This window comes from Heterocephalus glaber, unplaced genomic scaffold (assembly GCF_053883595.1).
Source record: "Heterocephalus glaber isolate CG9 unplaced genomic scaffold, H.glaber_assembly_v1.0 deba00000678, whole genome shotgun sequence".
Taxonomy (NCBI): Eukaryota; Metazoa; Chordata; class Mammalia; order Rodentia; family Bathyergidae; genus Heterocephalus; species Heterocephalus glaber.
In genome coordinates, this window is record NW_028258157.1 from 3,430,979 (window position 1) to 3,503,067 (window position 72,089).

The window sequence follows — 72,089 nt, forward strand, 5'->3', positions numbered from 1 at the left end:
TGAGCACATAGAAGCATTTGGTGAACAAGCTAGTTTATGAGAATCAATGAAAGGATGTTTCATTAAATCTACTAAAAAGTTCATTATGTTAATGAGTCAAAGGGAAATACCATGAAATTATCTTAATAGATTCTAAAAAGGCATGTTAAAGTTTTATGCTCATCCCTAATAAGAACTTCAAAGTTTAATAAAAGAAAGCTAATTGTTATGGCTTGTATCTAGATGTCCCCTCCAAAGCCTCATGACCTCACAGCTGAGACTCTTGGGACTGATTAGATCATGGGTGTGTGATATTGGATCATGGCTGTGTGGAAATGGATCATGGGTGTATGAGACCAGATTGGTGCACTTATCAGTTCTGGGCATGAGTGATGGATTTACTGAAGAAGCATGACCTATCCTGATTGTGACTGATATAAAAAGGGAAAGAAGGGGCCTCACTGCCTCCTGCCTACCCTGCCATGGACTGGTTCTCCTCTGTAACTTCCCTTCTGCCGTGCTGTCCTGCCTTGGAAGCAGCTGACCATGGACTGAAACCTCTACAAACTGTGAGCCAAAATAAACCTCTCCTCCTTTAACTTTGAGTGTTGGATATTTTCTTCCAGCAATGAGAAAGGAAGCAAGACTAATATATGTAAAAACATTACATAAATAAACATATTTTGTTTGACATGTACATTCATATTATTTGGAACTCCACTAACCTTGTCTACTTCATTTCTAAATTATAAATTAAAGATCCAAAGACATAGTCTTAAAACCAGAACTCAGAGAGATAATGAACCTCTTTGCAATATTTTCACTCTTTTCAGGTGTTTTTCATTGCTCTTATTTTACTCCGTGTACTTTTAGCCTTGACTAATACAATTAACTTTAAAGATATGTAATGAGCTTTTCCAAAAATCCATTCTGAAACTATAAGAAACCATGTTCTTTGGATCAGTTTCTATCATTTCACATTTTATACATATATTTTACAAACCACAAGTTAGAGGCATGCTTCCCTTTCTGAAATGTAACAGTTGCTGTGAGTCCAGGATCATTAGTAGGTGATGCCACTGGTGGACAGGTCCTTGGAGTAGGAGCTGCACCGACGTTTCTTTGGAGACCACAGATCCAGGTTGGGTGAAGGAACTGCGCAGCCTGGCTGGTCCCACTGAGGTTGTGCAACTTCCTCATTTCCGCAGAGCTCTCAGTTCCCTTCACATTGTTAACCTTGACCGAGAATTGTCTCTACACTCTTCAGGCCATTGGTTGGGCATATTTTCATAGAATCACTACTTCAAATGGCCTTGTTATTTATCTGGAAATTGTGACAAAGAGAAACCAAATGATTTGCCACAGGCCAGAGGTGGGGCTGGGGAGAGAGCTCGGAAGTGAGAAGTGACAAGTACTCCATGTCTTTGCACCCCACAACCCTGTCACAGGCTAGAGATCTGTGAGCCACGGACAAAAGTGGCCCTAAATTGTCCTGGGCCAGTGCAGAAAATGGGGCAAATGTTTCACGTAAGGCTGAAGAATTCGGCTTTTAATATGTGTGAAATCAAAACTCATAAAGTATTTTAATTAATAAAATGCAGCTTTTTCTCACATGTGACAAGAAAGAAATGTTCTGCTCCCGATGAGCCACGCTGCCCACACCCCGTGGTGGCCTGGCACACACCCGGGCTCCTCCTCCTCACTCGCTTCCCCCCCCTCACCTGCCTCCTTTGCTGGGGCCCTCATCCACCCAGAAGTTCACCCTGACCCTCTTCCTGGAGAAGGAACCACCACACCACCCAGCCGTGCCCACACGGACTTCCACATGTTCATTTTACTGATAAGCAGGATTTCCTTTTGAATTTACAAGCAAGGAAGGCACTTTACAACACTCCTCAGATACACAGTATATCCTTTCTTCTCATCCAGGACACATTGTTATTTCCCGCACAAAGAAAAACAAAATCACCCTATGTAAGGAAAGTCTAGCATTTGAAAAGTGCACCTCCATTCCAGATACTTATTTTATTCTTTTTTAGTTTTTAATTGTAAAAGTGTGTATTTTAAAATTAGTAAAAATGATCATTATTTTTCCATTTAAAATAAGTGTTTTATCAACATTGATGTTATATAGTATATCATTCATTTCTCGTAGCTGCTTTCGGGTGAACAACACTTTTGTTTTGAAGACTGTTCACTAATAAAATACCTGTGCTCTCTTATTTCCAAACATGTGCTTACAAGTCTGTTTGTACATAAGAAGAAACATAGCAGTTTAGTTATGAGGTCTGAATAAAACATATGATGGACATTTAAACTTAAAAGTTCTTACTGTAAAACCATATTGTCATTGTCCCCCTCAAAACTCTCCCCCTTGATTCAAGCAAGCTTACTCATTCCATCCCCAATGGATGTCTCAGTTATAAGTATTCAATTATAATTGAAAGGGTTCGATTATGAGAGTCACTACCCGGTTGTGGCTGCCTCACTGTCCTGATTCGATTCAGAATGTTTCCCTTTTGTGCTCATTTTGGTTGGGAACAGCTGGATCTGGGTAATAAGATGGGGAACGATGGGCCTTAACATTTTCAGGAGACTGGCTTTCTTCTGGATGGTGCTTAGCAGCAACACAGACTTTATTCTTGATCACTCCTCAGAAGATACTCAGGAAGGAAGACCTCCAGAACTGCTCCAGGAAGTGGCCATCACAATGGGACAAGTCTGCTCTCAAAGACTGGAAGCATTAGAAGGGGCCTAATGGCAGTGTGGTTTTTACTGTTATTTTAAAAAACTTAAACACTCACCACATATTCTGAGCATAACTTGTACATGTCATACATTCAGTTTAGTGCACATGCAGTTGAGGAAAAGCAAGCAAACCTCTGAAATATGACCGATGATTAGATTTTATGAAGTGCTCTCACTGCTTTCAGAATAACATTGTCTAGCTCATTAATTTATTTCTACCAGCATGCTAAGGGTACATGTGAGTTTGTATCATCCTTTGGTGGATGAGAAAATTGAAAAGTTAGGTAACTTTATAAGGGCATACAGGAAACAGCCATGGCCAGGTAAATGTGGTTCAGGACTTTGACAATTTGACAGGGCGGTTTCACGTTCTGCTTCTTCATGAAAACTCATTTTTAAAGGTAATGACTTACAGACAACCTTGCTAAGATAGTTTTAGAAATTTTGCCAGTAACATGGAGGTGTTTTGAAATTTTACTTTTAGTTATAAAACTTGGGGAAAATTAAGAATGTTAGTTCAGGATAAATTTTCTGAATTCTCAGTCTCTTGGCTTTCACTCATTTGTAAAATGTCACACTGATTATTTAAACTTAGCGGTTATGTTTTTGGCAGCTGGGCTATGGTAACTCTTAGGGTAACCTTTAGTAACTAATGAGATTCAGACAGCCAGACTGGCGATTAAAGCCTCCCTCGTGAGCGGCAGACGTTCCACAAGGAAGCGTTCACTCAGGGGTGAGTGGCAGGACCAGGGACCGGCACCAGGGATCCCAGGCATCGTGGGGCCGGCTGGGGAATCTCACAGCCGCAGCCAGGTCGTTTATTGCAAGTCTCTACTTCCTTCCTCTCTGTCAGTCACCTCAAAAGCTGTGAGTCAGAACTTCTCCTTAAGGCTTTGTGGGAAATCTTGCAGTTTTCCCCTCATCTCTGTTTCATGCCCTTCCCTCCCTGTATCTATTTTTTATGAAATAATGTTCTGTTCTTTCCGATGTCTGTGGAAAGAGCTCTTCAGCAAGTGAGTTCGTGGCTGTGTTGGAGGGTCGTCCAGCAGAACGTGGTCACCTTTTCGTTGAAACCCCTTAGATCTCAGGCGGTCCTACGCCTTCAAACACTTCCTCTTGATACAATGGTGTCTGTTTTTCTATTTAGTTTATTAATAGATTATATTTTTAATTGTTGCCCTAGTTCCAATTTTCTGGCCCTAATGCAACGTTCTTTCTTTAAAAAGAAAAAAAATGTACTAAATATTTTAAAATGCAGGTGATGTTAGTGAGATATTTTTATTTCTAGTCTTTATCTTCGAGATTTCACATTCTTATTTCTACCTGTTTTCTGAAAATTTGCAAACTCAGTATGTCATGTACTCAATATTTTGTTTCTGTTTTGTTTTCTCTTGTGTAATTTCTCAGTTAGTGACAACATTATCAAAACACTTTGTTCCGTTAAACAGAGTAAGTTCTTTCTCTTCCTTAATCAAAAAGCTTAGGCATCTGGAAATCACACAACCACCATGTCCACTCTCGACCTGCTGACCACGATCAGGCTGTGTTGGCTTTGTGGCTGCTTCTGTGGAGGAAGAGGAAGCTGGGCCAGCATCTGCCTCTGTCTGCCTCCTACCCGTCCCACATCTGGTCAGTTTCCCAAGCACTTCAAGTTGGCTGTGTAGCATCTCAGATGAAAACTTCTTTTATACTTTCTGTGTCTCTACTTTCATTCAGGATCATATTTTCTACATAGAAAAAAATTACAGGATTTTAACTATCTCTTCATTAAGCTATTTAAAAATCTTCTTCTTTCTGTAACAGCCTAATCTTAGAAGAGAGTCTGATCAGGGACTTCAACTGCATGTAAAAATTCTTTCAGCATCTTCTTATTCTTAGTCATATTATTTTTAATTTTTTATAGTGCATGGGGACCTTGCTTTGCTCCTACAGTGTATATTCAATTTATATTTAAGCAATGACCAGTGTTGGAAGTTGCTTCAGAACTTCATGTGTCACTCAGATTAATGCTTGCAAAAATGTGAAACACTTTCTCATGTGTTAGCACATCAGCATCCAGCTGTAGTAGTCAATAAAGTCGAATGTCTGTGTTATTTCTTTTTTTTTTTTTTTTGGTACTGGGGATTGAACTCGGGTCCTTGGGCTTGCGCTGCAGGTGGCAAAACCGCTGAGCTAAATCCCCAGCCCCTGTCTGTGTTATTTCTATCTAATGTAGCCAGCTCAGGACACGTTAGCTGGTAGAGCCAGATACCTCAGGAGGACAAAGTGTATTTCTCTTGCCCACCAAGATGTCTCCTTCCAAAGGACTCGAGGTCCAGGCCCCTCAACTGGGGCTGTGCAGTCTCTGTGAAGTGCTCCTGGTCATTGTCAAAGACCAATGACAAGAAGGAGGAGGAAACTGTCTGTTATGACAAGAAATGCAGTAAATAAATATCAGAATATTGTCTCTCATTCTTGCTGAACTGCTTAAACAGTTTGGTCACTTCCTATCAGTATTTCTAGCTGGACTGCTCTTGTACATGTGCATGTGTTGTACTTGTGCATACTTGTGCATGTGTTGAGTTGTGTTGCTTTGTGTGTTTTCAGCTCTCTGCCTCTCCCACTTTGATGTGAGCTTTGTGATGGATGAGACATTTCTGCTCAAGTCCCTCGACAGATTCACACATTGATGCATAGCAGGTGATTACACTGTCGGATTGCGCATGCTAACTTGGGGTTCAGGCATGCTCAGGACCTAATGCCCCACGATTGAGGAAGGGCTTGAACGTGTGGGGAGCAGCTGAGAGACTTGGATAGTGAACCCTAAGATGACAGGTATTAGAGGAGTTTTGTAACCCTCCTATATAAAATGTGATGTGGATTTTTTCCATGCCAGTGGATCTTGCTGCATGCTAATCATTAAAGTTAATGTATGAGCATAACTTCTCAAAATAACCTGTGCAGCAATTTGGAGGGAGTGCCACAATATCGTGTCATTACAACACCCAGCATTCGCACGCAGTGCAGTAACGTGTAGTGCAGCAAAGTAGAGCCTCTCTGTCCACACGGCGTCTCCCACACTTCCACCACATGTGTGATGCAGCCGTGCATGTGTAGCATGACTTTGCCATATGTGATACTGTCCTGTGTGCGGGGAGCCCCCTTCTTTCCTCCTGCATTCTATGAATACGCTAATTAGCTTTATTCCCAACTCTAGAATCAGACGGGGCTTCATTCTGAAACAGAGGAAGTGTTTGCAACAGGTGGAGGCACCTGGAAAGCCAGTGGAGCTCTCCTGAGCTCCCTGCCTCCCTCAGGCACGAGGGGCTCTAGAGCGGCTGCTGCCACCCCACCTCCCTGTGGGCTCCCAGTAGTCACCCTCCACCTCCTCACTGCAGCAGGGTTTTCTCTCCACAGGGTGAAGAGCTTTCTGCTCACGCTACCCTCGATGCCACCGAAGAGACAGACCCCGGTCACTGCTCTCAGCACACTAGAAATGAAGTGAGATTCCTTGATTGCTCTTTATTAATCCTTTTGAGAAATTGCACTTGACATACACATGTTTAATCTGCAAATGTTTTCTCATGAGCCGTCCATCCAACTTCCTAAATAATGCTAGTGACTGAACCCATGGAAACCTTCAGCCGCGGGGTGATTTGTGTGGTAGAGGCACTGGCATGGGGGAGAAACTACACAGGTGGACCGAGTGCAGCCCCTGCTATGGGCTGCACCTGGACTGCCTGCAATACAAGCTCTTAAATAAAGCACATCCTTGAGAGAAGATTCAGAAGTGAGTACAGGAGAAAATAATCGCCATGGTTCTCCGGGCAAAGACATAATGTAAGAACCACTCTGACCACTTAGGGTTTAAATATTTTTATAGGAGAAGTGGCTCCAATAACAGCCAGGTAAACTAGCAGGAACTTAATCTCTCTCTCCGTCTTCACAAACCTGGCCAGTGTATGAAAGCTTTGTAAGTCAAATTCCTTTAGTCTCTGAAACAGAATTTCACCCCTGTATCTTGGTCATTACTCCCCATACATGAGCGCCATGTCAGAGCCTCTGAGTTAGATTTAGGAGTACATGCATTTCAGTGTCCACCACATTGTTTCCCATTGACAAGTTACATCCTGAATACAAACTTTATCTTCCATCCAGTGAGGTGCTGTCCTTTGTGGAAGGGTGAACTTGACATCCTTCTGACAAGCAGATACCACTGGGAATACACAAATCATCACAGAGCTCCCCTGGCAATGACACTGAGAAGGGAGAAAGGGAAACCCTTGATAATCCCTTCTTAGAGTGACTTGACTGCTCAAGTCTCTTCCTTCTAAGCCCAAGGCATTTGTGTTTGTCTAATGACGGGCACTAAAGAGATCACCATCACCTGAAATGTTCTGCTGTAAAGTAAAATAATCAGCAGTTCCAGATCGTTTCGTGTTTCTGTAACTAGAAGTGACACAGCTAGAGCTTCTTCCAAAGTAAAGATCAGAGACCTCCTTTTTTAATGTAGAATAGAGATTCCTAAAAGAGACAATGTCAGGAAAGAAAACAGAAACGTAGCTATTTCAATCCAAAAGCCAGATTGATTTTAAAGAATTAGCTGCTCTCTTCAGCTGCCAAAACGTGGTCGTTGGAGAAACAGACACTGCTGCAACAGTTTGCTCACAATTGCGATCTAGCGCTCGGGAAGCTCCTGTTACTACCTTGTCCTTCTGTATCTGGATCTGACAGCTGGCTCCCAGTCCATAGCACCGTGTCATTCCACCAGTGCAGCTGCTAAAACATATCTCCAAGACAGTCTGAAACAGAGCCTGCGTCTCTGTCTTCCACACATTCACAAGTTCATCAACTTCTAGAAGAAAAGTCGCCTCCAGAGCTCAGTTCCAAGGGACTCCCAGAGAGCAGACTTTAAGAGTCCCAGCCTCTGTAGTTGCAAGAACATGTGACAAAGTCACTTCTAAGAAGATTTTAAGCCAATATGTGATAAGAAGACACTATGCTGAATACAAGCACAGTCAAAATAGGCAGACAAACTGGACAGAAATGAAAAGTAATCCATGCAGGAATGGTGAGAAGTCAAAGAATGATTCTAAATGGAAGAAGACTCACTCTGTCTAAAGAAAGAGTCAGATACTTTAAAATGCAAAGCACTCCTACATTGTGGAAAGCTGCCATTACCTTGTGATATTCGGAAATAAATCAGTGAATCTGGTTTCAGAATTTCTAGTTTCCTTCCTGTGACTGAGAGGTACTGTTGCTCTTGCCATCAACAACTACAAAATAGCTACTACTGACGTTTTATCGTCATGACTGAGGACTTTTATTTTATATGTTTATTGCCTATGTGACTCTAAACGGAAATAAATTTCTCCTTCCTCATCTTCCTCTGCTTAACAGTGCACTATTTCCTATAAAATTGTTGTGATATTTCAGGGGCTTATCTTGCCATATAGTTCAAATTGAAATTAAATACCCTCTACACCAAATTTACAAATATATTTGTAAATTGTTGTACTCATTTAAAAAGTCGTATCTGAAAACTAGGAGAGATCCAGAGAAAAGACACCACGGCAGGAATCTCGCAGGCTATCGCCGAACTGTGGTGAAATGTACAACCAGCTCAGCAGGGGTCACACATCCTTTGTCTGCTGTTCAGGTACCTCAGAGACTGTCAGTGTCTGGCAGAATTTCCAGCAAAAGCAGGACTTGTGAATAAGCAGAGCCAGGGATCTAACAGCACATTTTCAAAGCATATCCTGTTGCAGAATATCTGAACTATTCCACTCCTCCAAGGGTTGATTAATTGTGGCTCTATGTTACTGACAGTGCTTTTTAAAAATACAGTTTTCATAGTGACAAATGTGCTATCAATCAACCTCTTTGGCACCGACAAAGCCTTCTGTCTTGTTGGAACACCTACAGTCCGGTTTTCTGTTGGGTCTTGGATCTCAGGCCAAGCACAGTCTGCCTGCCAACCCTCTCTGCATTCACCTCACCTACGCCGACACCCGGGTCTCACCAGAACAGCTATATGGCTTGGCCCTTCCTCATCTGTCACAGTGAATCGCTCTTTCTAGCATTTAGGGTAATACAATATAAGAGAAGACTTAAAATTAAACAACAACTGTTACTATAACTCAATATTAATAATTGTAGGATCCTTTGAGATTTTAGAAACTCAAAACATATGCACCTCAGTGCATCTCTCCTAGTGCACACAGTGCACAGTATATCCTACTATGGGATAAAGTGAGGTCCTCTGGACCTGCCCTTCCGCTAAGTAACCACACGGCCCCTTCCTCGAGCTGGGACACCTTTTAGGATGAAACGGACTCTACTCCCATTGCACCAGGCAGGAGCCTGAGCTGCATCTCTCCCCAGCGCACATGGACACGTGTGGTGGACAAAGAAAGGCTCACCTTCCCTCCGAGCAGAGCTCCGCCTGGGGCTACTTGTACCCAGCATTGTATAAGTCGCTTTTGTGTCTTTTTTGAAAAATAAGTTTCAAATGTGAAAAACAAACACTACTAGGGCAGGTACCACGTGTTGATTGCTCCACTGACATGTAAATAAGGTCACCAGCTCCTCCCCTCCCCTGAGAGCAATCCCTGAGAAAATCCCTGTAGTTCCAGAAAGCAAGAGACTGCACAGAAAGTTGTGGCTGCTGAATTAAAAACCAATTTTGTGCCTTCATTATAGCTAGATTCAGGATATCTGAGAGTCCCAATGGCAAATTGCAAATGGAAAACACGGACACATGAAGAACTGAAAAAGAAAATAGCGATGCATTGAGGCAAATTTAGCCACTTCTAGGCAAACAAGTGAAAGTCGGCTCTTCTGCATCTGCCCAGGGTCCACCTCACACACTTAGGGCCACATGGTGATGCTTTCGGTTGTGTATTCATGCCGGTCCCGTGGCTCATTTCCAAACTGGCAATGATTCATAACAACTCTCATTCAAAACCAAAATCGAATATTCTGCTTTAAACAGGTTGAATTAAGAGCTCAGAGGCAGCACAGAACTTAAAACCCACATAGCACTGTGGACTTTTGTTGGAAACAAGGCCTTGTTTTCATACTACTCAAAGGAGCCATATGGTAATGTAGCCCATCTGGACAGCTTACAACCCTGAGTGCAAACTCCAAGGCTCTTAGTGAGAGAAAATGTACTGTAGGGTGTTGGCGAATTGTAGTTAAACCTTCATAGATGCTTCTCCACCAGTATTCACAGTACTCAGACAGACGATGTGTGGCATATTCATCTTTTCACAGAACCACCTTTAAATGGGTTTGCAAATGATTCGTTACAAGTCACATCCCACAAGTGACTTAGAATTATTCTCTCAAGCGCTCTGCATGTGAATATTAACAGAAGCCTCTTATCAAATGCAATTACCAAATTAGCTTTCGTAACCCTATTCAATATAGTAAATGTAATTAAAACTTGAGCAGAGTGTTAGCATAAGAATTCCCCATGTGAAATATGATAACATTTTAGACAGGCCTAAGCAGATTCCAGGTATAAGTCCTCATTTCTTGACAGAGAGAGCATTTCTGTAAGTGTAACTTCACTGTGGACAATTATATTTTAGTAGAAAAGAATCATTATCTATATTGTCTAGTTCAAGTAAAATATTTAAAATAGCATTAACTATTCTCTTGCATATCTGCTAATGAGATAATATTAGTGTCCAGAAATTAGAATAAAACAAATTTTTTCTACTTTAATAAAAGTATTTAAATAATAGGTCTAAGAAAAACATTATGCACAGAGACACACACATATAAAGTACATATCAACGTACCTAAACCTTACCCTTGTTATCCATAAAGAGAAATATTTACCCACATGAAGGAATTTTTCCAGATTGTCCATGAAAAGTTAGAAATATAGGCCTAGAAATGGTAACTGTTTTATTACCTCACAAAAAATCAAAGTGATGTAGTGAATTTGTACCATGTTCCCTTCATCCCGTCTTCTTCTCTGGGCCCCGCAGGGCTGATTTCCCCTTCTCCATGGTCCCTCTGCCCTCCGCCCCTGGCCTCTGGGTCACCTGCTGACTTTCAGTCTGCACTGCTCACCTCCCGTGACCGTGAGCTCACAGAGGGCTGGGGACTTTCCTCTTGATGAAGCCTCTTCTGTCATCAATGCTTTTCAGCGCTGTGTTGCACTCGCTAGACAGTCAGTAAATCACTCACATTTTCCATTGTGAATAAGTGAATTTCAGGAAGTTTGTACAGGAGTTCAGGGAATTTCTATGCTCTTCACATTCACCTTTCCCTGCGTTAAGGGAACAAATACCACGTTGCTCTGGTCACATGAAGACACTGATCTCTGTACCGCTATCAACTAAAGACTGTGGCGAATTTCACCATTCTCTATTAATGTCATTTTCCCTGCCCAGAATGTGATCCAAGATGTCACACTGCATTTAAGCATCAGTTTCCCTTAGTGTCCTCAAGCTGTAACAGTTTCTTAGTCTTTTCTTGTTTCTTAGGAACTGGACTGACTGATAAATAATTTTGCTTAAACAAAAAATATGACTGGTGTTGAAAACATTATCCATTATGTTTTGTATGTAAAGAGTTGTGTAATATAAAATATGAGCTTTTACTAATATTGCATCATAACTGTTTCCCCTAAAACATCTGACAGAACGTATCATTAAACTTAATATTGGAATAATGGAAAATGCTGCAATTAAAATTTAATATTTTATTTTGACTATAAATGTCAAATGTAAAGACATTTTTAAAGGTAGATGATCATGGATATTATGCTTTATATCTAGATATCCCCGGAAGCCTCATGTGTTCATAGGTGGAGCTTTGGTATGTGATTGGACCATGGGGCCTGACAGTCATCAATGGATTAGTCCACTGATTGGATTGTTGCTAAATATGCTGCTGAGAGGTGGAGCCTACTTGGAGGAAGTGGGTCACTGGGGGCCGTGGCCTGGAAAAGTGTATCTCCCTCTCTGCTCCCTTGATTTCTCTGCTTCCTGCCTGCCCTGCCATGGACTGTTTCTCTTCTGTGGTGCCCTTTGCCAGGCCACCCTGCCTTGGAGCCAGCCAAATATGGACTGAAACCTCTACAAACTGTGAGCCAAATAAACCCCTCCTCCTTAGAGTGGTAGGTGTTGGGTACTATGTTCAGCAATGGCAAAGTAACCAAGAGAATGGACTTCTTCAAGGAATGAGAACTAAGAAGTAAGAAAACCCTGTAATGGCGGTGAGCCAGTGGTGGTGAGGTCAGGAGGACCTGCTGTGGGTCCAGAGAGCCTGGGCATGTGGGACTGACTTGGTTATTTCCTATCTAAGCAGACTTAGGCAAGTTACTTAGGCATTTTTAAACCTAATTTTGGTTTTGGTTAATAAAGATAATAATGTCACATACTTAGCAAACTTACTGTCAAGATTAAAAGGTATAATCAAGGACAGGGATGTAGCTCAGCAGTGCTGCACCTGCCTGGCAAGCACAAGGTCCTGATTTCGACCCTTGGTACCTAGGAAAAACAAATTGTATAATCGGCATACCTTATTAAGTTCAAATTAATCCTTCATACATGTAAGTAATAAACCAAAAGAAAAAAGACAGGAATGATCACCTAAGAATATAAAAACATCTTAAAATTAGCATAGATTTTGAAATTTTGCAGGAACAAACCCAAGGCAACTCTCTCATCTCTGGACATGGTTTCTCAATGCATATCAGAAAGTTACATAATTGTCGCCTGTTTTACAAGCTTTTAGTATTCATGGTAAGTTAATCTGTGTCCATAAAGAACAATTAATAGGCTACCTATTAATGTAGCACACTCTAGTGAGAACACTAGTGTGTTTTCCTGTCCCCTACCATGACACTGAGGAACTGAGTAAGAAAAACATTGTCACAGCTCAATTTCTGCCTTAAGAGCAGCAGGATGCTCTTTGATGAGCTTTTATAATGTAGAGAAGAAATAGTGTTCTATGTCCACAAATAAAAAAAGGACAATATCACAGATATTTCAGGAAGTGTATTTTTCTTCAGAAGACTGAAAAACAATTATTAAATTCTAAGTTATTTTTGGCACTGGCAGTTTAGGTGGGCGCTGCTTCTGTGGCTTCTGGATATGTTTTCTGGTCAGACACAGCCCAACCCTGCTTCATGGCTCATTTTTCTCTGTAAGAGTTTTTTTTTTCCTGTCAAATTTAAACACAATCTCAATAGGTGTGATTTGATAAGAAATGCATGGTTGAATTGAGGATAGAAAAATAAACCCGAAAGTAGTAAGAATGTGTATATCACTTACATATTTCAAAGCTTTAAAAGAAAGTTTTCTCATCTTGTTTGGATCATATTTGTTAAATAAGTCAGGACACTAACCCTGGCTTATATATGTAACAGGAAAACAGAACTGAGACATATTAACTTATTACTTCTATCACCCAGGGATTTCCTGACAAAGCTGGTACTAAAACCTGGTTTCCTTTAATCACAATTCTATTTCATTCCTTAGGCCATCCAAAGAAATACTTTAGCTAAAATGAATCAACTCTCACTGCTCGAACACACACAGAGTCCAACCACAAGCTTTTTTCTGTTTCCAAGATAAAAATGACCCTCCAAAACAGAAAGATATATGAATCAGAGTGAAGGACTAAAAATCAACACTACCAATAGAATGCAAATTTAGTCATACTTTCCTTAAAATATCATGCAAAAAATACAATTTACTTGTGAATCATTCAATTAAACAAATTGGTTTAATTTTAAAACCATTGAAGTAGTCTTTTAAAAAATCATGAATACTCAGAACCCTCTTAAATGCTTTAAACATTACCTCTCTCTCAGGAATGTAGAAATCCACCTAGAAATACAAGAATAATAGATATGCAACACAATAGTTGAGTATGAAAAACCAACATTCAACAACATGCTATCTTCATTCAGTTGTGTTACTACTGTACTCTGTACTGGATGATGTAAGAGAGAGAAGAAAGAGAGATTTTCCTGGGGAAGGTAAGAATGAGGAAGCTTCATGTTGGAAATTAAAGTAAACCGGGTTTTGAAATGTCTGGGTTTGAGAGGGCAAAGAGCAAGGGAAGAATATTCTACACTGCAGACAAGAGAGAGAAGTACAGTGATATGGAGGATTTGGGAGCACTGGTGTTTGGGGATAAGTTAAACAGATCTTCCAAGTTTGAAATTTGAAGAGCTCAGACATCTACAACTCCACCTCCTGTCCTCTCAGTGCAGGCTCCTAAGCAAAAAGCAGCGAACTTGCTAGAGCCACTGACTTGTTAGGAACTCAGCTGGTGAACGAGTCTGGAACCCTGCATTCCACAGTCCAGTACTCCTTAGATAAATAACAAGTTAAATCCACTGGGCCCCATGTAATTCACTATGAGTGGAGCTCCTAAAACTGTATGCTAGAAACGGGAGATTGCCAATAAAAGGGCTTGGCAAATATGTTGTTGCAAATTATTGAAAACCTGTGAGATTTTCATCATGTCCACTTATCGTTTTGTTTCTGGCCAGCGATAGTATTTCTGAAATCTAGTGGCCTCTCACAAATATTTGGCATGAAATGCCCTGAAAGAGTGCCAGAAATACCATGAGTGAAATTGTTCAGCTAAGTTTCCACCCCACTTCAAGACTGAGATTCGAAAAGATTTTCCTCAGAGCTTCTGATGAGAGTTTCAGGCTTGGGCAGGAAGACACAAGCGAGACAGTGGTGGTGTCAGGCCATAGGCGGGGCTGCAGTCTGACCTTGCAGATCTGATTCCAGGCTAGTCATGGCCCAAATGTGCATTGAAGTTTAATCCTGCTAACGCTATAATTAAATGTACACATTTGATAATATAAGATTCTTGGTAACTAACATAAAGGCCAATGATAATTTTCATGACTGGACATTCTAGGAAAGTAATTTAAATTAATCCAGTAGAACTTTGTGAACTGAGGAATATTTCTTTGCTGAGAATGCTTGCGTGCCAGGTGAGGTGCTAGGCAAACATGAGACAGATGAGCAGAGCCTGGTGGAATCCCACGCCAGCTTGTGCCTTACACGCTGCATGGCGTCAGTGGAGGCAGAGAGATATGGCAGAAGGGATCATGTCCACTTGCCAGTTTATTATTCCAAAGTGGAAGAGACATCAAGACTCACAAAGTGATGGGGTACAATCACAGTACAAAACATCTGTGTGGGGTTCAGCACGGAGCAGTGAAGGAAGCAGTCCCCTTGCCCACCAAGGCCAGACAGTAACATGTTGGCTGACAGAGGCCCCAGAGCCGGTGCATTTTGAAGACAGAGTAGGAGCTTGCTTAAACAGAATAGGATATCTTATCAAATGTCTAAAATTTAAAAATATTGCAGATGGGATAAGGCATTATTTAAATAACATGCAAAATTCTGTCATAAAATTACATATTATTCTTGTTTTTTCCATTTTTTTCTTTCTATGTGATTTTAACAGTCACTATAAGAGAAAAATGGGTAATACATATTATAATGGAGGCAGATCAATGATTCTTGTATTATAAAATGTAGTTTATTAGTACTATGTTAATGAGAGAGAACTATTACGTATAACTGCATGGATTGCTTTTGTTCCTTACTACTTATGAGTCCCAGATCACCCTTAAAGGAGTAAATGAAATGTATATACTACAGCAGCACTAGGTTCAGATAGGATCAGACCTTATATGAGTTTAATTTCTCCCTAATCATTGACTGTGTTAATTGTAACTTTTCTACAGCCAGACTAAAAATTGTCAAGTAGAACACCATATTTTAAAGTTACTTGATGTAGAGAGGAATCATGGTCTCAGCTTTAAAAAGTTGATTCAAGTAATTGGGATTTTCTTGAACTAAAAAGGCAAGCTGATAAGTTATATCAATTTTGGCAGCTAAATATTACTTAAAACTAATTTTGGAACTCCACAAGCCCACCCAGGATTTTTATTTGTTTTCAGTGGAAAGCTTTCTTTTTTCCTAATGAAGGATCCTAGATACTTAAATAAATATAAACTCATCCGGAGATCCCAGAAATTCTCACAATTCGGGGAAAAATTCCCTAATGACAGAAAATAAAGAAAATGGACTTTTGTATCAGTTATTGTTCATTCTGTTTAAAGTTGAGCTAATTTACAAAATACAAGTTGCATTTGCAGTTCTCAGGGAAAGGCAGTGGGGGTCTGAGCACAAGTATGGGCTGCAACAGAACACCCAGGAGGCAGAGCCCGTCCTAGGGAGGACACAACCGCAGGAAGCGCGAGCCTGGGAAATGCGCCCTGTGGCCAAGCTGGGCGTGGCGGGGCGCCTGTCCACACCTGCTGCTCCTGTCCACGGCAGCCGCTCGGACAGGTCTGGGGTTTGGCGCCTGGTGGAAAGACTGGAGGCCAGGCAGCGGTTTCCACACCGTGTTCCCATTCCAAGAAGTCCTCTGACTCCCTTTAACATGAGCAAGCCTGGACGGGACTGGAGGAAAGATTTCTGAGGAAAACGATGTGTTTCTCCTCATGAACCACACCACGTGGTCGAGAGCCATTTAAAACTCTTCCGTCCTGTGCAATAATTAGAACTGCTATAATTTTATTTGAAATGACTCTTCCAAGAACTGTCACCCTCCTTCTGAGCTGGATGCGTGGTCGTGGGAGTCCTCAGCCTCCTGTCTGGCTGTCCTCACAGGGGCCGGAGTGGCCGCGGCTGGGAGTGAAGAGGCCTGGCTCTTCCCGGACAGCTGTGCTTCGCAGAGTCCCTGCTCTGAATGCTGGCCTCGCTGCCGTAAACTAAGTTCCTGTGAAACTCAACTGAAATAACCTGCTTTAAGCATACTCTAATTTTACCCAATAATTCCACCAAGATAAATGACAGGCTTTAGATGGCCCTCTGATATCGACAGCAACTGAAGTTACTTTGCCTCTCTGAGAGAAGTGTCATCCTCAACATTAAACATAAATAAATAGGTAGCAAACATCGGGCCCCTTTGATGTGTAATGCTGGGCTTTGTATGACATACAGAATATAGTACTTAAGCTCTACTTAAAATTATAATTTATGCAAGTATTATAGTGTAACTTTAGAAACACCAAGCGAGGCTGAAAGTTTCGCTACAGGATGCAGATTTTGGTTAATGATGCGCACTCCTTCGCTTTGGAATGTATGTGGACGAGATATCCAGATTTCTGCTGTGTACACGCTGAGATAAATGTGGGCCGGAAGCCTGTCGTCTCTTCTGGTATCGTCCTAGAGCAAGAAGCTCCTCGCCCCTCCAACACTCGACACAGTCTAGGGAGCCTCAAGAACGAGGTTCTCAGCCTCCCGGCAAGTGCAGGCCCCGGGATGCGCTCAGCCGGTACCGTCCAGTGGACGTTCGCTGGCTACATGGCACCCGGTGACTGCTCCCGTTCCTTCCAGTTCTAGAAACGCCAGGACTCCATGGTTCTGTAATTTGGCCTATAAAAACACTCTCAAAAATCATGTCAGCCATTCAGGAAATAATACCACAAGGCCTGACATGTTTGTGCTTCTGCTGCTGTTTATTTTTATAGCTTTCCTCTTGATGGGGTTGAAGGGGAGGGAGAGACATAAAAATATTATCCTTATATTATCAGTTCTTATTTTTTGCAAGTTTGGAATTCATTTGGTTGAAAATCATTGGATTTAATCTGATTCTAGTTAGTTTATGTTGGACTAAGGTTTATAAGTAAAATAAAATGCTGGAAAAAAAACTTCTAAGAAGTTTCCAAACATTCTAAATTTGTATTTTCTCTTTTCTTTTTTGAGGTGTTTCCATAAACTGTGACTTGAGTTGGATTGTTTTTTCTTTGTGGATTCAAAAAGACTAAGTCTGATTGCATATTTTTGAAGTTCCAGTTAACAACCAAAAAAAAGATGGAAAGTTAAACTTATTTCAATGTATGACATCAGCTCTGGTCAGTAATTTATCCCATCTGCAAACCTTAAACGTGTGGTCTATTATCAAAGGTCAATGAAATTGTTGTAAAACCATACTTAACTTTTGAACTGTCCTCATATTACTCATAATTATTCATGGAAAAGTGAGAAAATCACTCTAATGAATGGAAAAATTATATGTACTTCTGTATATTTTCTATATAATGTATATAAATCATAAAATCTATCAGAATGCAAACTACATATAATGTACATATTTTATACATTAATAAAAGGCACTTGTTCTATAAAAAGATATTTATATTAGAAATATTATAATATTCATGTATAATATCATATACATAAATTCTTGGTATACATTTGCCCATAAGTAATAAAGTAACCTATTGAGATTATTACCAAGTAACACTTTTCAACATGTTTGAAAATAATTTTCTGCATAAATGTTTTATTGTCAAAAACATAAGTCATTAAATAATTACCAAAATCTAATTCTGGTGTTCTTAAAACTGAGAAACTTATTTCAGATCTGACCACCGTAAGTCACCCTCCTATTTCACATTATTTCAGTCAGAAGTTGTAACTAAATTCTCAGGACTTCCCAGAGAGGCATAAAGATGTTTGCACATTTCAGATTAATTGCAATTTAAGTACATTTTAAATATGTATGCGATTGAAGAAAGTCACCCCCTAAGCTGGTATAAGGCAGTGACGTTTCGCTGTGGTAAGACATTTTAAATTCTATGAATACACCTCCTAAACCTCCCGCAGCCTTTCTTAGGAATAATGGTTTCTGTGTTCTAATAGATGGTGTGTGCTTTTGTGAAGGAAAATGTATTTTTAATGATGTAGTCCAAAGTGTGAATATTGGTCAGGCTCGTTGTTTTGTTTGTATACTCGCTTTTATTTAAGATTTGGGCATTAGCTTAGGGTCCTGTCACTGCTTCCAGAAACAGAGCTCCGCTTCTTCTCAGGAGAGGCGAGGGCTGGGTCTCCACCCCAGCGGGAGTTTCCTGGAGCGGGCGGTCTGAGGACAGCTGGTGGCTGTGCTGATGGCCTGCAAGGGTCCCTTAATGTACACGTCCCTGTTGATGTGGCTGCACGGGCGGGCAGGACAAGGCTTTGGTCAGAAACCTTTTATTCATTGCACTTGAGATGCTGGAAGGGGACAGTGTCACGCCCTGTGCTCTGGGCCTCAGTCAGGCCCGAGGTCCCGCTGGAACTCCTAGAATTGTGCGTCACAGTGGTTTCCCCGGGCCGGGCCAGAGCGGGACTCTGGGAGCCAGTATGGAGCGCTCTGTGCCAAGACCTCTTTCTGTCAGTCCAGGACGTATTGTGCAGGGTTGCTCTGTCCCAGCACGGGGGGATCGGTGAGGACACCCTCAGAGCAGGCTCCGCTCCGACAGGTGTGTTACGTTCAGGCTGTGACCTTTGCACTTGGCTTGCTAAACTGCAAATGACTGGAATTTAACAAGTAACTTCTCTCCAGCTCTTCAGACTGACCAGGGTCAGCCTGAGAATGTGAAATGTTAAGACAGATGTTCCTGATTTATTTAGAATCGATTCAGAAAGCTGTTGCTTTCTCAGAGAACTTGGAGTCCAAAATGCTGTAGAGGAAAATCAGAGTCCACATGTCCTCTCCACTCCCACTCGGGGTTCCTTTGTGCTTTCTGCCCTGTCTCACGTCCCTGGTCTGGACTCAGAAGTCACAGGTTCCTCTTCCTTCCTGAGAGAGAGAATGATATAATCTAATCATTTTGTGGTTTCCTAAAACTTCTTACCTTTTGACATCCCTGAGGTTTTCTGTATGCAACCAAATATACAAATTTCCATTATTATTTTCTTCGTACCACCGCAAGTCATTCTTCCTTTTCCACGGAGCGCCTAATGCTGCATTCTTAAAATAGGGCCCAGCAGTAGGTATTTTTTCATTTTCTTTACAAGGCTTCAACTCCTGTCCTCATCAAATGATGCTATTAGGCCGAAGAGCGCCACACGCTGTAGGATTTGGCATGGCTTAGGCAGAATCCGTGTGGAAGGTCAGCATGGGGCTGGGAGGGACTGGGCACAGCCAGTCCCAGCTTGGCAGGGCTCAGGGCAAGGCTCTGTGTTATCATAGTGTGAAAACGGTTTGCTCAGCAGAAGCCATACTTCAGGGTTTGAACCCCCTCTGTTCCCGGAGGAGCCTGTTCATTACAGGGTTCTCTCCGGGTGCTTGGCCCCACCCTGCAGTTCCCGGGCAGCCCCAGCACACAAGGGTACAGGATCCACTCCATGGACTGCGAGTTAGGGGCGTCCCAGGCTTTGACAGACTGGATTTCCAGTTCCCGGGGTGATCCCATCAGGGCACGGACCATGCCTGGGGTCAAGGATGCAGCAGCTGAGAGTTATGGGTGACACACAATTGTACACAATCACCCTACCCCAACCCTAGGCCGTGTTTCCTTTTGTGTATTCTGATTCCGTCCATTGAGTCCACTGGATCAACTGATGCCAGTGTATTTTTCCTGTAGGCAAAGTAACGCTGCTCTGTGTTCTTTTCAGCTTGTTCCTGTTATACCGCTGTGGTGGGCAGGGTGAGTCCTAACCGAACTGGTTTTGGGATCCTCAGGGATTGGTAGCACACCCCTGGGCTGTGTCTGGCGGGCCGCAGAGGCATGGCCTCTCCCTCTCTGGTCCTTCACCCCTTCACCTTCCCCTGGCCCTGCGCCCTGCTCTGCTGCCCGGGGCCGGGCTCTTCTGCGTGACCTTCCTGCCTGGAGGGAGCCAGCTGGCCAAGAGTCGAAACCTCCTGACACCGTGGCATAAGTCAGACCTCTCCCTCTGAATGTGGGTGTTGGGGATGGCAGAGCAGGCAAAAAGGGCAACTACTGCAACATAATTACTCCGTACCGTTCTTACGGCCCTCGGAGCTGAACTGATGCCGCCACTTTCAGTTGATAATCTGGAAAGGCGAGACCTTTGCCTTAGCCATAGGCATTTTTTATTAATTTTAGAGTTTACAGAAAGCATTTACACAAATGTAGGTGTGTTAAGATATATTACCTCAAGCTCCTTTTCACATTTTCCTGTCTAGTAGATATTTTTTGTACTATTTCATGAATCTATGAACTGCAGTTAAAAAGAAGTTAAGCAACTTCAAAAAGGAAACAAAACTAGTCAGTGGTAGAACTAAAACATCTCAACTTTCCGATTCATTAATCATTCATGAAACAATGATAATCAATATTTATTAAATGTTTAAGCTTAATCATTTATGAATTGCTGAATTTGTAAACTAAGTAAGACAGATAATGGGCTATATACAGTGTTCTTTCTTTTCTACAGTATCCAGTACAATACTGTCAACAAAAGAGGAATACAATAAATATTTCTAATCTAGTATTTCTTCTTACTAAATCTGCATCATTTGGGGAAGTCTTTATAGACTTTCCAAACAGAAAATCAGTCATAAGGTTCTTGGGCAAGTAGAATGCACAACTGTGTAATTACAGTCAGGTGGTGGTACCAAAGGGGCGCAGATGTGTGAAATACAGGTGGATTTCGCATTACCGGGTATCAGCTGTGTGTCTTCATCCCAGCCCCTGATGATAATTTGTCTATCTCCTAACTTCCTTTTGGGCTTTTTCTACCACAATTTCATCCCTGCTGAAATGCCGCTGCTTTAGGGGGCTTTAGGAAACAATCTTTCCCCACATCTACAAATGATTCCAGTCCTGTTCACCACACTGTTGTTATCCACTCACATCTTTTCAGTAATTTTTCTGGTCCCAAGATCCCAAGAATAGAGCCCCTTTTACCCATAACTGTCTCCCAACTCCCCCGCCCTGCTGGCTCTCATGCCATGGTTGGATCCATCATTTTCTGTATCTGTTTTTCATCAGCTGTTGTTTAAAATGTTCTTGCTCCTTTTGACATCGAGCAATTTTCCTTTCACATTTGTCGAATCTACTGGGCCTTGTCACTCACTTGTAGAATCATATATTTGATTCTTAGGGATAACACTGAATATCTTACAAATAAAAAGATAGGTTAAGCTTAAGGTGTCAACTTGGTTTTCTTGGGAACGGCCTAGAGGGTTAATAAAGCACATTTCTGGGTGAACTTAACTCCTCTATCTAGTCCCTCACCCCTGTGTCTCGGGTGCCATTCCCCTTCTCTGCTTCCTGGCCATAGTGAACGAAGAAGCTTTGCTTCATCCCCTTTCTCCATGATGTTTCTTGGAGCCGGCTGACCATGGACTGAATGCCCTGAATCCATGAGCCAGATTAAACCTCTTCTCCTTTCACCTGTGGTTGTCAGTTACTGTGTTCCAGTAATGGTACAGCTGACTAATAAATACAGGGACCAGAGTGATAATAGACATAACCAAGTTTCCATATCTTGAGATGCCGTCTTCTTACTAATTTTATATTTCTACCTTATCCTCATGTGCGTTTCCTTTGAGTTTTTATTTTTATCCTTCCTATCCACACAAGGTCTTCTTCAGCTATTTAACACCTCTAGTTTATCATAAAATCAGTACTTATAAAATTTTATCTGAATCACATACATACTATTTTATGTAACATAAAGACAAAGACATACATATAGTTAGAGAAAAATTTGAGTAACATACTTTAAAATATAAGATTGGCAATCATGGACTTCAGAATTATTTGTATGCTTTATTGACTTATACAATTTTTGTATTATTCAATTTTAATTGAATAGGATTAAAGATTTCTAATTTTGTTTTAAAATGATACAATATACAACAATAAATCCAAATTCAGTGTGATATGAAATGTTATATATAGTAAATTTATATTTAAGTAAAATGGGATTATGTTATTCTCCATGACATCAGTACTTTTTATGTAAAAACCAGTCCTTCACTAGCTAATCAAGCTTCAATGCAATGATTTGTAACTCAAAAAAATGCTTATTTAAGGGAAATAAAAATCTCTTCTGTATAATGAGCCTAATGAATAGATACTTTGCCTTAAGCAGAATGTTTATGACTCTCTTTCCATAGTTAAAAGTTATAAGAAAAACTAAAGTTTGCTGCTCATGGATGAAATAGTTCTGTGGTGTCCGTGGTAGGTAAAAATAATAAAATGTCAGCTGCTTTCTTTTTTTTAATAGATCCTGTGTCATTACCAGTCACTGGTACCCACACTTCCCTAAACTTAGTGGCATAGCACCTGCCGGGCAAACGCAAGGTCCTTGGTTCCATTCCTGGTAAAAAACAAAACAAAAAAAAAAAACTTCCCTTTTAGAAGATAACACTTTACTTCCTGGAAATGACATAAGAGGTTATCTAGTTATACACTAATATTTTTAAATTTCAATTTATTTTAATACATACATATAAACATAAATATTCTACACAGTTACGAGGTACCGTGCCATGTTTCAATGCCTGTATTCATTATGAAATGTTTAAATCTCCTCAGATTTGGATAATTTATGGTTAAAACATGTAGAATTGTTTCCTCTAGACTGAATTGAACGGTGCCCTGCTGTTGCCTGTGTCTGCTGCGCCGTCGCACACCCCCACTTCTGCGTGGTCGCCGTCACCTGGAGCGCTCTGGCCAGCCCCCGCCTGGCCGCCCCACATTCAGCCTCCACTGCCCCAGGGCACTTGACCTCTGTGCCTCACACTCTCTTCCACGCCAGGGAGCCCATGCTACTTATATTCTATTATTTTGCAGATGAGGAATTAGTTGCAAAAGTAGTCGCAGGCTTGCCGAAAGATATATAATTGTCAGCATTCAGAATTGGAACCAGCTTTCTATATTGCATCGGAAGTTTCCAGTAATTCTTACAAGGGCTTTGTGTCCCATTCCCCTGCTCTGCCTAGAACGTGGAGGTATTCAGTCTGGGCTTTCGTCTGGATGTGACCATTTATCCGTACGATTATTGGTTTTCCTCTGTTGTTAATGTGGAGGAGTAATGGGCAGAAGACTGTTCTCTGAATGTATGTGCATCCCGTCTTCTGGAACTGCAGGAACTTTAAGTTTCAGGTGGGAGAGAGGTTGGTGCTGGCTTCGCCTGCAGAGGGGCCGGGTGTTCACGCAGTCCCGGGGCACTGTCCTCACCGCAGTCCTTAGACGTGCAGTTACACGTGGGTCAGGAGGCCCAGGAGCCCGAATGCTGAGAGGAGCCAGGAGCCCAGTGTGGTGTGTTCACGGCAGGCAGGCAGGGGAGCTGCAGCCCCTGGCCCACTGGAGGCAGAAGCAAGACTCCTCACAGCCACCAGAAGGGAACGAGCAAAGGAAGCCTTGTCTGGACTCTGAGCCCTGGGCTGCAGCACAGGACATTTGTGTCCTTTAAAAGACCACGTTGTGGTAATTTCTTATAGCAGTGATAGGGAAGTGACACAGGTAGTAATTCAGCCAGCTATGACCACTTGAAATCTCATGTTTGAAGAAGCAGCTGTGAGTGAAGCACTCAGGAGGCCTCTTCCGTCCACACTGACGCCCCAGTGGTCCTCAAAGCCCCAGGCCTCCCCAGGTGGATGCACAGGAGAGCTTTGCTTGGTGTCCTCATCACAGGAGAAGGTGGTCTGGATGGTCACACCGGCGTTGTGTGACATGGAGAATGGAACAGGACCGAGAGGGCACAGAGGCTGTCTGTGGATCGCACATAGTGCCATCTGCGCGTCCTTGTGCAGTCAGGTGAGGTGACTCGTGCTGTGGCCGCTACACAGTGAGTGCTTAAACCCATGTTTTGCCTTACATAGGATCTTGGGTCAGGGAACCCAGTGTATTCTCCCCTGAGCACATACATCCTCTAAAAGGAAGGAGGAGAAGCGGCTCTATCAGAAAACTGCTTCTTTCCCCCAGCATTTGTGTCTACCACCAGGATGGAAAGGAGGCAGAGCTTTAGCTCCCAATTACCAGCCCAGGATTTGCCTTCTCTCTGTTCTCATATGTAGGGAAAATATACCCACAGAAGGAGATGGGTAGATCATCTTCATTTCAGCTCTTTGGGTAAAGTGAGCATGAATTTACAGAAACACCTTCTCCTTCTTTTGGACAGATGACTAAATCGGTCCTGTGTTCCAGGATGACTAAGAACTACAGCTACGCACTTCAAGATGGCGTTGCTTTCAGTTCTAATTTCTGGATGCCAATGTTTTGATTCCAGGATGACTAGGATTTAATCAAGAGGAGTTTTCTTGTTGCTGTTTACTTCGGTAAAGCTCTCACTGAAGTGATCTCCAGCCATGTCACTAGGTCTGTGTGATCAGCAGTGTGCAATAAATTACTGACATTTGGTTCAAGGGAGCCAGCATGTCTTCACATAATTCCCATTAAAAGTGGGGTGGATTTGCAGACAGCCAGCCCTGTCCTCAGTTTTCTTTCTTCTGTTCAACTCCAAGTCCTCCAGTGAGGAGGAAACACGCTGAATCCTCAAACAATACTGCAGACACCCTGAGAACAAACGAGGCCCATTTCCAACAGAGATACTGCTACTGCTACTAGGATTATAAAGTGCTTATTCACATCTTCCTTCAACCAAAATTCATGTCAGCCAGAAGCTTTCTGGCTGTGTGGGATTATTATTCAACTGTGTGGGAATATCAGCATGGCTTGTTCACTTGTCAGTGATTTTATGACATTATAAGTTTATTGTATTTTCATCACTAATTATGTTATGAAGTTTTCTGTAAAGTCTAACTGGCATATCAGAATTCTTCTTTATAAAATATAAATATTGTCTCTTAATTTTTGAACGTGTAAGATTTATTGCTTTTATCTACCTGGAAGGTTGACAAAATGAATGAAATGCCAGATGAGAACAGGCATATGAAAACTCCAATATTGTTAGGAGTGGCAGCAGTGATGTATCTTTGATGTGGCTGAATTAAAAAAGAGACACTGGACGAGTGAATATGCAGAGGAGCTTTTGCAAACGAATGAAAGTAAATGTCGAGGTCACGGGCAAATAATCGCTGTTCATGCCAGGGCAGCAGCTGCATCATGATTTCACATAGGCCTGCTCTTCCCCTTACAGGCACTGCAGTTTGTGTAGGGTCCTGATAAAGGCATACACTTTTTCAAGCAGCTCTCCACTTATGCTTTTCTTTCTTTTGTTAGCTTGTTAGCCATATACATTCCTGAATGCACGAGTGGGTGAAAATCTGAAACGCAGAAATGAAATGAGTACATCCGTCAATAAAATTCAAGAAACAAACAATTGCTCGGCCAATTCTGCTTGCTCTGTCTTGTCTAAGGAGCTTGGTGAGAAAATATTGCTAAGATTTTGAAATGAGTATGCTGAGCTATTTAGTCTAGATATTAATCCCGAATAAACAGACTGCCTTTCTTTGAACTCCAGATGGCTCAGAAACATCTGCCCTTGTACTGGCGGAGGAGACTGGGATGAAGGACGCCCCAGGCTGACGCAGCTCTCCATCTCCAGGCCCAGAAAGCAGAGGCAGCCGGGCCATTTCTGTTTCCCAGGAAGATGGAAGTCCGGGGGAGCGGCCCTCCCGTGCGTTTCCAGCCCCGCCCACTGGTTAGAAACCTGTCCCAGGGCTGAGTGGAACAGAAGAGGAGAGCAGAGTGGCGATACCCAGCTGAGCTCCTGGCTTTCCAGGGCAGAACGAAAGCACGGACGTTGTTAGGAAGCAGTTTCTCTGGCTTGGCTCCTGCTGATGCCCCGGAGGAATACTGAGGGTGTCTTTAGAAATTGGGTGCATCATTCTCTGCTTTCCGAAGCTCTTCCCTGGGTGTTGCTACCACTGGACCCCGTAGTAGAGAAGCAGCTTGGCCCGCGGCCTCCATGCTGCCTATGAGCTGATTTCCACAACAGGCCACAAGCTAAACTGATGGAGCTGAGGCCTTTTCACATAGACATTCACTGTACGAGGAATGCTTTGAAATCAAGTCTTTCCGTTGTCATCAACTCTCTGAGAGGAGAAAGGAGACACTTTTCTGAGAATATCTTTTTCATTCCTAAAATTTCTTTCCCAGAGGTCCACCAATCCAAAGCAGGGACTTCTGCCCTGCATTGAAATCGGCTCTCACCACAGACCTGGCTTCTGAGGCTCTGTTGACTCAGGTGAAGGTGCTGCCCGCTGAGGTTGCTATTTTAATACACAGCTGAAATGATCCGATTCTGGTCCCACATTCAATTTCCTTGACTTCTGACTGAGAGCCTGCTGCTTACATTTAGAATCTTTTTCAGCTCTTACACATTTTTTGCCACACGTTATCATGTAGGTTGGTGGTTCTCAAACAGGGCTGGACATCACATTTATTTGTTTAATTCTTGAAATGAAAATGGCAATAGATACCCCACCCTGGCTGTCCCTGGAATAGGGTCTCAGACAGCAGCCCTGGGGATCCTGGAACTTCTGAATCCACAGCTTATTTTCTTGTACACCCTCATTACCACCAGTTTCATGGATGAAGTGCCTGTCCAAACATGACTCCAAGTGTCAAAAAAATCCTTCAGCCGACATCTGTCCAGCCGACCCTGCTCTCTTCTGTGCTTCAGAGGAAGAACTGTCATCTGTCTCAAGCAGAGCTTCTTTGCCTCCAGTCAGTTTCAGTCCTTCTTAGCAACCTCCTGTGCATGTCAGATAATTTTTAAAAGTACTAACTCTTACATCTAGAGTTTGCATTAGTCATTATATATCCTATACCAATCAAGGTAGGGAGAATCTTTCCAATCTCATAAAGTGATTACAGTACCAAAACGTTGTATGTATGAATCAGGTTTTCTTACTAGTTAGGATTTTAAAGAGAAGCAACATAAAGTAATACATTTTAAATTGTTACATGAATACTATTACTTTCAAAAGTAGAAATTCCAGCACAAATATCAAAGAAAATATCTTTATAGAAACAAAGTGGTACAGTAGAACTTCAAGAGAATGTCCATATTTACCGAGTAACTATGATTAAAATCTCACTGTGTTCGTGCTCCTCACCCATTCTTTACCTTTGAAGTGAAAACTGTAACACTTTCCTCCCAAATAAACAAGATCTAAACGGCATGTCTTTTTAGCACACTCTGGAATATCATATTTTCTATGAAGGTGTTCAATGAACATTACCCGACTAGAAAATTACTTACTATTTCCTCTATGTTGAATAAAAATTGTGAGCCTATAAGTGAAGTAAGAAAGCATTCCTATGGCAATTAAATTAACTATCTTATTTCTTTATAAATGCTAAGTTGCTTATTTAAGGATAAACTACTGGGGAAGATGAATACATCTTTTGTATTTTCTAGTCCCATGAATACTCATTAGGAGTACAGGCGATTCTATAATAAATTAAGAATTTAAAAATGAATGAGCATTTTTAGAAATCATAATTTACAATCAATATAAGAAAGAACTTTCAGTAGTAGATTTCTTAAATCAGGGAGTCACTGATTGCTTTTTGAAGATTAAAGAATGCTGTTACATCTTGAGCAAGACAAATATACTGCAGAGTGTACAGAGTGCAAGTAAAAGTTGAGAGAAATCAAATGAGCTGAAACACGAACACCCAAAGCAGGGCTCTTGCTAAGGCAGTGAGCTGCTGGCTGTCTGGAGCAGTGGCAGAGCAGCGACCTGGGGTGGGTGGGAGAAGTTTTAAGGGCTGGGGGAGTGCGATGGAGCAGATGATTGGCCACAAGTGGGGAGAGGTGGGGAAAGCAGGTCTTGGTTCTGTCTGGACCACTTTGGGATGCAGGCTTGTCGGGCCATTTTATGGAGTAGAGAACCTATCAAAAGTGACAAAGGCTACACACAACGTGAGAAGGTCAGAGCAAAGAATATCTAACAGGGCATGCCAGTGGGGTCACTGCACTGATCGTCAGAGCAAGCAGCGGGAGTCCATCCCTGCACCACTTCTCAAAGTGTGAGCGACACAGGCACGGTGCAGACACAAACCCCGGGAACACTGAAGATACGGGCTCCAGCCTGCACTCAGAGCAGGGAAGAGCGCGGGAAGCCGCCTGGGTTCACTCTGCCGAGGGAGATTTGAAATCACTGCCCCCCGCTGCAGTCCCAAGGCCCCGGCCGGGCTGGAGGCTCAGCGCAAGCCACAGGGCTTGCCCAGCACTTCGTCCTCAGCCTAACAGAGTAACCCAAACAGAATAAGCGGCAGCAGCCCAAGCCTGGCTCACTGTCTCTGTAGCTGCTGTCTAACGCAGCTGTGTCTCCCTCTCCGGGTGCTGGGGTTCGGGTGTGGAAGTGACACGCTCCCCTCCACATGGCTCTGGCCTCTCTTTCCAACCAAGAAAGGCCCTCAGGGTCACATTTTCCCTTCAAATAGCTCATACATTTGCATAATTAATACATGCAAGTCTACATCTGGAAGCCTAGAGAGAGAGGCTTGTAATGTAATCCAATCCCAGCCTCTCCAGTTAGTACAGAAAACAAATATCAGGAAAAACAAGCCGCAATATCCACCCGAAGTAACGGCTGCAGTCACTAATGGTGTCTGTTATCAGGGCATTTGATACACTGATCTGTGCTTGTGCTTTGCAGTTGTTGTTAGTGTAGCTGTTACTCAGTAATATTGCTCAAGTGTAGTAAAGAAGGGAAAATGTAAATACGATTTTGTGTTCTCTACTGAAACTAGCTGAAAAGTTTATCTTTCAACAGTCAGATCCAGAAATAATAGCAGTGGCACTCCAAATAGATTATAAAGTACAGAAAGAAACAATTGTCATCATTTGATAAAATAAATTAATTATATGTGGATATATAATTTCATTACTAAATTACATAGTCTGCTTTTACTGTAAAATTATACTTTTAAAATACTTTAGTAGATGTCTAAAAAATTTATAAAGTCTAATGATAATTTAAAAACTTTAAAAGCCTAACCTTTTAATAAACATAATAAACTAAGCTACATAATAAATGAAAGAAAAAATATTAAAAGCCAAGGCTTAAAAAATGTGTGGTAATCAAATGATTACAAAGTTTCAAGAAGAAAAAGAACAAGAACTGCTAGACCATAGCATCTAACTGAAAGCTTCTCTGGGATTCTAATGGGATTCTACTTCTTAATCACCAATTAGACTTGGAAATTATGGCCTTGAATAAGAAATCCTGGGGCACAGGGGTCTCAGTCAAAGTGCCTTCTTGGGCAAATGGCAAAAACTGGAATAAATCTTTTAACCATATAAATACACAGAAGCCACAGAGATGTAATTTTGCCAGAATCTCTAAAAGCAAATAAATTAGATTTTGTGGATGTAAGCTGAATTTCATAAGAGCATACATTTATTTCTGGGGCCAGTCTGATTAGAATAAGTGGTTCTAATATTTTCATTCTGCAATTACCACTGAAATCCAATTTTCTATAAATAGTATACTTTCACTTGATGGATTATGTTCTGAAATCTAAAAATAATACAAAATGACACATCTGGCCATATAATAGGCTCCTTCTTTAAAACTGAAAGAAAATTAGGATTATTGTTTTTGACATAATATTTAGACTTAAAATAACTATAATATTTGATATTATGATAGCATATCCTTTAGTCATTATTTTAAATATAAATGTGGATCTATTCATCATATATGCTGGATTTACATAAGAAGAGGCAAACTTGGTTAGGGCCACCAGGAAGATACTCCAGTTCCTAAGGAATTGAAAGCCTCTTCAAGGAATTATTTGCTTGGAAGTTTAAGAAAATGGGGCCTGAATATGGTGTGAGGGGAGAATCAGAATCAGAACACAAGAGTCTCAGAGGATTATGTTACAACTCAGTCTTCTTGCAATAAGAAATCAGACTTAGTTCATCCATTTATCAATGTTATTTAAATTCACTATAAATTTAGCTTAGCACATAAAAACATTTTAATGGAAATATGAATTAGTAGATTAAATAGAAGCTATGGAAAGTTTATGTTTTGAGCATAGTCAAACCAATGATTTAATACTTTCAGCTGACTTCAGGGAACTATAATATTCATACTCCATGTTATTTTTCTTAAACTTATGTAGCTAATACAATAATTATAAAATAAAATTGTAAACCTATTAAAGATGGGCTGGAGCAGTTTTGAAAAGGAACAATAAAATATGACAATAATTTTACTTTAACACTTTCCCATTAATAAATCTGCAATATGACTAGGTAACAAGTTGAATAATCCCAAATCACACAGGGTAAATATTCTCATTCCAAAAGGAGAGACTAGCAGAACAAAGAGACCAAAACCCCACAGGCCAAGCCTTAGGTCCTGTAGCTTCATGGCAGGCGCCCAGAGCACACCCTGCTGAGAAGTGAGTTCATGTGGGGCTGGCAGTCCCAACACCATCCTGTGGCCTTGTTGGTTTTACCCCACATTGTATCTTTCTTGGGGTGGCTCCTCTCTCAGCAAGTGGCTTGCCTTGGCATATATTCCACAAGCTTGTTATCGCTAACATTCGTGGACCTCCGCTATGACTGGCTTCATTTCCACAGCTCCACAGCTCCACATATCTTCCTCAGGGAAAAACATTTACTGGCTTCCCAAACCTTCCTTTGAAGTCTGAGTGGAAGACTCTCTGACCCCACAGTGCTTGTATTCTGCATGCCTGAACAGCCAGGATCATGTGGATGATGCCAATATTTTCTCCTAGCTTATTCAGTAGCTGGGCCCCCTTAGATCATGGCTGTAGTGCCTTCTGACTTTATAGATGGCAGAACATGGTGGAATGAACTCCAGGGAATGAATTCCACAGAAGGCCCTTCTGAAGCAGGGATCCCAGGGTCCCTCATCTTAAATGAAACTTTTAGCCTTTGCACCATTGAGCCTTGATGGGTGGGGTCTTGCTAATTCATGAGATGCCCACAAGGAATTTTTCTCTTTGGTCACATCCAAAGTACTTGTTTTCTTTTTAATGCTGTTAATCTCCTCAGCAGTATGTTTTCTTTGGCCCCAACTTTACACATGATATCTCTTGGACCATAATTTAACTTTTTCTAATTATTCTGCTCTGGTTTTTGGCCCCAGTTCTCACTACTAAGCTGGTGTGATAGATACAGCCAGATCATACTCATGCCAAGCCTGAATCCTGGGCTTCTTTGCAACTTCTCTACAATATAGATTAGTCCAATGCAGTTAATCTCAGCCTCCTGCAGAACCTCTGAATATGGGCATAATGTGGACATATTTTTCACATGCCATAATATGCATGGCTTTTAGTTCAAATCCAAATTAAGTCCTCATTCCTAACAGAAGCTTGATAAGCATGACTCTTACTTCCTCTCAGCATTATGATCTTCTGAACTTTGAGGAGAATCACCCATCAAGTTCCATTTATAACATCCTTGGGCTTCTCTAGCCTGAATCAACAAATATGCTCAAATTCTTCCTTAAAGTCAGTTCCAAGGTCTCTAAATACGCATTCAGTTATCATGCCTGAGACAACTCCACTCTTGATACCAACTTTCTGCATTACTTGGGTTCCCTATTGCTGGGACACAATAGCCAACATCCACAGCTAAAAGGAGGAGAGCTTTGGTTTAGCTCACAGTTTGAGGGATTTTAGTCCATTTGTGTCCAGCTCCAGGGTAAAAGCATCATGGTGGAAGGGCCTGGTGGAGCAAAGCTGCTCAGTTCATGGTAGTCAGAAAGCAGAGCAGGAGAATAGTACTAGAAACCATGGATTCTGACCATGCCTGCAAGGCCCATCCACATACATGCAGAAGTGTGCTTTAATAATCCTCAGTTGAGTTGACAATTAGGCTAGATTCTCATAGTGACCTTGCACCTATGCTGTGTTGCTGCTTTAGTCTGTTGATATCAGCATACACTGGAAAGCCAGTCAACTTACAATACTGATTGAATGATACTAAATCAGCTTTTTACTTGCTTGATTTAGAATTGGTTGACTGATCCAATTAATGATGAGTTTATTCAAAAATTCACACTTCCAATTATGTAGTGAAACTTCTTTTAAAACACAAAACTTGGTAGAAAACAAACTGTATCTTATAGATTGTTTGGTAGATGGAAAAAGTCACTCAGTTTTGTGGTCATACTGACAAGACAATCTATGTGGAAAATTCAAAAGAAATGACAAAAACATCCTCAAAGATAATAAGCAATTATAGCATGGTTGCATGATACAAGACTAACATACCAAAGCCAATTATGTCCCAAAGCACTAGCAATGAAAAAATGAAATTTTAAAGACACAGACTCATCTATTTTAGCACCCTGAAATATTGAAGACCTGTTTATAAACCTAGTAAAATATGTATAATGTCTATATAAGAAAAACTAACATTTTGAGAAATTTCAAAAAGAATGGGTAAAGTATTCCATATTCTTTTTTTTTCCCCATTAAGTTTATTGGTACATTTTAGGTATAAAATACAGTCACATTCATCATTGGGATCTTGTTCCTTTACATGATGTATCTTGGTCCTTATTTTTTCCCCTTTTCTGCCCTCCCTTCACCCCCTCCACCCTTCCCTATTTGCAAAGAACTTGTTTCCATTTTCTCCTTTTCTCATATTTTTTTCTTTTCCCTTTTTACCTTTCCTCTACCCCTCCTACTTCCCCTGTTCCTTTAGACCTTTTCTTTCTGTTACACAATATCAATTATATATTTTTTAAATTACAATATCAAGATCTAGGAGACATTACCACAGATTTTACAGAATTTAAAAGGATATAGAAAGCATATTTCAAAAACCTTTTTTGAAATAAATTTGACAACTTCTAAGAAGTACCTTGGAAGACAATTTAATGAAATTTAACTTTGGAGGAAATATAAAATTTGAATAGCACCTATTAAAGAAAGTATATTCCTAGCTTGAAAACCTACCCATATGACAACAGCAGGCTCATATACATTTTAACTGATAAATTATATCAAACAATTAAAGCAGAAAAAAGAAGGAACACTTCTCCCCTCATTTTAGGAACTCAACATTGTGTTAATACTAAAACTGGATAAAGATAATAGAAGAAAAAAGTATGAACATAGATAGAAATTTGTTTAACAAAACAAACTATTAGAAGTCAGATCTGGCAGTATGTAGAAAGTGGTTTTATTATAGGGATGGCAGTGTTGGTTTAGCATTGCAAGATCCACCCCCAGAAGTCATCATTTTAACAGAGGAAAGGAAAAAGCCAAATGATTCTCTCACTAGTTGCAGAAAAAGTGTTGGACTAAATTCTACAGCTGTTCATGGTAAAAGCTATCAGGAGACTAGAAGTAGAACAGAACCTTCTCAACAGATTAAAGACATGTACTCCATACTTCCAGCTAGAATGCCTTATATGAATGGAGACGATACAATGCTTTCTTCCTAAGGTGGGGAACAAGGGCAGATATGCCTACTCTTCATCTGTCCATTAAACTTTGAAACACAGGGTCAAACCAAAATATTCTGCCAATAAAATGACACAATTAGGATAGGATTGGCAAAGTAGAAGTAAAATCTTTATATGTAGATGAAATGATCATCTACAGAGAAATTACTAAGAAATCTCTAGGAGCCCCTAGAACTTGTGTTTGAATTTAGCAGGATTAGAAAGCACAAGGTATATATAAAAATTCAAGTCTGTGTATACTTGCTATGAATGAAGAATTGGATATTGAAATTTAAAAGTTTTGTAGGAGTACAAAGGACCTAGAAAAGTTAAAGAAAAAAAGAGCAAAAACAGTGTTGGAAGACGTTTAGTACCTAATTTTAAGACTTCTTCTAAAGCTACAGTAATCAAGGCAGTGTTGGTGTAAGGAAAGACATATAGATCATTGGAATAAAACAGAGAATCTAGAAACAGAACCACACATATATGGTCCACTGAGTTTTGAAAGATTATTTAACATTAGCATTTTATAGAATATAAACTCAATTCAAGAGCCAAGGAAGAGAAAGAATTTTCAGCAAACAGCACTAGAACACCTGGTAACCATATATAAAAAATTAACCTCAACCCTTTATTTCCATACATGAAAAAACCTTGAAGGGATCTATGAACCTAAATAGGAAAGCCTAAAAGTATAAAACTTTAAGAAGAAATTATAAAGACATGATGTATAAAAGAAAAAATATTGATAAATGAGATTCCATCAAAATTTAGAACTTTAAATGACATCATTAAAACGAAAAGTAGTCCTTAAACAGACCCTATTTACAATGCATATAACCTATGACCAGAATATATCAAGAATTCTTAGAGCTCATTGATAGACAACCCAATTAAAAAGTAGATATAAGAAGATGATAAATAGCCAGTATACCACAAGGAAAGGTGTGCAACTCTAGAATCAGTAAAATACTAATCAGTACAATTACAAGATTGAATTATACACTCATTAGGGAGATGAATTTAAAGGTTTTAAAAGCCTTGTCATGACTTTTTCTTTGTGTTGGATTCTCCTCCTTTGCATGTAATTTGTCACGCCCAATGGACTCATGCTGCTGGCTTTCCTGGGGTTGTGATCCTCATTGTCTTTTCCTAGGGTATGGTCTAAAATTTTTTGGAGTGCTGGTTTGGTATTCAAGAAGTTCCTGAGGTGCTCTTTATCATGAAAGTATCTTATTTCTCCATCAATTTTGAAAGATAGTTTTGCAGGGTACATCAATCTGGGTTGGAGGCTGTTTTCCTTTAGGGCTTGAAATACATCACTCCAAGCTCTTCTTGCCTTGAGGGTTTGCACTGAGAAGTCTGCTGTGATTCTGATGGACTTTCCTTTGTATGTGATTTGTTTCTTTTCTCTCACTGCTTGTAGAATTTTGTTCTTCTGTTGGATTTCTGGAATCCTAACTATTATATGCCTATGTGTAGATTTTTTTGATCAAGGCTAGCTGGAGTCCTATATGCCTCACTTATCTGTATGTCAAGTTCTTTTCCCCTCCTGGGGAAGCTTTCTGCCATCACTTCTGTGAACAGGTTTTTTTAATGTCATCTGCACTCTCTCCTCTTTCTTCATTGACTCCAATCAGTCTTATGTTATTCTTCTTTGCATCATCTAGCAGCTGCTGGATTGATTTCTCATGTTCCTTTACAATTTTAAAGCAATTTTTCTTTTCCTGGTCACTAATTGTAATCTTTTCTTCTATATCTGAAATTCTATCCTCACATTGGCTCATTCTGCTGTGTGGACTTTCGATGGACTTTTTAATCTCCTGGAAATCTGTTTGCATCTGTTTTATGGATTCCATTTGTTTCCTATGTTGGGATTCCATCATGTTCCTCAGATCCTCTATGTTTTTAATGTGCGTCCTCTCTAGATTTATTAATCATGTCTTGCACTATGAGCACAATCTTTGCTGTTATCTGAGTAATTATTTCTGATTTCATTTTTCTTAGATCCTCTTTTGTTGCCAGTTCAGAGAGTCCAGGTGGTTGAGTATCAGATTTTTCCATCTCATTTCTCTTTGGGGTTGCTGTAGGTGATCCAGAAGTCTGTTTTTGAGGCTTGTTTACATGTCTTCTCATTTCCACAGGGTGGGGGGGATGCTTCTGGCACCCACACGGCTCACCTTCTCTGCCCTAGGAGCTTGGGATGGTGGTGGGGGAGCTTCCTTCTGGGTGCTGGGACCAACTCAGCTTCTCTGCCCTAGGAGCCAATTATTCCATATTCTTGAAAGAAACTACTCAATATTCTCGAGCTGCATGTTTTATCACTTTATCTGCAGGTTCAATACATTCTGATCACTCACAAGTTACTTCATGAATAGTGGCAAAATGTTTCTGTAATTTATGTTGAGTGGCAAAAGTCCCAGTATTGATAAAATACTTTAAATATTTATTCATGTATTTATTTGTTTGTTTTTTGGAAGAGGTTTGATTTGTGGCCTCGAACTCACTATGTACCCCAGAGTGGCCTCAGACTCTGGCAGTCCTCCTGCCTCAGCCCCCCATGTGCTGGGATTACAAGCAGTCAGAGAGACTCTGCCCTTCCTGCTCCTTTCTCTGGCTCCCTGCCTCCCTGAGGTGCCAAGCTTCCTGCTCTGCGTGGTCCTGCCATGTCTACTGCTTTGCAACGGACTAGAAAAGCACAGGGACCAGCAATCTATAGGCTGAAACTTCCAAAGATTGGAACCAAACTAAATCTTTCCTCTTGTAAGTTGCTTATCTCAGGTTTGTCACAGCAGTGGGGAGCTGACTCACGGTCTTTGTTGTTCATATTAGATAATTATTCCCTCTCCCCCTTGTTACCATTCTGCTTTTAAGTTCACCCCGTGACTGATTTTAAACATGTGTTTTTGATTTTTTCAGTTATAAAAGTTGACTTTTTGCTAAGTGCTTTATTTGGTGAGATTTTCTCCCTTTCTATTCATTGCAAGAATGTTCACTATTATTTGTTTGAGTAATTTTTAACAGTTGCTTCAAAGTCTGCCAAGTCATCTCAACAGCTGGGTCATCTCATTCATTTGCGTTTGGTACAAGATGCATTTCTCCTGACTTTTCTATACTGAGTAATTTTAGTGTATCCTGGACATTTTGAATTCCTTTTTTGTGTGTGTGTGTGGGGGACCAGGCATTGAACCCAGGACCTTGCGCTTGCGAGGCAGGCGCTGGAACCACTGAGCTAAATCCCCGACCCCTTGAATTTCATATTATGATAATTTTACCTCTTCTAAAACTATAAATATTTCTAAATTATATATAAACTATAAATATATATTATATATATATAATATATATTTATATATATCTTCAGCCAGTAACTGGCTAGATGTACACCACCAGTTCCAACCAGCTGTAGCTGGGTTCTGTTTCCTGTGTCATTTTCCTAAGGAACAAGGTGATGCCCTTTCCATCTCACAGTGAAATGCTGGGCATTGCCTGGGCAACCGTTTCTGTGGTGCTTATATGCAGGCACCCTGAAAAGTTGACAGAAGAACAAAGCCCAAAAGAGATTTCCAAGGAACCCTGGGAATGATGGTTCCTCCAGTTGGAGAAGGGAGGAGAGGGCCCTGCATCCTCCTCCTCCGTCACAGCATGTGGGAGTCAGCACCTCGTCCTCTCTCCACAGGCGCAGGATGAGGACAGCTCATGAGCTATTCTCTTCTTGTCCAGTGCATCTTCCCACCGGGCACTGCCTTTTTTCCAGGCCAAGGATCCAGGGGATGAAGCAGACCAGTCACTCTCCACCCACTCACTACTCCCTCCAGTTGCAGTCTTTCCCACAAGCTTCCTGTTTTGCTTTCTGGAGTTTCCATATTTGTCTGTGTGTGGTGTGTAAGACTTCTTACTTCCCTGAGTTAATGGACAGGATTAAATATGCTTACTCTGTCTTAGGCAGAAGTGGAACATCCTTGATTTGAGGCACCCTACTAACACTAAATTTCTTAACTGGCTAATCTAATATTGTTCACACGTACAGTTTTTGGTACTCTTGCAGGATATATCTACAATTTCAAGGTTGGGGTAAATGATGACATTCTAATAGTTTGTGTCATCATCATACTAGGGAGGAATATTGACTTTTATCTGATGTTTTCATGTGTTTGTCTACCACACTGCACCATTTTCCTGCTGAGAATTCAGAAAAAGGAGAAGCTTCCTGTCCATTGTGATTTATACGTAAGATTAAAATTCAAAGTAGGATATGATGTGAGAAATATTCTCTGAAACCACATCTTTCAGAAACTCATTTTCCTGAAATTTATAGGGAGTGTGTAATTGTGTAATGAATGCTTCTTCATTTAGTTTTTAGAAATTTGCTTGGAACACTTAGAATTAAAAATGATTCTACTTAAAATATTTAACGTATTACCAATAACAGACTGCAATTTATTGGAAAGTAATTACCAATAATAGACTGCAATTTCCATTGTTTTACAACAAAACAAAAACTTTTGTGACCTCTTTGTAGGTAAAATCCATAGAACTCTACCACCTGAGTCAGCCTATCTTTAAGACAATCTTGTATGACAATTTAATAACAAATGTAGACTTACTGGGGGCCTCTGGAGTCATATCAAAGAGCACAGTAACACAAATCTTAAATCTGAATAATTTTTCAGAAAGGTATTTTTCAAAATGCGCAATCTGTATGAAAAAGGAGCTTATTATTGAGGAAATGATGAGCCATCATAGACACATCATTAGATATGAAAGAGGGCATGTGACCACATTCCTGACCCAAGTTACCTAAAGAGATTCAGCTCAAGATTTTAATGGACTTAAATTCAAGACTAGGTGTGAGAAATGAAACTGCATTTTAGAACAGTTAACAAAAAAGTGACCAAACCAAGTTAACTTACTCCTCCCAAAATTGGTGTTTTCATATGATTTTGTGCTGTGTCAACAGTGTCTATGACTGTAAAATATCCAAAGACACAAAGATATGGAAGACTGAAATGCACACATTAAATACTACCTAAAATACCAAATTAATATACAACACTTTCTGAACCCATGACATGAACATCCACTTTGATATTTAGCATATAATCACTTCCTGAAAGGTCTCACACATGGGGCCATTCGGTACACAGTGATGAAAGAGGCTTGGTGTACTTTGGGGCATTATTTCCGTGTTTTGGCAAAAGCTGCCTGTTGTGTGCAGACACAAGCTGGGGAGATCTGCAGAAGAGAGCAGAGCCCCCCGACGGCCTAAATCAAGTGCCCCATGTAAGGTCACTTTGTATGAGTCTAGGGTTCATCCCAAGCTGAAATCCAATCAACAGTGACACAGAAACTGGCTTCTGTCACTGCAGGGACTCGGGACTCAGAAGATAGATCCTGCAGTAACCTCCGATGGGCCTGTGGACCCAAGTGAAGCCAAATGCCAACCTAGAGCTACATCAGTTCTCTAAATGGGCATCTCACACTACCAGGCCAATCAAGGGTGACTGCTGGGGCATCGGTGATAAGACTCCGTGGAGTCAGGTCATTTCCCTGCTTGTTATCGCTGAGTGTGGAGTGGATACTCCCAGGACATGTATGCTGACGCTTATCTCAGCTCTCCGGCTCCACTTGGGTTGGGTAGTCTGGGGCCTGGCTGTTACGTTAGCATGCTTTCCAGATTTTAAGCAGTACAGTAGACACAGCATTTTGGATTCTTTTCAAAGGCTGGCTGTTCCTTTAAAATGTTCCTATAAATATGCATGTGCTTGTTATGGGAAAATCTCCGAGGATCAGAATCTTTAACTTAAAACTGTATTTTAGAGACTAATGTGGTTACATTTAAGTTAAATCTGATACAGAGACACAGAATCAACAGAAAATTAGGGCAGTAGCTTGCTGTGTTGTAACGTAGACTGTGTGTGTGCTAAACAAATTACCTAGAACATAGATTGATATTTGGGGCATGTTGAGACTACTAATTCCATTTTTGGAAGACCTGAGCATGCTCCCATTAAGTTTTGACTCTTTTACTTGGAAACTAAACAAGAAAAAAAAAAAAGAGAAGAAAAAAGTGATGATAGATTCTATTAAAGAAATTTTGGCTTACAGAGTCCAATAATGCATACTCATACATATCTGTTTTGGGTTAAGATAAGGATAAGTTCTAACAGCAATCATGCTTCTTAAATCGCAATATAATTGTTGCTGCTCATTTCAGGCTGAGCCGTGCAGTTCATTTCTAAACAGTATTTCTTGCTGGTAGCCAACATTTTATGTGATGAACTCAGTCTAGGTATTTTCCTGTGTCTGACTGTTTCTGGGTTTTGCTCACTTGACTTTTTATCACTTCCCTAAGCCCTGTAACCACGGCCCCTGGCTCCACACCAGCTGGGCTTGTTTTCATACATCATGGAACGGCCCCTGCACCTACTCACTGAGAAAGGATCTGTAAAAGTCATCCCATCTCGATTTAGAGGTTCAGTATACCAACCAAAACCAAAATATTGCTGTTCCAAACATGAAGTGTATAGGTTCTCAGAAAATGTTTTATAGGATTTTATCCAAACCGATTTGGGTAAAAACATTTAGTTCAAATAAGAGATAAAGCCATTTATATTTTCCTCAAATTCTCAGTTTTTTCCAGAATGGATAATTAGCTGTGCAATGTATTGCATCATATTTAGCATAAATATTCACATAAACATAACACTAATTTCCATGTTCTCATGTTATGATAACTGAATCACACAAATGAATGGCAATGTTATTTTAAAATAACTATGAAATAAAACTGAGGTGGTGTATTAATTAGATGATAACAGATCTACAGATAGTACATTGCTAGATTTGATACTACACTTCTTTTACTTTCATTAAATATATTTGAAAGTAGAGTTTGGTATTAGAGATCATTTTAGATCTGAAGCCGTGTAGACTTTTCTTTTTTTTATGTATCAATTTGTTGGGTCAGTAACAGAGCAAAATTACAGTAGTTTCTCTAAAGCCCAAGGTTTAATTGTAGACAAAAAAGTTAAAAATCAACACTTTATTATAAATATAAGACATTGTTTAGAAATAGACGTACTACCTCTGCCCTTAGTCTGTTGCTTACTTCCACAAAGAGTGGTGACATAGCACGGGAGTCCTCAAGTGGCCTCAGCATTCCCAGTGGTGCTGTGTATCTGGCTTCTACTGTAGAGCTTGTTTGTAAGAAACTCAATTTAAAAATTACATGAAGTATTTGTAAGTGGATTATGAACTAACTTCATGCAAACCTACATTAGCTATAATACTTTCAACATAATACATTTATTTTTTCTTAATACCAATACATCTCCAATTTTATGATCTAGAAGAAATCAGTTTTACAGAAGACATTTACTTTAAGTTGGTGTATAAACTGAAAAGATTGTTGTGACTCTGGCTAAATGACTATGGATGTATTGAGTTTACCTTAAGGTATCCTATAAAATTCAATACATAAAGCATGCTACAAATGGAGTAAAATGTTCTTGTGCCAGCCTCTGTTTTTCCATTACTTCTGTGAATGACAGATGTTTTTGTCCATGACAGATATGCCAAGAATTATTGCTCGTTTTCCCAAAGGTGTTTTTATATTTTATGTGGTTCTCAAGATCTGCTAAAGCAATTGATAAAAAGTGTGTGTTCACATATATACTCATCCAGAATTGGAAAGACATATTAATACAGAGGAAGCCTCTAGAGCCAAGCTTTGGAGAGCTTTAATTCGTTTCCGTATCACTAATCAGCTACTGCATGCCTAACCTATTTGTCAGTTGCAGAAGTATATGTTAATCAGCTTGCCTCATTTGATTGTTTTTGCAGTTAATCTGAATTCTTTGCCACTCTGAAGCTATGCAGGACAAAGATTTTCACTCTTTTGACTAAGAATAGCTATGTTTGAATGAAGCCCAGTGAACATAAACAAGGACACCAGGATAGCACACGTAGCATCCTTAAGCAATGTTTCTGCTTCACTTTTGTTGTTCACTAACCATTAATGAGTGAACTTCACTGGCAAAGGCTGGCATGTGGGCTGTGTGCACAGGGATGTGTTTCCTAGGCAGGCTCCTGCTGGCATGCACTGTGGGTGTAAGGGTGGGGCCATCTACACACCACCCTAGCAGTGACATCAATGAAAGAATGGCACTTTTAAAATTAATTTTTTTGGTGCAGTTTAAATACACATAATGATCACCCCATCAAAGGGAATTTGCCCCTGTACATGACATGTCTTGATTCCCTTTTTGGGGAGACCACCAGGGAAGAAAGGGAAATGGAATCCATGAGGCTTGCTCCAGGTTACCAACGCTGCCTGTGGGAGTGGGGGTCTCTTCAAAAAAGAGTTGGAAGGATCAAGGACTGTGAATCACTGCTCAGAAGGAAACCTTGCAGTGGATCTCAGTTGCATTTCAGGACAAGATGTGAACAGTGATGTGCATACTGCTCTCTGCATCATATTATTATGTGCATTATAATGTTAACTACTACAGGGGTTAATTTACAAAAATTTTACTAATTTTTGATTGTGGGCATAGTATGTAACTTTCTTTATATTGGTTTCATCATCTGTAAAGTAGAGATGACTATAGTAGTATCTGACTTATAAGGCCATTGGGGGATTAAATTTAGGTGAAACCTGAAGACATCTAGAACACCACCAGGAAACTAGGAGTCCCTGTCCAGCCTTGCCGCTGTGGTTCTGACATCAGTGTGACTGGGCCACTCTGTGTCCAGCAGACATGCTGGCTGCTGGTCACCTCCTGGGGGAAACAAGAGAGTGGAAGCCTGTGGAAAACACTTGGTTTACTTGGAAGAATGTTGGTATTTGTGCTGTAATTAATTTCCAGGTGTCAGACAGAGGAGAACATCATAGCAATCTTTTTATGAGAGGTAATTATAACTTTGAGGATATCTGTACTTAATTCTTCATCAATTTGTTTTGGACCTTTCAGTTTATATTCATCAAAAGTATTGCCACTGGTACTAGTAGTACTGCTGATCATTATCACAACAGAGTCATTACAAATCATTGGTTCTGAAAAGTTAAGAAGTAAAAGTCTTAAAAGGAAAGCATTGATCTTTGATCTTTTTCCTCAAGAATTATAAGAGTAATATGACAAAAATTTCTTATTTTAAAAGTTTTGTAAATTCACTGAATTAATTTTTTGCACCTCCAACTAAGAAAATCTGATTAAGACAATATTTTAGTGGATATTTTGACACATGATAAATATGACATTATTTAATTGATTGAGGGAAAATCATGCTTAACTTCTTGATAAAAATATAATGCTTGATCATCATGGCAATATGGAAAAGTCTTGAATAATGAGATTTAAAGAAGTTAAATTGTTCCAAACATCTATAGAATTGTTATGTATCAGTTAAAAGTAAAGCATTTTTAAAAGAAACTGCACAGTCAGATGACTAATGATGTTTGCTGGGTGTAATGTCACTTGTGTTCCTGTTGGATACAAGCCTGAAACTGCAGAGGGTTAAGACACCACCCCATCCCCCAGGGAAGCAGGGGAAGGGGCCTAGGACCAGGACAGGGCACCCAAGATGGAGATGGACCCCACTTTCTGATGTGCTGTTGCCCGGATGTGTCCCCAGAGACTGACAAGATTCCCAAGCCTGGGCACATTGTAGAGAGAACACTGGAGGACCAGCCCACTGATTGTGCCCAAAGTAGGCTGTGAGCAGAGCAGGCTGTAAACAGTTAACCCCACAGCTGGCTTATTTTAAGAAGTGAGTCTGACCAAAGCAGATGAGATAACACACAGCCGAGGTCAGAGTGACTCTCACCCAAATTGTGTTCCCAGCCTAACACAAGAATGCTGGTCTTCCTTTACAACCCTTGCCTGTGCCAGCAACATATCCCTGACAACCACACATAACCCTTTCACATAGTCCTCTCACCCCAACTCAACTATAATTGTGTCACCAATAAATATCAATGGTTTTGAGGGCCAGGGCCTTTGCTTGCTCAAGCACTGGTCGTCCTGGCTCCCCACATTTCTCTCTTAATTCTGTCTCTATGTCTTTTTTTTCACCACCCATCATAGCACCAAGCAGAAGATTGGGATCTGCTGCAGGGGTTTCTGATACAAAACACTAGGCCAGAAAGCAGGGATGAGGAGAGGAAGTGACATTCTCTTCAGTTTTCATGATGTAGCCAATAAATACAGCTCACTTTCACAGAGTTGTAGAACCAACTGGGTTCAAAATAGGAAAGAAAAGTCAGTTGGCCTCTTTCTTAGGGAAAACATAATAACAACAAAATCTGCAGCATCTCAGTAAATTAAAAGTGAATAAACTGCCAATGTTCTCATAAAAATACACTTGAATCTCAACACTTTCTAATCTCCTATTACTTCTCATTTATAAAAATCACCTTTCCTGTTAGAGACAGTAACAGGAGTCTGTGGCAATGGCACCAGTTTTTATGCAGTGATGGTACCTCTTGCTCTCCTCTAAAATAGGCCAAGGGTAGCACACACACACACACACACACACACACACACACACACACAGCCCACTGCACATCTTACTGAGACCACAGAAACACCAAAGCGCTATGTCCTGTGGCGGAAGCTGCAACAGCTTTCTTGCAGTGGAGTCTTCAGGCAGGCGACAGAGCACCCAGCACACAGCATCTCTGGTTATGATGGCCTGCGTCCTGAGCCAAAGTAAAAATAATCCCCAAATTTGATGCTGATTGTGGGGGTACAGAAGATGTCCTCTTACTCAGTGGGATCCTATTTTTCAGATCTGCAGTTCCCAATTTACCTCTTTCCTATGTGACTCACAAATCTTACTATGAGACATTTAGAAAATAATCATTTATTGGAGACTTAGGAATATACTTTATCAAATACATAGTGTGACTTTTATTCAAACATCCAGTTGATTATTTAAAAGATGAGATACAGAGATATGGATAGAATCAATTTGTGAATAAAATCACTTCATCTAGGCTTATTTCTTTGCCAGAGCAGGAAAACTGCCACTTTCAAGACTGATTTTCATGCTTGTATTGCCAACTTGACTTGGAAATTGCATTTTGTTGTGGACTTTCTCCTTCTCAGATGGGCACAGACTTAATGAAAGGGGGGAGAGGAGTGCAGGTCTGAGCTCACACTTGGAGGCCAGTTTGCCCCTAAAAAGCATAAGGAAGGTTGATGCCATCCCTGTGCCTGGGTTGTGATTGTCATTTTGCAACTTCAGTAATGCGTTTCTCAATTTTTGAAAGAAGGACAATCATTGTCTTCTCCTTTTCCAACATGTGAGGGGGAGAAGAGCAGAAGCACTGTAGTTGAAGAATTTGGAGACAGAAGGCCACTTTCTTGCTCTACCTTCATCCCCTCCAAATCCTCAGGGGCCGAGCATGACTGACACAAATCACCCTCTCTTCTTCCTGTGCCCCAACAGACAGAATGGGCAGATCTCGCCATTGGCCTAAGCAGTAAGGGCCTTGGACTCTGCTGAGAGGATGGCTCCTTAGCACCACCATCCCTGGCATCTCAAGTAAATGCAGCCTCCTAGCTCTTTACAGGTCCCCAAAGTCTCCCGAGCAGCTGGTTTGAAATGCACTAGAGCCCACATCAGAGCCCAGCTCATAGACACAGTAACCATGTTCCATGTGCTACACCTGAGAAAACCCTGACTGTGTAGGCAGGAAAGAAAGCAACAAATGCTGTTTTTACTCGTTTGCACATTGCACTACCATACATTCTTTCCAGGTAATACGCAGATGGGAAATTCGGCAAGAAGCTGCTGTAATTCACCATTAATTCAGTGCTGGTGGCAGGAGAAAGTGAGTAAGGGGTTCATTTTTCTTCCAAGAAAATTATATTTTCAAATCTACCTGAACCACAGCCAAAGGATTACTTGTTTTCTGGCTTTAACAAATGCTTTTCCCACTCATCTTTTTGTAAGCAAAAACAACATTAATTGCACTGAAGAGTACTGTGTCCTCCAAGGTCAGCTCTGGCCGCCGAGCTGTGAAACAGCCACACCCTAGGTCTCTACAGGGGACAGGTGAGCCGTGGGCAGGGTGTGCGCCTGCTTTTAGACTCCCCGCACGAGCAGTTTCTGGATGAAGTGGGGTTCCAGTGTTTCTGGTTCCACTGGTGGCTTAGTTATAGGTTTGGGAGAAGGTTGAGCACTGGGCTCTCAGGGTGGGGGCAACTCAGAGGGGAGACAGAGGTGTCATAATTCATGCACCCCTTGCTCCTCCAAGGCATGTCTCTGGAGATGTGCAATGCACTATAGTTCGAAGCTAAATTTCTAGAGTAACTAATGAGGACGATCATCTTTCCTTACACTTATTAACGATTTGGGCTTTTTTTTGAAAGTGAGGATAAATGGCAAATTTTCTTCTGGATTATCTTTTAAGACTTGTTGAAGCTGATTCCTGTTTTCTTTTTTAGATATTTATCTCTACCTGATAAGTTGAAATTTTCACTCTCTGTGATAAACTTAAATTCCTAACTTTGTTTTTATTTGTTTGAGACAGGGTCTCACTATGTAGCTCAGGCTGGTCTTGAACTCATGGCAATCCTCCTGCCTCAGCCTGCCTATTGGGGGATACAGGCATGCCTGCCCAAATTTTTAATTTTTAATGTAAACCTTATTTACTTTTATTTGTGGTTAATTTTCACATCTTATTTTAAAATCAATGCTTATCCTCAAGGACATAAAATTATCTTCCTATGTCACTAATTCATTTTATGTTTTTTCAGTAAACAATGTTTCAAGAGAAGTTGAAGCTAACCTTAAATTGAGGATTCCTGGTAAAATCTGATAGGATGAACTAATGAATGATCAAATGTTTTGGATAACTCTTAACAGTTCACTTGATGCTCATACCAGACAAATAAAGTTTAAAAAGAACCCAAGATGGTGATTTGAAACACAGTAAGGTGGTATTTTTAGTCATTGGAGATAAAATCAATTGTTTAATAAAGTATGCTTCTATGATGAGGGAATATTAGGAAAAATAAATTAGCTACTTATTTTGCTAAAATATAAAAGTCCAGAAAGATCAAAAATTTAAGCACAAATCAGAAACACTAGATAACACCTAAACACTTGAATATGTATCTAGACTCAGAAGCTATTGAAGAAAAGATTATTAAATTATAATTTTAAAATATGTAAGTAAAAGGGCCGGGGATTTAGCTCAGCAGTTTCACCACCTGCTGTGCAAGTGCAAGGACCAGAGTTCAATCCCCGGTACCAAAAAAAAAAAAATATATATATATATGTAAAAAAGTTACTTTACTTGCATTTTTACAATGTTTAAGGATTATAGTAGGTTTATTCACCAATCAATATACAAAAATATTTTTTATAACTCATAAAAACTCACTATTAACATAAAAATCATTGTCATTATATAATATGGGCTGGGTATGTTCAGGGCCTATGAACATCACAAAGGGAAAAAAGAACTAATGGACAAAACTACAGTATATAAGACATTTAACTAGGCCTGCTTGACTTACCATTAAACATGCATGATCAAGTCTATGAACACATCTGTCATACTTAAGGAAGTAATGCTCTCATATACTATGGATGGAAATTCAAACACACTTGAAATACATTCTGCTATCAAAATGTAAAGCACACACTCTTTAAACAACCCTTTCACCTTGAGGACATTATTCTATGATTCCATGGACAACCACATAAAGCAATTTTGAACTCAGCATTCTTTTCAGTAAGTATGCTTGTAGAAATGTGCTCAAGATTATTAGGTATATTGTTATATGGAAAAATAAAATCATAAAACAATATGCTTGCTTCATTGATATTATGATAAAATACAATGCTAATAAAATATTTTTGGATGAATTCACAAGAAAATATTAACAAAATCATTTGAAGTTTGTGGTGATGTCTTACTTTCCATTTTACAATCTTCCAAACTGCTTGGAATTTTTATAGGAGCATATATTACTTTGCAGGGAGAAACGGCTTGTGATCTTTAAGAATTTCAAAACTTGAATTCTTGTGTGACTGGTTTCATAACTGAGTTACATGAAAATTGCAATATTGCTTTTAAAAATGTACAGCTGGGAAGCTGACACCATGATCTCCGATGAAGTAGATTCCAGAAACGGAAGAGCAGAGCCTTAAGAATCAGAAAGTGAGAATTCCAACTCTGCTTTCAAATCACTGCTTTATCGTTTACAATGTCATGATTATCTCAGTTACACTCTCTGATGCTCAGTTTCTCTGTTAAATCTGTGCAGGCAATTCTCTTTATATTTAAATTATTCATAGTATTAATTAAAAACTGAAAAATCACTTTGTAACTTACCTTTCCATCTCTTCTTACCCAGCAATGTTTAGACTGAGGACATTGAGAGGCAAAACCAAGCCTAGGCCTCATCAAGAATCACAAGCTCTGCCTTCCGAGAAAGACACCAGCTGGTCCTCAAAGTCCTTTTCACTTGGTGTCGCAGGGGTTTGTTCTCAGGCTTCTGCCGGCTAATATGACAGCCCGGGTCACGGGGCCTGGGCTCTCCCCATGCTTCCGTCCAGCGACTCCTCTGGATCCATCCCCAGGCCCTGCCCTGTGCACAGCCGGCCGCCCCACTGTATTGCTCTAGCAAGCCACACCGAGAGCAGGTCTCCTTCGGCTACTCGGCCAGTGACTCCTGAAAGAGAAGCAGTCCCGTTCAGAAAGACTCTTGGATGACTAAATGGTTATTTTAGTTTTCATTTTCTTTTCTTTTTGTTTCATTCTCTCAGCAAATTTTCTCCAAACTAGTGAGGAAAAGTGACTGTTGGTCAGCTGGACAATTCTGCTTTGTCTTCAGGTTAGCAAAGTGAGTCTTCTCTCCCCAAATTTCCTTATCAACAGAGCCCTCTGTTGCCTGACATGTGTGATATTTTGGGTGACCGTGCAGACTGTCCCCAGACAAGCTCCTGGAAGCGGCCTGTAAACATGTCTAGACACTGAAACTTCATGGCAAATAGCTTATCGAAGAAGAGGGGGTCACACATGCCTGCTGCCCCCACCCTATCTGCCCACATTGAAATATAATACACTTCTACATAAAGTAGAAGGGGATGTACAAAGAATTAAGATGTGTTATGTGTCGTACCAAACCCCCAGGAGGAATGTAATCATCATCTACAAACATTTGTACAGCATGTACTAATAAGAATAAGCACTAAAAAATTAAATATAATCATTTGTACAAACATTATGTACTAATAAAGGTTAAAACTAAAAAAAAGAGAAGCAGTTTTGGGGAGAAGGCACTCCCAAATTCCCACCAGGTTTTGTGAGGCCAAGCATTGTGTATTTCATTACAGCTGCTTTGTGTATTTCTCTCAAAGTTCCCTCAAAGCTCAGACATTCATGTCACTGCTCGCAGTGGGAAGAAACAGAATGTAAAAATCTCAACAGTAAAACTAAGACTCTGGTGCTGAAGCTGCAGCATGCACTGAGATACACAAATGTTACCAACTGAGACAGTGCCCGGCCTGTCTTGAAAACACTGCATCACAAGGAGAGCATTCGACCTGTGACAGCAGCGCAGGGATCAGGAGCAGCAGAGTGCAGGCCACTTCTCAAAGGGTGGCAACATTCCCTGGCCCTTCGTGCAGTGACGGCCTCCAGCCCGGTGTGCACTGCACCGTGCTGAGGACTGGCTCCTCACTCCTCCAACCCAACACCCTTGTCCATACAGGAGAGAAAGGGCGCCACTGGTCTAGAAGTGCGCGGTCTGACTTCTCTGATAGCTAACAGGCAACTGGGAGAATGTCCACAGAAAACAGAGCCACTTTATAGGAAACACATTTAGAAGGCACTAAAAATGAGCATGTGATGTTAATGGTGTTCTGAAGATAACATTTTCTACTGAGAACTATATTTTAAAGGTTTACAAGATTCCTTATGGAAATCCATGCATCCCATACATCTCCAATTCCTGCAATTTTTTCATAATATAATGTGAGAGAATAATAAAGCATCTGACTGTCTAAATTTCCTGGGGGAACATAAGAAGAATCCTGTTTTCCACAGACAGTTTATAATCTGCTTACCACACCCCTGGGCTGGAGCACACAGACTGTTCCATTGGGCTGCCATTTCATTACATCTCTTTGGCTTTTTAAACAGTTTGTCTGGCTCGGGTGTTAATGATGGGCAGCGCTTTGTGGCTCTGCCCCTTCAGGCTGTGTCCGTTTGGTTGAATTGCATTAGCTCTGCCTGCCCCTCAGCACTGGGTGTCTCTTAAGACACACAATCGGGCTTTGGCTCCCCAAGACCCCTGTCTCTCAAAACGACTGGGCAGATGACCAAGGCCATCACCCTACCCTGAGACTCTGCGGGGCTGTCGTGTGCCATGCAGGCTGGTTCATGGCACGGCCGCTGTCACCCTGCAGTAGGCACGGCAGAGGCTTTGGTGTGCAGGGTTTTTATGTTGCCTTTCTTCGTCTTCTGCCGCGACTTTTGCCCAGGACATGACCAGGTCCGGGTGTGCCGCAGACCCCGGGACAGGAAAGGCCCCATGGTGTCATGCTCGAGGGGACAGTAGCTAAGATTCGCTCACTGCAGCAGATGCACCACAAGCTGCCCTTTAAAGGAATCATGAACGGAGAATTCAAGCTCCCTCTGCCAAAGCTGAACAGCACTACCTAGTTACAAAACGTGCATTTAGATGTATCATTTTCAAAATATTTCTATGCACTGTCTTAACTTAGTCTTCATAACAAACTGTGTAGGCTGTGCGACATGTGCACCAAAACATAAACAATAAACTAGGCACCAGCAGCATTCTTTCTATTCTGTGTCTTTCATAAACAATAATTTCATTCTTGCTGTCACTCTCTGAGATGCACAGTGTCCATATCTACTGCCACTGAGCAGACTAAAGAAACCAGGCACAGGTTACCAGAGCTCGGCTCAGAAGTGGACCCTGGCCTCGATGACGGCCCAGCCCTTACAACAGATGCACATCACGCACAGGCACGTGCGCCTCGCTTTGGGTAAAATTCGAAGACCAGGCAGTTGAGAGATCTCAAGTGACGGAGGATAAACTAACTGGCTCTTAGTCTCACGCCTCCATCCCTAGTCGCGATCACCCTGACCACGAGTGGTGACATGTTCATGCGCGTCTTGTGGACTCAAGGTGTGGGCGTCTGCCAAGTGAGCGGCCGGCCGGGAAGCTGTGGGAAGCAGCGCAGAGTCAGAGACTGCGTGGTCCCGAACATCCTCCCGGGCCTGCGAGGCTTGGCATGAATCAGACGAGACTCAGTGCTTGCAAAGCCTCCTCTGCCTTCCGCCGACTCCAAGGTGATGAGGGCACCCGGGAAACTTCCCCGGGGCACGGGAGGCCGTTGGCCAGTCTGGAGTATCCAGTGTGAAGTTTTAGAAGGAATTGTCATCTTGTAGCATTATGAATTTTTAGACTTGTCTATTAAACCGTCTCCCTAGCCTATCAAAAGCCTATTTGGTGAGTTACAATTTAAAAAACAGAAGTAAACACTAAATCTCAAATTCTTAAAAAATATACAGCTCTTGTATATGGATGTGTGTGGCAGCAGAGGGGCAAGGACTTTTTAAAAATTTCTTTTCTTTCCGGAAGTTTGAAGCGTTCCCTCATTTATTCAGCAGCTCAGTCACACAACTAAAGAAACCTGCAGAAGAAAATATATATTACTACACCCTCAGTTACATCTACAATGAGAAAATATGATTGTGTAGTCCCAAAAGACTAAGTAAACAGGAAAGCAAGTCAAATCAGTGAGTTAAAGAAACTGTAGAGCAAGCAGACAAAGCCTAATAACTAGATAAGAGAAAAGTAATCTGAATATTTCCATAATCTCAGAAAATTTAAATTCTTGAAAAGAATTTTTGACCTAGCAATGCGGCAAACTGGATATCCAGAGAAATTTTCCAAGCAAAGAATATATTAAAACATTTGATGAAATAGTAATTATGGAAGATTCTTGCCAAATGGCAATAACAATCATTTAATCTCTTCTAATTTCAGCCTAAAAACAGGCAGCAAAATTGTTTAGCAAAAACCAAAACTCATAGGCAATAGTGGCACCAAAACTAAGTTGGCAAGTTGTCCCCCGTGGCCCCAAGCACAAGGAAGCTGGATACAGCATGGAAACCCCGGCCCCTGGGGTTGGGTGAAGTGGGTGAAGGGAAGCCCAGGCACGGAGAGACCCCCAGCAGAAGGCCTGGCAGTGTCCGTACCTGAGCACCTCACCCAGATCCCTGGGCGGAGGGGCCCAGGGGCCCCCAGCCCTGTGCCTTGGGATCCCCCCAACAGACCTGGATCCCACTGACAGAGCTGCACTGAAACTGCACAGGAGGGGATGAAATTAAACGAGCTGAGCCGGAGTCAGCAGAGAGAAGAAAGGGGCCTGTCCAGAGGGGGAGCGAGGGAAGGCTGGGGTGAGGGACTCAGACAATCCCTCCCGGAAAGCAAGCCACGACATTTTTAGGAAAAGGGGAAATAAAACACTGTGAAGTTAGAAAAGTCCCTGATCCATGCCTATTTTTAAAGATTCAGAAAAATGAATTCTGTGTAATATAAGCCACTACTGATAGTCCAAATCAAATCTCATACATTATATTATAAGTAAAAATAAAATTATGTGCATGATATCAGTCATGCAAAAACTGGGAATTTTCAGAGGAGTTACAAGCCCTGTGAAAGTGATGTGACATGATAGAACACGAGCGACAGTCAGAAGAGAGCAGAAAGGAGGTGAGGCCCTCAGAAAATAACCAAAACTAAAGGCAAAAATAGTAAATAACAACCAGAAGGAAAAAAGAATACGTTTTGAGAAAATACTTTCTGCAATGCAGAATAATGAAAGAACAATTATTAAAGTCAGAAGAAATACAGAGATAAAAGGAATGAAGTAGAAATAGGCAGTTGTTGAAGATTAGGCGAAGAAGAAACAAAACACAGCATATGGAATAGGACTTCTTGGAGAACAAGACCAAAGCATAGATAAAGAACAAATTAAAAAATCTATGATGTAAGAACATTTCCCTGAAGTTAAAAACAAATGGAAATTCAAAGTGAATGATACTGGGTACTCAGAATCTTGTCCCAGGTTGACCAGCTCCAGGATATAGTGTCATAAAGTTATTACACTTAAAAATATTAAAACAGAAGCACATTTGGGAACCAAGACAAAAACAATAACTTACATGTGATAGAAAATTTTATCAGTAGACTTTTCAACGGAAATGCTTTGTTATCAAAGAGGGATATATTTAATCTACTTACTAAAGGAGAAATAAATGTGAGCAAATGTAAAATCCAAAAAGCCCGACTTTTCCATGTAAAGAGTTCACAAACTGCTGTCAGCATGGAAGTGCCTGGGGAATTTTGTCCCCTGGAGGCTTCCAGAGAAATCTGACGGACAGCAGTGTTCAACCAACTGACTATCAAGGCTTCAGGCCAAGGAGGCCCAAGCATTGCATGATGCTTATTGTAGAGTTAAAATTAAGCTTCTTGCAGAACAAGGTTGATGAAAGAGTAAATGTGAAGGAGAACAGTATGCACTGTGGCTGGTTCAGCCCCTGCAGACAGAATAACTGTTAAAATGGGACGTGTGGAGGCTTACATAGAAGAATTTACACTCTAATCGGCAGGAGTCACAGTGGTGACTTTGAGAGCCGTGGGCCTGGGGCCATCCTCCTGTCTAAGCTGGTGCCTTGAGGGTAAGGGGGACTTTCAACTTAACCCACGCTTGCAGGTGTCTCAGGCACTGGTTAAGCTGAGAAGCTGATGTAAGACGGCAGAGCCACTGTGCTTGTGAGGAACACCTGAAGACAGTATGTAGAGAAGATATAATTTTTTTTTTAATTTTGTTTAAAAGAATAACATCATTCCTTCAAGAGAAAAATTATTAATATAGTTTTTTTGTTGAACATTACAACATAGTAAAATAATGTGATGTTTGCATGAAAGCAATGGAGAAACATAGATATCACCAAAAAATTCTATTATAAGCAAAACCAATACAAAATAATGGAAAATTACAGTGGCTTAATTACAGGTTTTTCATCACACAGCACTGGGAAAATTAAATACCAATACTTTGGTGGGGGGGAACAAGGTAAATTCTTAACTATTATCGCAGACAAATGTTCGTTTTAGGTGGGATAGTTAAGCATACAAAGTAAGGATATAATAATACACTCCTAGAACTAAAGCTTTGTATAGTTTGGTATCAAATCCGTGTTTACCTATTTAAATAAGGTATAATAAATATGCCTGGGAAACAGCAATCCAGACCCAATTTATAGACTCTTTCTCAGAAGCTGGATTTTCAGATGAGCTGTTTCTCCATGATGACAGACTCTCTTATGTTTGAAGACGTGAACACTAAATTTCTTTTTTCTTTTAACATTATGTCAGCTTTCTATCACTATGACCAAATATCTGAGAAAGAAAAGAAGAAAAGATGAATTTTGGCTCCTAATCTCAGCGATTCGGCCCGTGATCATTGTATCTGGGACTGTGGTGAGGTGGAGATGCATGAAGGAAGTGGGAGGGGAGGGAGGGAGAGACATGGAAGGACAAGGGTCCAGGACACAGTCACCATTCCCTGGCAGGTCCCCAGTGCCTACCTCTTCCTCACATCTCCACCATCACATCAGCACACCCTCGGGGACCACGCATCCGCACAGGAGCCTTCGGGGACTGCTGGACCCTAACATGCCCCGAGCTGACCCGAGGAGCCAAGCTATTCTTCAGCATACTCAGTTCGATGATTTTCTAAAGGCAAACGTGTTTCATTTTGAGACCATTCAATAATTTTTTCACAGACTTGGCTGCATAATTCAATATTCAGTAAATAATCTTGATGTGAGATACTGTATTTTTGACTTCCACATCTGCCAGTTAATCAATCTCCTGTAAACTCAGCACCCACCTCTCTAGCCTTGTGTGACGTGACAGTGGTGTCGAAGAAAAGCTTTGTAACCTATGAAGAGCCCTGCTGGGTGCTATTTATTTATGTCTTCAAATATGTGGGCTCAGTATATTCAGTGAGCATGGAACTGATGAAATGAAAACCAGATCCTTTCTGTTATTCCTCCAGACTTCATGTCATTCCTTTCATGTTTTAGTAGAATGACATTCTAATGAAATGGGACTAGAGCCAATTAAACTTAAAATAATCTCTTCACTCTTCCCACATATGTCTAGGCGTGTCGTTTTATTAGGCCACTCACCGAAAAACCGAGGGCTTCAAAATTTTAAAAAAATCATTAAAAGTGATATGGAGCAGCCCCATCCATCATCTATTCTAAGCTCCACACAAAACCACTCACAAAGAAGCATCTCGAGAACCTGGTGTAAAAGAAAGCACCTGCTGGGTCTGTCAGCTTCTTCCTTGGGGAGTTTTAAGCAAGTCCACCTTAGACGTCAGTGGCGTGTGTCTGAAGGAAACGTGAAAAAGAGAAGCACAGAAAATGAAAATGATTGTTGAAAGTGCTAAGATTTTACCTGAACATTTACAAACATAACTCCTTGCACTGCTACCACGGAACTAACTCCTTTAGTACTGAAGATACGTCAGTGTCTTTTCCTTTAGCGCCAGCTGAGGAGAATGGAGTACTCCTTTAAGTGATTCGTCACTGAAATACCGCAGAACTTCAAATGTGTAAGAATCCCAGCATTTCTTAACCTCCCGATGGCTTTCAGGAGAGTTCACCCGTCAGGTTCCCACAGCGGGGCCCGGTGGACCAGGCTCCTAGGCCCTGCTCTGCGCGTTTCCTCACTGCTGAGCTCCTTCTCCTGAAGCCGACTGGGGAGAACTGAGGAACTTGAGAGAGGCACACGACACGTGAGACGCGTTTCACACCTGCGGCTCTCAGCTCACGCGCCTCTGACGCACGATAGTTTCTTAGTGCATTGCCCCGTGAGGGAGGCAGCACAGGACATCCATGTCTGACCCATGAGTGGGAACAGGGAGCTTGGGGAGCTCTCCGTGAGGAGTGACTGAGGCGACGGTCAGACCCTTCCCAGGACTCCGGTCCTTCCTTCATAAGCTCCACTGACTGAGTACATCGGAAGCAAAGCCCTCAGCTACTTCTAACTTCACGACAGAAAAATTATCTAAGTGACTGAACTAAAGCCAGACAGACATGAATATTTCACATAAAACATGATTATTCACTAAAATGGGTGTATCGATATACACATTACAATTTTACATGAAGAAACTATTACCATATAAATAAGAGTAAAGAAGTTCAAGAAGAGGCAAAGAATTCTAATTTAAAGTAAATCCAAAGTTGAGTGTTTATATATTCGTGATGCCACATAATATTTCAAAAATAAATCTTATTAAACCATCTAGGACTTTATAACTCCTAGACTAGAACTAGTTGAGTGATTCCTTATGACAAAAAGTGATAATCCGTATAATTGAGTGAAGAAGTACATTATATTTTAAACGTTTCAATTTAAAAAATACAAAGACAATAACAGAAGGAAAAGAAATAAAGTATTAAAATAGAAGAACATGGAAGACGTCTTGAGAGGTAAATTAAAGTGTCTTATATATTATCTTAGTAATAATTTATATTTTTACATTCCCCCCAAACCATACTATAAAATGTGAATTATTTTATTCAATATATCATTATTAAGATTTTATATTCTATTTCTAATCTTCTCATTAATATATCAAAAATTAAAGTTGGGATATCCATTTGTATCATATTTTCAGTTAATAATATACTGTATTTGAGGGGTAAATCCACTCATCATACCTTCAAAAGGGAGCTCTTTGTAAGGATTCTTTTGTCAATAAAAGACATAATTATTTCAAGACAGAATAAAAACAGGATGAAGATGTGAACAGCCCTTATGGGGTGTAGTCAGTATTTCTTAGCAACAAGAGCCAGATCTAGTCCTGTCATTTGTCAGGACAATGACTGGGCTGTGATCTCCATGTTGATTTCTCTGTGCTTTTCCTTATATTTTTCAATGCTGTTATTGTCTACCGCATATCAGCCACCCACTACCAACCTCAAAACAGAACCTCGACATTACGATAACTATCACCCTCTTAAAAATATAATCTCTCTCAATTTAAATACTGACAGCAATCCTAAAGCAATCTGGAACTATCTCTCCAACCAAATTTTATTGTCCCTTACTTTTCTTATGTCAACCAACCCATTCACCTGCCTTGGATTTCATGTCCCCTACATGCAATCCCAACTAGTTTGCCCAATATAGAAGAATTGCACTTCTTTGGGATAACCCTAACCCTTGGTGAGTTCATTGCTCCACTGGTTTATGGTACATCTGTACAGCTAGATATGCCCAAGTCTTTTCACTATGGGTATTAATTTAAATGGAAGACCATGATTTATGCTAAAATCGATGGAAGGCTCCATTTTGGGACCAGCAATAACACCAGAAATAATTTAAAATATTGGATAAACATAGGCAAACTAAACAAGTTGCCTCTCTGGGAACTTAGAAACTGAACTGGAATTATGAAGACTCAAATCTAATCCAGTAACAACTCTGTCCCAAAGTGGGAGGCTGCCAGACACTCACACAGGATCTACCCAGGGACTGCTCTGGCTGGTCTGTGGGACAATGGCGGGCTGCTGCTGTTCTCTCAGGGAAAGTTATGTGGTCCTGGTATGGGGGGAACGGGTGTGGGGGAGACAAGTATTTTCCCCCAGAGGCTCTGAGTGTCTGGCTGTGAATATTAGCTCAACTTTTGACTGAGTTGCCCAAATATAGTTCCAAAAATGGACATATATAAAGTTTTTCCTTTTGGTATTATCTCAAGCACTTGGCAAAGAAATTGAAAATATGAATACTTTCTGGAAAATGTACTTTCATTTTAAGCTTAGGCATACACTGGAAACCTTTGTTAAAATGTATTAATAGAGAAAATCATTCACACAAAAACACACTGTGACTAAATCTAACCAGTGCTATAAAAGATAAGAAAAAGGGAAAAGAGATCAAAGACTGGAATTATTAGATCATAATATATATATGTAAATATATATACACATATATACATGTATATTTCTTTAAAATATATGTATATTTAATGAAATTAAAGAAAATTGTTGAAATATCTTAGAGAATACAAAACTGCAAATGTAGATTTTTTTAAAAAACAAGTAAATACAACTTGATAAAGAAAAATACTTTCGTTAAATTTTAATTTAAAAAATTAAATTTATTGATTAACATTAAAAGCTCAATGAAGAGTTTGATGCAATTGGACAAACCTGAGAACAATTAATGAACTGAAAAATAAGTCAGAATAATTTACCTAAAAATTAACACAAAGCAACCAAAGGTGCACAATAAAGAAGAGATTAGGATACATGGGAGATTTAATGAGAAGGTCAATTATACATAAGTCAAATTTAAAGAAAATAAGGGAGGGCAATATGTACTTCTAAAAACATAATATCACTGATAAATTTGGCTGATAAATCCACACGCTCGATATTTCAACTTTCACTTAGCTGAATTTATATACATATGTGTAAAAAGTGACATAGCACATAGTCAAACTCCCAATCTACAAAACAAAGGAAATAGCTAGGAGGTATCTGCATGTAAGAAGCATAACTTAAGGTTACAACTAACTTCTGTCCAGGAAATGGAGCAATCACAAAATTGTGGAATAGAGTTTGGCCTTAAGGTCAGACACGGGTAGCTACACCCTGCTCCATCTGGCTTGCCCTGCCCGCTTGCATCCAGGATACTGTGAAGACTCCCCCCACAGGCCCACAGGATGCAGGCTGGGCCACACAGGCGCCTGTAACAACAGCCTCTTGGCTGTGCAGCTACCCGGTTCCACAATACAGAGGCACAGGGAGACATAAAGACCATTGTCCTGAGTTGCAGAGGTGAACAGCAGAGAAAGGGCCTCTCTCAGGCTCCCTGATGAAAACTGAAGCCCACTGGAGAAGTGAAGATAATCTCTGCAATATAGGCACACGAGACCGCCGTGCTTGGTAAGTTGGAGAGATCATCACCTCCCATTTGATCCTGGACTATTTTCAAGGGAAAGACAGCTGGAACCTGTAGTAGAGCTTTGTGGAGTTCGGTCCTGTGGGAGGGCGGGGAGCTCAATTTGGGACTTGCAGCCTCAAGTCTGTCTGAATCTCATGGGTCTGTGACTGGCTTACTGGGACTCATTGACTTATAACTGACAGTACCAAAAATCAAAAGTGAAAAGACATTTAAGCAAGTCACAAACCCAGGCTTCCACCCCACAAAAGGCAATTTCGGGGAAAATGAGGTGGAAAAGTATGGTAATCAACCACCTGGATACCCTAAACCGATAGCACAGGAAGTAACAAAGCAGATGAATGAGGCTCTAGAAAAATTCAAATCAGAAATAATCTCCCAGATAACTACAGAGATGGTGAGCAGAATGAAAGACATAATTAGAGGCTCTAGAACAGAAAGAGACAAAAAAAAATAGATGAGCTGAAATATGCTGGAAGCTATGATGCCCAGCATAAGAAAGAAATAGAAACCATGAGCACCCAACATAAGAAAGAAATGGAATTCATGAAACAGATTCAAACAGATATTCAGGAGATTAAAAACTCCATGGAAAGCATGCATAGCAGATTGAGGGAATCTGAAGATAGAATATCAGATATAAAAGACAGGATTGTGGTTAAGGACCATGAAAACAGAGATTTCTTAAAAATAGTAAGGGACGACAAGAAATCAATCCAGCAGCTGCTAGATGATGCAAGGAAGAATAACATAAGACTAATAGGAGTCCATGAAAAAACAGGAGAAAATACAATCAACATTAAAAAAAGCTGTTCACAGAAGTAATAGTAGAAAACTTCCCAGAGGTGGAGAATTGGACATTCAGACAAGGAAGGGATACAGAACTCCAATTAGCCATGATAAAAAACATCTAAGCCTAGACAAATAATAATTAAGATCCCAGAAACCCAATAGAAGAACAAAATCCTACAGGCAGTTAGAGAAAAGAAACAATTCACTTATAAAGGAAAGCCTATCAGAATCATGGCAGAAATTTCAACACAAACCGTCAAGTCGAGGAGAGCCTGGAGTCAAGTATTTCAAGCCCTAAAAGAAAATAACTTCCAACCTAGACTGTTGTATCTTGCAAAATTATCTTTCAAAATCGATGGGGAAATTACTTTCACAACAAAGAACACCTCCGAAATTTCATGAATACCAAACCAGCACTCCAAACAACTCTAAGCAATATCCTAGAAAAAGGCAATGAAGATCACAACTACATGAGGCCTAACAGAGGGAAGCCACAAGGCAAGGTAAGAAACTAAAGGGAAAGGAAAAAAAAAAAAAAAAAAAGTAAAATCAATAGTAAAACATCATGACAAGGACCTTTATCACAATTAGACATCATTTAGACAAAAAAATTAACAATGAAATTCTAGAATTGAACCAAGCTATTGAACAAATGGACTTAATAGATGTTTACAGACTGTTCTACCCCACAAAATCAGAATGGACATTCTTTTTGGCTGCACATGGGTCATTCTCTAAAATAGATCACATGCTAGCTCATAGAACATGTCTAAGTAAATGTAAAAGAACTGAAGTTACTCCCTGTATGTTTTCAGATCATAGTGCAATAAAATTGGAGATCAATGACATAAGAAACACAAAACTCCCAAGAACACATGGAAATTAAATAATACCCTCCTGACCAACCAATGGGTCACAGAGAAAATTAAAAAAGAAATTAGACACTTTCTACAAGTAAATGATAATATCAGTACAACATACAGGAATCTATGGGACACAATGAAAGCAGTTCTAAGCAGGAAATTCATAGCAGTCAATACCTGTATTAGGGAAACAGAGAGAACTCAAATAAATAACCTAATGCAAAACCTCAAGCTCCTAGAAAAAGAAGAGCTTAACAACCCCAAAGCCCATACAAGAGAGGAAATTATAAAGATCAGAACAGAAATGAATGCAATGGAGACTAAGAGAATGATACAAAAGATTAATGAATCAAAGAGTTGGTTTTTTGAAAGAATAAATAAAATCAATAAACCTTTAGCCAACCTTATCAAAAAAAGGAAAGAAAAGGCTCAGATCCATGCAATCAAGAATGAAAAAGGTAAAGTCACAAAAGATCCAGGAGAAATCCAAAGCATCATCAATACTTACTTCGAGAACCTACACTCTAATAAAATGGAAAACACAGAAGAAATGGACAGATTTCTAGATACATAGGAATTACCAAAGTTAAATGAAGAAGATATAGAAATTCTAAACACCCCAATTACAATGAGTGAAATTGAAAATGTAATAAAAAATTTACCAACAAAGAAAAGCCCAGGTCCTGATGGCTTCACTGCTGAATTCTACAAGACATTTAAAGAAGAACTCTTTAAACTCATCAAGGAAATTGAAAGGGAAGCAAAGCTTCCAAATTCATTCCTGGAAGCAATTATTACTTTGATTCCAAAACCAGGGAAAGACACAACCCAAAAAGAAAACTGCAGGCCAATTTCCCTAATGAAGATTGATGCAAAAGTCCTCAACAAGATACTGTCAAACAGAATACAGGGGGTCATCAAGAAGATCATATACCCTGACCAAGTCGGATCTATCCCAGGGATGCAAGGATGGTTCAACACTCATAAATCAATAAATGTAATACACTATATTAACAAACTCAAGGACATAAGCCATACGATCATCTCAATAGATGCAGAAAAGGCATTTGACAAAATCCAACACCCATTCATGATTAAAAAACCTACAGAAAATTGGAATAGAAGGTCTTTATCTCAACTTGATTAAGGCTATCTATGAAAAACGAACAGCCAACATCAAACTAAATGGTCAAAAACTGAAAACTTTCATGCTAAAATCAGGAACAAGACAAGGATGCCCACTATCACCACTCTTGTTTAATATTGTTCTTGAAACATTAGCCACAGCAATTAGAAAAGAAAAAGAAATGAAAGGAATAAAAATATGAAAGGAAGAAGTTAAACTGTCATTATTTGCTGATGATATGATACTTTACATAGAAGACCCAAAATACTCTGCCAAAAGACTTTTAGACTTAATTGACAGATTCAGTAGAGTAGCTGGATATAAAGTCAACACTCAAAAAACAATAGTCTCTTTATATACAAATAAAAGACTCACTGAGAGAGAAATTAGGGAAACAATTCCTTTTACAATAGCGTCCAAAAAAATGAAATATCTAGGAGTCAATTTAACAAAGGAAGCAAAAGACCTCTACACTGAAAGCTACAGCACTTTGAAAAAGGAGATTGAAGAGGATATAAGAAAATGGAAAGACATCCCTTGTTCCTGGATAGGAAGAACCAGTATAGTGAAAATGGCCATCCTTCCAAAACTACTATATAGATTTAATGCAATTCTGATTGAAATCCCAACAATATATTTCACAGAACTAGAGAAAACAATCAAAAAATTCATTTGGAACCAGAAGATACATAGAATAGTGAAAGAAATTTTAGGCAACAGAGATATGGCTGGGGATATTACAATCCCCAACTTGAAACTATACTACAAAGCTACTGTGATAAAACAGCATGGTATTGGCAAAGAAACAGACCTGAGGATCAGTGGAATAGATTAGAAGATACAGAAACAACTACAGATATGCTCAGCCACCTCATCTTTGACAAAGGAGACAACCATCCTCATTGGAGGAACAATAGCCTATTTAATAAATGGTGTTGGAAAAACTGGATTTCAACCTGCCAAAGATTAAAACTTGACCGATGCATATCACCATGCACTAAATTAAGATCGAAGTGGATTAAAGATTTAAACATTAGGACAGAAACACTAAACTTGCTAGAAGATAAATTAGGTAGAACTCTTGAAGACATTGGCATAGGAAAAGACTTTATGAGCAAAACCTCAGTGGCATGGGAACTTGCACAAAGAATCAACAACTGGGATCTTAATCTTGTCAAAATGCTTCTGCACTGCAAGAGAAACCACCAACAGAGCTAAGAGACAACCTACAATATGGGAAAAAATTTTCAGCAACTGTACCTCAGACAAAGGACTACTACCTAGAATATATAAAGAACTCAAAAAAATCAGACTCCCCAAATTCAAAGACCCAATTAAAAAATGGGCATCTGAAATGAACAGCCATTTCTCAAAGAAGTAAAAGCAGCAAATAAATATATGAAAAAATGTTCAACATCACTAGTCATTCGAGAGATACAGATGAAAACAACACTGAGATTCCACCTCACCCTAGAAAGAATGGCTGCTATTAAGAAATCAACCAATAACAAATGCTGGTGGGGGTGTGGGGAGAAAGGAACCCTTCTCCATTTTTGCTGGGAGTGCAGACTGGTGCAACCACTGTGGAAATCAGTATGGAGATATCTCAAAGAACTAGGACTAGAGGTCCCATTTGACTCAGGTAGTCCCCTGCTGGGTATCTTCCCAAAAGAATTAAAAGAATCATACTACAGTGATATATGTGCACCCATGTTCACAGCAGCACCATTTGTAATAGTTAAATCTTGGAAATAGCCCAAGTGCCCATTAACTGGAAACTGGATAAAGAAGATGTGGTTTTTTATAAAATGGAGTACTACTCAGCCTTAAAGAACGAGAAACTAGAGACATTTATAGCTAAATGGATGCATGTTGAGGCCATCCTCTTAAGTGAAATAAATAGGACACACATGTGTAAATACTGAATAGTTTCTCTAGTGTGAGAAACTGAAAGTGTAATTTAGGATACACACACAGATGAAATTGCCTAATAACATATTTCTAGGATTGTTTCCATCACGTGTCATATGACTGTATCAAAATTTAAATTAGGGAGAAGCTTGGCTTATGTGGAGTCTGCTAGATAACTGGAGTTTTTTTCCAGACCACTATTTGTTCAATGTTGGTTTTGGGGAACTTTCTGAAACAAATCACATCCTCTGATGTCTTGTTGATGCTTGAGATGCTTTCTTAAGTTATATGGAAAAATGTTTAAGTGCTTTTCAGTTTTGTTTTGATTGAGTTCTACTGTATTCAAATATTATTGTAGTTTTTCTTCCCTTGCATTGTTCTTCTTTGAATGGTTTTAATTTTTTGTATGTGTGTGTGTTTGATAATAAAGTTATTTTTTTAAAAAATGTGGAATAATACAGATCAAATCAAGGTGCGTCAGAGACCTAGACACAAAAATAAAAACATTGAATGTGCTGGAAGATAAAACAGGCAAAATTCTCTAAGACACAGGCACAGGCAAGGGTATGCTGAACAGATCCCCACACAAGCCACCACGTGGACCATTGGTTAACAACAGAGACAGCGTAGCAGAGCAGCAAGGAGAAACACTCGGTCCTTTCTAGGTGTTCAGGAAAAAGTGGATGTATTAATGGAAAAACATTACATAGAACACTTCCTAATAGCACATAAAAATAGCTACAGATGGATTCTAGAGCAAAACATGGAAAACACAGCTATATAGCTTTGACAAAAGATTGTAGGAGAATATCTTCACAACTGCAAGATAGGAAAAACTTTCTTGGACAAATTAAAGATACCATGGAAGAAGTAGTCAAGATGAAAATTGCATTTAAAAATGTTATAATAGTAAGCCAATATATAAATAATATGTAATATAGGGCCTATGACTATACAGAAGTGTTTTGCAATATATGGTAAATGTCTTGATACATAGTAGAAACAATAGGAAAATATCCTATGCACATAGATGTGCACATATATATTATTGCTACTATATGTGCATATGTGCATGTATGTGAGCTGAAGAATACAAATACCATCAATTTTGATTAATGTACTAGAAGTACTAGAAGTCCTGAATAATTTGATGCCAAGAAAATAAGTGCTATTAGGATGGGGGGGGGATGCTATTATTCACAAACTATATTTTCTATAAAATTTATAGAATTATTATATTTAAAATTGAGCATTATTAGTGCACTTAATTCTTTCTGCAGGGAAAATAATCATGTCTGTCAACCACAAAAAGGGAAGAAATCTAATTTTATTAAAAGTACTTACATTTCAAATATCTACCTCAGCTCTAACAAATCGTCCTCACGCACCCTGGGTTTGCCAGGACGGTGAAGGTCGGAGGAGCCAGGCGTTTGTGGCAGAAAGCGGGAGGTGGAGGCGGAAGGGCCTGGAGGTGGGTCCGGTTTCCCTGCCGCTCCTCCTGTCTGCGGCCTGGCCTCCCCGAAGAGCGAAGGTCTCCTCTGAAACTGGCAAGGCTCGAACTCTTTCCAATACATTAACAACGGCACCAATAAAAGAACATGGACTCTTTTCAGATTGTGCGAAGTACTCGTATGGCTTTTCTGTTGGCTCTCCCTTTATCACCGCTCACGTGTAATCATTCAACACCTCAGAAAGGCGAGTTTTCTTAAGAAAACAGTAACCTGCAAGCTGAGGTCGGAGCGGTGTTGGGCAGTGGTGCAGGAGCGGTGAGCAGCCTGCAGCGCCCGCATCTGCGCTGGACGCCAGGAGCTCTGTGAGCCTGGTCCCTGCCGTGAGCCGGGCTGGACAGGTCCTGCCCATGTTGCGGCCTGGACGGTTACAGGATGCCCGGCACGTCGCAGCCGCTCAGGAAGTGTTAGTTATTATTTTACCGAGCCAAATACTTTACTTCTGTAAGAACTACACGATCTATTGTGAATCCGCTTTTCTTCTTGATATTCTCTTACCCTGAATTTCCCTACATTTATAAAAGGAAATCCTGTGGTATTTTATATGCAGACTAACATTAAGGTTCTTAGATAAAGTCCTCAGCTTAGAAGACACCACTACTGATGTACATTTATTTCCTTCACTTTTATCCTCTGTATTTCTTTCCCTGCTGCAAAAGATTTCCCTTTCCTTGGACTATAAAGTCCAGTAGAGAACCACCATCATATGCTGCTTTTCTTTTCTCATGCTGACCCCAAATTCACTTATTAAGCCAAAAATCTCATCTTACTGAAGTTTTTCAATACTCTAGCATATACTCACAATACATAATTTCTAAATCACATCTACTTATCCGTCAAACTTTCTTGTTAGTTTATATATTCATGTTCAGTTCTTCAATGAAATGTTAAACAGATTTTGTAATTGACAGTAGAGATGCTAATGCAAAACCCATGAATTTTAAGAAGTCCTCTATAGTTTTGTTATTCCTTCCATTCCTCAGTCCTTGCCTTCCGTCCCATCCAAGCACAAATGCTTCACTGCTTCCTGGCTCCCAGGCATCCACCTCCTGCTCTCAAATTACTCATCCAACTGCTTCACATCCTGTGATGGTTTTATGAACCTATTTTCCACACGAGTGTATTTAAAAGAAATATTGAGCTATGTTCCATATTGCCAGACAGCGTTGGACTTGCGGTGGCCCGCTGTGTTGGAGGCATGATGCCAGGCTCGATGTTGCACAGATAAACGTGCCCCGGCAGTGTGCACAGCTAGAAGAACTGCATTGTCCCTCCCTGCAAATGTCCTCCACCAAGTTCCCATTCATTCATCTCTGGCATCAAAACCCCAGCACATGCTGAGGGTGAGCATCCTTAGAAACCCAGTATGTGCATAAAGATGGCTTAGAGGACATTTTAAGAAATCAGAATACAAGTTAAGATTGCGTTTTTGTTAAGAAAAGTAGTTCCAGTTTAAGGAAAGTGCACACAGGCAACATTTGCCTAAACAGTGAGTGAATGTGCCCGTCTGCCAGATGTGGTGTTTTAGCAGCCCTCAGGGTGCAGAGCCAGGCTGCTAAGCACTGAGCCCTGGAGGTACAGTCACACTCTCCTCGAAGCCTCCAGCAGAAAACTGTGTGGTTACAAAGGGCTAGGAGCTACGCAGGCAGTCCTTCCCCTCTTGTGGTTGGCTGTGGAAATTTGTTGCAGAAGAGAGGAAGGAAGAGTTACTTTTTCCCTTACCATGGCGGGTCAAGGAAAATGAGAGATTTTGCAAAATGAAAGAGTGCTGTAAAGTATATATGTATTTTGTGGTTCACAGAGAACTTCACAGATGTTTTATCTGTAATTACACCCAGCTCCTGTCTTATTATAGCAAGGAAAAAGTGGTGATGCCCAGAAATTCGAATTAAAAATAAATAAAAACCCTTGCAACTTAAATGATTTGGAGTGTTTTGGGTTTTTTCAACTTAGGGATTCTAAGGACATTGCAGGGTCCTAAGACTACACGCTTCTAGTAGCTGACTTTCTAGACCATTTTTCTCCCCCAAAGAACGAGAAGCTACAGTTATGTTCTCACAGGTCGACCTTCTTCTCGCGGTCCCTGTGGGGCAGCCAAGGTCTCCATGCACTCGCTTGGGCCTTGGCCAGCCTCATCAGCAGGACACGTCACACCCAGAGCTGTTGCCCGGAGCAGTCAGCTCTTCCATACTGATCATACCTGAGGGGTCAGGAGAGAGAATTGTAGACTTCTGCTTGAATTTCCAGAGAGGTAACTAGCTTCACACTGGGAGAGGGAAAATGTCACCAGCTCATGGGCTGGGAGGCCCCAGGTCCTACATCAGGATGCGGCTCCGCGTGTTCCCATCCACGCTCTACCCCTGTATCCACCTCCGGCACAGTGAGCACAGCACAGTGCAGGAAAGTTTCAGGGTGAATCCTTCAGGCAGTGTAGGGTCCAGGGGCTCTGTGTCTTGCTCTAACCCTGTCCTGTCACGAGATCTTTCCCAGCAGCTCCAGGGTGGTGCAGAGACAGCATGTCCTGAGTTTTTACCTGGCCAGAATCTTGCCTCTGCTCTGCTCTGACCCTGAAGGCCCCTGAATACCCGGGGATCAGGCAAAATCAAGCTTTGCCTCAGACCGTGAGGGCGGCATCATGGGCTTGCTGGGGAGCCTGAGTCCCGGCTCTGCGCCTCGAGTCCCTCGTGCAAAGCTGGCCACTGCAGCTCTTGGTGGGTTCAAGGTTCCTTCCTCAGGGTAGACCCACCTCACATGGCCTCAGTCACTGCTTTCCCTGAGTCCTGTTGTCAGAGATGCAGGAGTCCCCTCTTCCACCTCTTCCGTCTTCCGGAGAGTTTGGAACACCTGTGGCTGCAGAGATGAGTAGCAGCCCTGTGCAGTGTCTGTCCTGATCCCCTTGGCTTGGTCAGCGCTGTTCTCAGACAGGCAAGTGCTTCACTTCCCACTCTAATCACACACGGAAGACACCGTGGAGAGAAGGAGGCAGCAGTTACCGTTCTCTGGCCCAGGACCGGTCTCCTGCCAGAAGGGACAGAAGTAGAGCATTTGGACCTGAAGTTATGAAGTCATGGAGAAATCAGAGTTACCCATCTTGATTTCTAGTACAGGAGCCTCGTGATCTAATTTGTATACACACCTGGGCTGTGTCTGTATCAGCTTGTCTTAAGGTTTGATGTATCATGTATAATAAATATGGATAATACATGGTAACATCTAAATCATCCAGTATATGAAATAATGTATGCACGTATGTGTCTAGCATAGATGTAGATGTCCATGCAGACAGCAGAATCGTTTGGAATTCCTGAGGGGGTCTGTGGGACTTGCTGCTCGGGAAGGTGCCCTGTGGGCTTCTGGGAGGGAGGATTAACTAGCGCCCGCCCTCTCCCTACCGTCCGGCACCTTCAGTCCCCCTGGGCAGCCCCCAGTCCTTCCAAACCCTCTGACCCCCTTGCTCTCCTTCTAGACCAGCGCCTCCCATCTCAGGTGGATCCACAGGGCACCACCGGAGAGCTGGCAAAAATGCCGATGCTGACCCAAAGTGGGGTAAGGCCGGCCAGCTTCTGTTTCTTTTTCTTTTTTAATGTTTAATCTTTCTGTTTTTATTAATGCTTGCTTAAGTAAATTTGGTAGCAAACATGTGGAATGGTGTAGAACGGCACCTCAGTATGGCGGAAGCCACTGCCCAAGGACACTGCCCCTGTCAAAGGTCCAGATTGCAGCTCTCAGGTCTTCCCGGGTCAGCAAGAGCAGAGCAGCACTTCCCGATCACCGAGAGGACCACATCCTCTCTGGGCCTGCCCAGGGCCAGAAACGGACTGACACGCATTACCCCTGGGGCAGGGCTGCACGCCACTGTGTTTCGCCACCCTTTCTTGCCAGGGCCTTTGCTCAAGTGCACATCAAGCCCGCGAAGCCCAACCGGAAGCCCTGCTGCCTCCTCCTGCAAGTTCCCTGTGCTACAAGTAATCCTCCAGGGTGCTGCCTCAGAAATCCCACACTGAAAAGAAGATGACGTCCTCCTCGAGTCCTCCAGTGTGCCCTTGCCCTGCCAGGTGACCTAAGCTCTCTGACCGATTACCCACAATCAGCTAGAATAACCCTGGGGGTTGGAAAGCAGGAAGGGACTCTTAAGGTAATACTCTCCAGCTAGCACATCACACGTGGATGAAAACGTCCCTGTATGGTTCGAGGAAGCCAATGTTTTCGGTGTTTCTCATTGTGAAGGAAGAATGAGACGAAAATAGAATTGTAAATCTGAGCGATGCCGGCTTAGGTTTTGCTTCTACTCAGAAAAAATCTAAAGGAATCATAATCCTCGTTACCTCGACTGTGTAACTTTTGCCTCAAGTTGTAAGTGGACTCACTGAATAACCTCCCTTAGCCTCAAGGTTAATGTTTGAAAGAAATTCTAGAATATGGAGAGAAAAATTTTGGTGGGGATTTTAAAAGTCTGAAAACTTACAAGTTTCTGTAACTGCTTTATTTCCAAGTCAATGATTTTTTTCTTTTTATATGAAAGATATTAAATATAGCTGGTATACTTTTCCCATCTGAGCGCCACAATTTGGTATTTTGGTGTAAAGGAAAAGTTCAAAACCATTTTTTGCACCCTTTGCTTTGTTTCCCATGATTTGCCTTTAGGTTAGTTAGATGAAACCATTTCTTCCAAAGGTGCTCAATGTGATTGATATTTTCCTTTTGAAAACTGAGCTTGTAGGTGTGGTTATAATCAGTGTTGTAAAGAGGGATTTTAAGGACCTGAATAATGAGTAACATGCAATTATTTGAATTTAGAACTCATAATGTTAGAAATGCTTTCTTTCCTTTAAAAGTATTTTTATTTCCTTTGCTTTTATTTATTTATTTTTGCTGTTATTTTGTTAAGGAAGTTGTAAAATACTATAATATTCATAGTTCAATTGACAAAAGATAAATTAGAAAATAAAAAATGAAGAATACCCTTTCCCAAAAAACAGAGTATGTAGTCTTACAAAAGTTTGCATTCAGGTTTGTATAAAGTTTTGCTGAGATTTAGGGCCATGAGTTAGATTAACTTGATATAAACAATCTAATAAACACATGATAGTGAAATAGGAAGTGTTTTAGTTGCATGCACCACTTTTTTGCTGTAATGGTAAGAAATGCACGTAAGAAAGCAGAGTCTTTCTTAGGACCTATTAGTTTACGCATTTGCCAATATTAATTATCAATAAAACAGGGTTTAAATAAACCCAGACATATTTCTGGCCCCTAAGTTTGTGGTAATCGCTTATTATTTCCAGCCTCCCAAGCCCTGGATTGCAGTAGGAGTGGGCGGATCACGGAAGACTCTGCCAGGCCTGCAGGGTCAGGGTTTGTTTATAATCAGGGTGGCTCTGTGTCTCGGTCTCCACTTGCCATGTGCTTCCTTAGTCTCTGGTGCACAGCAGCTCAGTTCCTACTGGAGGTGTGGTGTGTATACATATTTATATATACACCCTTTAAAATACAATTTTTGAATAAGGAAATTGAGTTAAATGTCATATTGCATTTATTTGGCAACATGATGCTGATTCCACTCTGTTCCATCAATAAAACCTTACATTAGGAATTTTACAGGGCTGCTTTTTTAACAAGGCCATAAACCTCTTACATTAAAGCATACCTCAGAGATTTCAATAGATGTTCATAAAATTCAATTTAAAAACAAGAACAAAAGGCAAATATATAAAGGCATACTAACAGTTTTTTACTAGATTGATTTACTTTTGCAAATTCATCTTTAATTTTTGTGCACAGAGGTTAAATCTTTTCTTCTGTTGTGCGCAGATAGCGAAGTCCCCAAGACCACCAAGGAGCCGATTCCGATGCAAACGTACGAGGGTCGTTTATTCAAGCTCGATCAGGGACTCTCAATTGTCACCGACGCAGCGGATAAAGATCGAGAGCCCCGAATTTCAAATTGGCGGGGTTTTTATAGAGGTTACAGCAAGGTTTGGAGATTTTCCATTTAGCAGTTACATGATTGGTCGGCATTTAGCAAGCATGAAGTGTACATTTCTGATTGGCTAGGCTCATCGGGGTTGAGGGGTGGCTACATGTAGGTTTTACAGGGGAAAAGAGGGACAAAGGTTGGTGGCCGACTGTCACGTACCGATGGTCAGCAGACACACTGACTATTAGTCACGACCATTACGTACTGACAGCACATCTACAGATTGTTCTATGGATAGAGGGCCCGGAAGTTCATTTCCTGGGCAAACAGATGGCTGAGTAATTAACTTAGGAACTTTGGTTTGTTACAGATTGTGTCTTCTGTCCCAGAGCAAGCACATTTTAACCATTAATTTGTGAGAGGCTAGGGGAATGGTGGATTTTAGCAAAATGGAGTCGCTTTGGTCTCACATCTTCTATGTAGCTTTTTATTTCATGACTAAGAACACACTATGTATAATATAAACATCAGATGGCCACATAGACTTCTGACGGGATATCTTCCATATATAATATGAATACATGTTTACATAGTTTTATTCGTATCACATTGTTTTATAAACAGTTAATTAGTAGCTATTTATTTATGTAATAAAATATGCAAACAACTCATTTATGCTTCTTTTTCCACTAACTACACTTTCATAGATGAAGAAAGTACTGGGAATTGAATTAAAATCTGAAACCAAATTTATCTTTGAGAGTAGAAGAGGTTTTTGTTTGTTTGCTGGCTGCTGGTGAAGTGCTCAGCAGCAGTGGATGAGCTAGGCTGTCATAAGGGCCTCCACTCCAGGATCAGTGCACCCCAACCACATGGGAGACTGTGGGATGAGGCAGTGTGGCTGGGCCGGGCCGGAGCCCCGCAGGTAAATGAGGGCCAGGCTCTGCACAGCCAGGCAGCACAGGGCCTTCAGGCTCCTCAGACTGGTGTAGCTCCGGGAGATGAGTGAGAAGAGACATAGGGTTGGGGGAAGGAAGGCAGCGCTGGGAA

The 72,089-nt window shown here is 40.7% G+C and overlaps 1 long non-coding RNA gene across 1 annotated transcript; it reads right to left on the reverse strand.

Annotated features, from left to right (window-relative positions):
• Positions 1-4,578: 4,578 nt before the first annotated feature.
• On the reverse strand, positions 4,579-48,756 carry LOC147829190 (uncharacterized). The gene is made up of 3 exons (XR_015449449.1): positions 48,227-48,756; positions 12,120-12,215; positions 4,579-10,990 (listed from the first exon to the last, which is right to left on the reverse strand). It is a non-coding gene; the product is annotated as an uncharacterized LOC147829190 (long non-coding RNA).
• Between the last annotated feature and the right edge of the window lie 23,333 nt (positions 48,757-72,089).